We start from the raw sequence: 72089 nt of genomic DNA on the forward strand, positions 1-72089 counted from the left end.
AAGTATTCCGTATAAAGAGACAACGGTAAAGGTTTTAAGCTAGCATGGTGTAAAACAGCTTAGACAGAGACAGAGCCAGGTGTCAGGTCGTCAGGCCGTGTAAATGGTCCCAGCGAGCAGGTGAAGCTGAAGCCAGGCCCTGAGGTGCAGACATGACAGATAGAAACATGATAGCTATCAGAGGCTGGGTTTCTGACCTCCAGGCATGTCTGCTTTACAAGCCTCTCAAGGCGCCAGAGTTCATCAATAATTTACCGCGCGGCTGCTCGTGTTAACACTATCCTTAAGCGCAATCATTATGTATAAGAAACACACACACGAACGTACGCATGAGCACGGACGGACACCACATGAGGTTCTGTGGAACCTTAATTGGGGAGGACGGGCTAATGGTAATGACTGGAGCAGTATGGGTGGAATGGTATCAAATACATCAAACGTGTTCGATGCCATTCCGTTTGTTCCGTTACAGATATTATTATGAGCCGTTCTCCTCTCAGCAGCCTCTTGTGGCGCACGCACGCACGCACGCACGCACGCTCACACACACACACAGTGTGAATGTTATGAAATGATCCTCATTATCTCATGTCATCATGAGAAGGTATAATTTTGCACACAATAATGGCAGGCAAAGATCATACAATATGGTCAGTATAAGAAAGAGGATTCAAGACTGTCCAATTTCCTAGAAAGTATGGAAAGTCTAAATTAAACTCCATTTCATTTCAGTTCCTGGCACAAATATGAAGACAATGCGTGGCAGCTGTAAAAGCAAATGTGTCCTCCCACAGACATGGTGGGGAAAAGGAGCCAAGTTCTTGAACAGAGATTTACAGTTCCAGTTTATGAGCACTGGGGGCTGCTGCTCAATAAATCCTTTATCATTGGGCTTTTATTGGGAGATTATTTATTCTCAGCAGACAGATGGGGATTGTGTTAAAATCATTCTGACTGAACCAAGATGTGGTGCCATCCATATAGACGGGCACTATAATAATTGTCAATAATTGAAATATAGTTAGTAGTTATGTGTCTATCACAAATCATGTCTGCTCCTAATGTGCTATTTGTGTTTTTGTCAACTCATGAGGAGTGTGTGGCAATCCGGTATTCTCACCAGTTCAGCTGTTGCTGATGGCAAAATAACAGGTGTAGACTAACAGTGAACTGCTTACTTACGGGCCCTTCCCAACAATGCAGAGAGAATAATATAGAAAAATAATAACACGAGGTATAAATACACAATGAGTAACAATAACTTGGATATATACAGGGTACCAGTACCGAGGCTAGTGCAGGGGTACGAGGTAATTGAGGTATATATGTACATATAAGTAAGGGTATAATTAGGGATGAAGTGACTAGGCAACAGTATAGATAATAAACAGTAGGATAGATAATACATGTGATGAGTCAAAAGAGTTTGTGCAAAAACTGTCAATTCAGATCGTCAGGGTAGCTATTTGGTTAACTATTTAGTAGTCTTATAGGTTGGGGGTAGAAGCTGTTCAGGATCCTGTTGGTTCCAGACTTGGTGCATCGGTACCGCTTGCTGTGCGGAAGCAGAGAGAACAATTTAAGATTTGGGTGGCTGGAATCTTTGACCATTTTTAGGGACTTCCTCTGACACTGCCTGCCTGGTATAGAGGTTCTGGATGGAAGGGAGCTCGACCCCAGTGATGCACGTACTACCCTCTATAGGGACTTGCGTTTGGATGCTAACCTGTTGATTTGATGCAGTCAGCCGTGATGCAGCCAGTCAAGATACTCTCAATTGTGCAGCTGTAGAACTTTTTGAGGATCTGAGGGCCCATGCCAAATCTTTTCAGCCTCCTGAGGGGGAAGAGGCATTGTCGTGCCTTCTTCGCAACTTTGTTGCTGTGTTGGGACCATGTTCAATGCTCAGCACTCCGTTTGCTGTACTCCACGATCAGCTCCTGTTTGCTGAAGTTGTCCTGGCACCACCCTGCCAGGTCACTGACCTCCTCTCCTCTCGGTCTAATTGTCATTGGTGATCTAGCCTAGCACCATTGTGTCGTTAGCAAACTTAATAATGGTGTTGGAGTCAACCGCGGCCACACAGTCGTGGGTGAACAGGGAGTACAGGTGGGGAGTAGACGAGCACATGTGAGTTGTTGTTGCCCACCCGCACCACCAGGAGCATCCCGTCAGGAAGTCCAGGGTCCAGTTGCAGAGGGAGGTGTTCAGTCCCAGGGTCCTGAGCTTAGTGATAAGCTTGAAAGGCACTATGGTGTTGAATACTGAGCTGTAAGTCAATGAACAGCATACTCACACAGACCGGAGATCAATGAAGTATTGACTCTTACCTATCGAACTAAATGGTTTCCCCCATTGATTGCAGTGGAGAAATGAGACGTGAGTGTGGTGTGACTTGTATTCATGATAAGCAACGCAAAACTTTTCAGTGGAATATCTCAGCACGTATCCTCAAAACGTATCCTATTTCCTGGAGTCCCTTGTTGGAGTCAGAGAACCTAATCATGTTCAAAGAAGCAGTAGACCAACAGACTTTCTATAAGCACCAGTTCAATTCCATGTTCTTAAGTGAATTGTCTGCGCGTGCATCTGGACAACAAACAACATCAGGTATCAAATGGACCACGGGATCTGTTCTGTCAGGTGTTACAGTTAAGAGTTCGAAGGACATGTGGGGCTTGTAGATCTGGGTGGAGTCCAGTGACAACCTTTCCTTGCGCTCCAAGCCACTGCAGTTATGAAGGCGTTAACATTGTGCAGTAAAAAAAAAAAAAAAGAATCCACCGGGAATAGAAAGAAAATGCAGCAGATATCACTCATGCGATTCCACGGCATGAAGAAACAGTTGTGGTCAAACAAGCACAGTGCTTTAATTTCAGCTCTTGGAAGGTGCAGTATGTGGAGAGGCTCTGAGAGAGGTGGCAGTCTAAGGAGATGCAGGTGGCTGTCCGGACCCTGTGTTGGCCACCTCCCAGGAACCTACTACCTCTCCTGCTGTACTATCTGCTCAATACACACTGATACCCATATTTCCAACCTGCAATACATACAAATAACACATGCATTCTGCAAAATGTTAACATCTACGATAGAGAAAATAGCTGCACATTTTCACTAGACTAATTGGTGGGAGACAAATACAAACTTAGAAGTGAAGTCTGCATAAAGACAGAGGATGGCCTTGCTTTTAGACTAGCCTACCACGGACTCTGTTTGGAAGCAGTTAAGTGCTGTGTGCTGTCAAAACAACATTTGGTAGATTATTGAAATCATAGACAATACTTTGTAGTCATGCCCAATCAATCAAACTGTTGCTCGAATGATGTTTGAACCATGATGCTTGACCTTGCCACATGCTCTGGATTCCGTTTAGCTGACACGCTAGCTAAGAAATGTGAAGCTAATCATGCAGATGACCCTCTCTGTGGTGAAAATCAATAAGAGTAAATATATCTGGCATAACTTCTAAATGATAAATTAGGCACTACAAAAATATTGGGAGATTGCAGAAACAAGACACATTCTCCTTCTGTTAAAACACATTGTTCAATATTTTTTTCTTTTTTATCAAAGCTGCTCTCTTATCCGCAACGTACAATCGTTCCTCACCATATGGAATCATTCACAGTGCAGTGCGGTTAAGTTTTGGCTGGAGGAGAAAAGGGGGTCTCCAGTGGAAGAGAGCCATCTGTTAGAACCTGAGTGGAGCAGAAGTCATTCTGAAGAGCGTCTCTCTCTAGGGAAGAGTCCGGAAGTGGACTAAGCAGCAGGGAAGGCCAAACCCTGTCACTGGATAGCCCAAAGACATTACAAGGACTGTACTGAGCCACAAAAACTACTGCACAATCTGAGACTAGAGCCACAAGAACTACTGCACAATCTGAGACTAGAGCCACAAGAACTACTGCACAATCTGAGACTAGAGCCACAAGAACTACTGCACAATCTGAGACTAGAGCCACAAGAACTACTGCACAATCTGAGACTAGAGCCACAACAACAGAGGTGGAATAGGAACAAGGTGTTATGATTCTACAAGGTGTCAAATTATACTTCCTTGGTCATTATATTTTGTCGAGGAGCGGTTGAGAGTCCGGTTTTGCAACATAGTGCAAGCAGATGACAACATAGCAAGCAACTGGATAGCAATTCAAGTTACCTTTAAGTATAACTCGTTCAAATCAAAGTGTATTAGTCAGGTACACAGTTTAGCAGATGTCATAGCAGGTGCAGCAAAATGCTTCTTCTAATCATCATGTGTCTTTGACTCATCTGTGGTGTCCAGTCATCCAGGTTGTGACAGACAGCAGAGGGCTGCTGCTTCTGCCCCCCCGAGCCCCGCCTCATCCTACTGTCAGAGAGCTCTGCTGCCCTGCTGCTCTGTTAACCAGCCACTGGGTAGGAAGGATTTCCCCAGCAGAGATGACTGGGGGGTGTCTACCTGTAAGGATCCCCCGTGTCTCGTGTCACTGCACTGTGTAGAAGGAAATCCCCCTCACCTCCCTCCCTCTTCATACACTCAGACATCTCAATCAGGTCTGAGTGATAGAGCGGGAGACGACCAGGCTGGCGTGACGGCTGATCTGTGACGGCAGCCAGAGATAACGGATAAGACATGGAAGCCACAGCTCAGGACACTGCTCCGTCAGAGGGGGAAATAAAGAAAACTAAATTCCCAAGGAATAGATAACTTTAACAATTTTATTTGTGAAAAACTACAAGCAAAATTCATAAATATACATTTCTATTTGAAGCAGAGGAAATGATAAGGTAGCCTATAAGCGTTAAGCCGTGCACATGCCAGGAAACATGTATTATTCAACATTGTATAAGCTAGTAGACAAGAAGCGGTGATCCTTTGAAATTCGCTCCATACATTTCCACGCTAGTGAAGTAATGTGACCATCTCACAGGGTGACCAATGACACATGAGCAAGTAGTAAGAAAGAAAACAGAACGCAAACGAGATTAAACAAAAAAATTGATTAATATACTGACCATACATACTTTTACTGAGCATTAACTTTAAAAGCATTGTACAAGACATTGTATTACGGGAAAATGAAAAGAGCTTGTTGACAATTCCACAATAAATAAGTGATGCCGAGACACTTTTTAAAGTGAAAAATCTATGTCAAACAAAAACCAATGATAGCAAAGTTAAACAAACCATACAACTTTGTGAATAATTTCCTACCATTTTTAAAACACATTTACTTGAAGAGCTGTGCAGATGCAACACAATGGGCAGATGTAATTTCAACATCTAGTCTTGATTTACATTTGGTTGAGTTGTCAACTAAGATAAATTTAACGTGAAATCGAAATAAAATATTCACCATGTCAATAAAGTTGGGTGAAAAAATGAAAAACAAATCCCTTATGTTGGACTTTTTGCAAATCCACTTTCCCCGTTGATTCAATGTCATCACATTGAATGTTTTTGTTGAAATGGTGTAGAAAACCACGTTGATTCAACGTCATCACATTGAATGTTTTTGTTGAAATTATGTGGAAACAACGTTGATTCAACCAGTTTTTGCCCAGTGGGAAAGTCTGGGAGAACAATGACGGTTAGCAAACTTTGGATCGGCACTGTTCTTCATGTAAATGTGTTTTGTAAAATTCCAGTGGAAATTGTTAAATGTAGTCCTTATGGATAGAGTTATATGGTTTGTTTAACTTTGCAATTACTGGTTTTTGTTTGACATACATTTTAAAGTGAAAAAAGTGAGTCTCAGCATCACTCTTTTACGGTGGAATTGCCCTTGTATAATACATTTAAATTGGAAATTCAAGAGATTAATGTTACTCAGTCAAACAAGCTGTCTATATTTAGGTGTCTGACAAACAAAGCTAAAAAAAAAATGTAACCATCTTTACACAGTAAATTAAGGTTACTGGTCGCACAAGAACAGAACTGCTTGCGCGTAAAAGAAACAAAGGAAAAATATATCAAATAAAACAATGCCATTCTAATAAAGTTTGCTCTTGCACCATTTCAGATTATACATACAAGCAAAGTTTTATATTCCCAGCAAATTGCCATTTTCAATAATTTAACATACAATGAATCAATTCTATAATAATGTCACAGAAGTCAGTCATGTGAATATGGTTGCGGGTAAGGCATGTGAAAATATGGCTTTTGAAGCCAATTTCTTCTGGATTGCATTACAAAGCAAAGAGTTAACATTCTCAGTAAAAATGTGACCGATAGCATATTTTTCTTCATATCTCAGCCAGACACCTCATTAACTCTGTTCACATTGCATTTTCTTTGAGTAAATCTGATCTTCTTCCTCATTCAATGTAGCCTAGAGACTCCATATCTTTGCACAAAACATAGAGTTTAAATAGATAATTATTACATATCATAATCATACAGCTGAACAGCAAAACGAAACTCAGGGAAGAGTCAGAAGAAGTTACAACTGATGCTTAGGCCATACAAAGTTGATTACCTTTCAACGGATTTCATTTTTTTTTGTAAACAGGCGAGTGAGTGAAAAAAGAAAAAAAAAAGCAACCTTAGTACAACACCTAGCAACATTACCAACAGATTTCAGCCTTTTGGTAAAACGGTTTTGGAATGAGTCACAGGCCCCCACCCACCCACCCCATGTCAGAAGCTGGACAGCACCCTTGAAAACCTGTCCTGGCACAGTTCATTCAGGTTTTAGGCACAGTACATTTTTTCAGAGGCATAGTTGAGCCATTACTAATAAGTGATGTGCCATCTGAAATAAATAGCAGTCTCCTAAAGAAATCAGACCTACTCTCCCTATTACGATCAGCTTCAGCTTATATTTAGCTTGAATTCTACATTCTTCACATCTCCCACTAACATACAAATTGGATTTTTAGATAGCTGAAGCAAGCACACATTTTCTTCGGGAAATGTGCCTTTTCTAGTTGCCATATTTAGAAATGTTAGAAATGTTTACTTTGCAGGTTGACTAGCATCTATTGAGTCGTAATGTTCCATAAATTGAATGCCCAACTCTACTTGGTCGACAAAACACGTTTTAGCCCCACAAATACTGCTCACAATTCTCAAATTCTTATTTTGATTCACAGCAATTGAACCAGATCCCAACAATAGTGAAGTGGATATTTTATTTCATCAACAAATCATTTTAAAGAATTGATACATACGAATCAAATGACTCGTTCAAAAAAAAAATTTTTTTTTATATATATATATATATATAGTCGAGAAATGTGAAGCAGGCATCCGTTAAAACAGTAAATCAACTTTGTATGGCCTTATTGGACAACGAACATTGCTTATTCACAACACACAAATATGATTATCGTATCTACACTAAATAGATCATAAAGCCTTTACTACAACACTTGCCGGTAGACTCATGGTCACGGTAAGTTAGAAGGGTATGCCTACCTTGCCTGACCTGCTTTAGAGAAGTCTATAGGGATAGACTGAACTGGCCTTCTCAGGCCAACTGGTTCTCTGCAGTGGAGATACTGGAGAGATACTGTCCGCTGAACAGTGGCGCAGAGGCTCAAAGCACAGGGCTTTACAAGGCTCCAAGAGCTTCTGAACACTGCAGAGTTCCCTGCAGTTTACTGCCCATTGAATGCTTTTCATTGCCTTTCATTGTTCTCCAAGTAGAGAAACTGACTTGTAATTGAACTAATGTTAAAGTGTGGTTATTTTCTGTTCTGCTTATTCTCAGGTTTATCTAAGTAAGTTCCTTATAAAATGGACAAGAATTACACCATTTAAATGGATTATATTAGTCTTTATTTAAAATGTATTTCATTTCACACATTTTATAATTGCATCTCAAATTGTTATTCATTTGTCTATGTATCATGTCATTATGAAATTCCTTTGGTCCTTCAATAAATAAAACTAAGATATACACATTTATTCTTTATACAATTTAATACAGTTAAAGAGGAAATGGTCTATTTTCATCGAAGGAGAATGAGAATTAGAACCATTTAATTGGTTATTTAGGTAAGTGTTTACTGCTTTGAAAATGCAAAACAAAAATGCAATATTATTCTATTAGCTATATCATCTACTTGCAATGTTTCTGCCTTCAATTAACCTACATATTGGAGTCTTAAATATATCTTAGCAGAAAAAGTCACTCAAATCAATTCTCAAATTGTCATGAACTGTCCAGGCCTTTGCACTAAATAAACTGGAAAAATCACAACTTTGTAAACCAGAGCATTCAAAAAAAAAAACATTAGTAAACGTTCGCTAGGACTTCGAAAAACCTGAAGTCCCTTAGCATCAGTTGGATATCAGAAACGGTATATGGCATCACTATATTACAGTTCAAACTGTGGTCTTGACAGGTGGATCTGAACTTGACCTTTCCTTCAGTCATTACAGAAATAAAAAAAGGTACCACACCTTTCCTCAACTGGCTACCCAATATTAAAGCGACGGAATGCAAAAACATCAACAACTTTAGTGTTTTTCACAATAGCCTACACTATAGAGTTAAGGACAGGAGACACAGACTGTATAAGATATATAGCATCTATCAGACTAAATGATAGACAAAGGTTTGGGTGTGTGTTGAGTTGAGTTGACATTGTAGGCCCTTCAAATCAAAACAAAGCAGGTGACCTTTATATGCTGCACATTCACCTCTACACATCAACCTGAAAGACCACATGGAGGTTCAAACTAAAATCAGACACGAGTGTAAGAGAGTGAGAGAGAGTGTGCGAAATAGGCAGAGAGAATTTCTGGGTTATTAGCACTTTTGTTGGATCGTGTGAATGACAGTCCCACATTGGAAACTGTTTCACAGTGTATCGATGTAGCACCAGTGTGTTGTGGTCTCAAGTGTCTTGTCCCATCCTACCAGTTCAACCATCAAAACAAGTGTCAAAGTGAGAGATGGGGTACAACTACAAAGCAAAGCCTCAACAAAAGAAAAGTCTCTCAAAGTATAAGGGTGCAACAAGTAATAAATAAGGGGCATGTTTCAGAGTTGCTAAAATGGTGGTGGTTATTGTGTACAGCAGATCATTTCTTTACACAAAAACAAAATGTCGGCCGCACATCCACGTACAAATATCAAACAATACATACAAGTGTTAGGATGCCACCAGTGGGGGCGCTATTCCCATCAGCCCCACTCTCCCGCCTGGGCCATGCTCAACGTGTACCCATGATTGGACGTTTCTCCATTAGGCGCATGCCATGGGCTGCTCCAATCAGAAGGCAGACTGCTCCAATCAGCTAGCTCTCTCAGCATCCTGGGACGGTGATGGAAGGAAGGCGGAGGCAGGAGGAAGGAAGGTGAAATATCTCCCCCTAAGGGATCCCATCCACAGAGTCATCATGGAGCACCTGGACTGGAGGGCTCAGAAGGACTCGTCGTGCCCCACAGAGAGCTCTCCTTTGGGGGTGGAGGCGCGAGACGAGCTCTTGTCCATGCTCTCGGAGCCGGAGCTCTGGTGCCGCTGCTCAGAGCCCGAGCTGGACGTCACAGTGGACGAGGATGTGGACGAGGAGCGGGTCTTCTCCTTAAAGTCCGTTATGATGACTGTCACGTTCCCCACCGTTATGGCTAGCTGCTGAGCGGTGCTCCGGTCAATGTTCTTCAGTTTGGGCCTGGTCAGCAGGAGGGAAACACAGGGTTAGGATTACATTGATAAAACTGCCTTACTAAGATACAGCCACATTAAGGTGTGTAGTACAGTGTGGGTGGTTAGACCCAACTGCTCATTTCAATGTATACTACAAGGCCAACAGGAGTAAGAGGGAGAAAGAGAGAGTAGAACATGAAATAGCATTTATGAATCACTTGAGTTTGATTTTGGGATTTTGACAATGAAGTCCTTTTCTACATACCCAGAGTCAGATGAATTAGTGGATACCATTTTTGTGTCTCAGTGTGCAGTGCGAAGAAAGTAGCTAACTAGTGTTAGCACAATTGCTTACTAGCATTAGTGCAATGCCTGGAAGTATATGGTAACAGCTAGCATGCTCCCCTAGACTTCCAGTCATTGCACTAACGCGAGTTAGCATTGGCCAACTACCTCTAACTTCCTTCATACTGGATGCATAGACATAACAATGGTATCCATGAGTTCATCTGACTCTGGGGAAGTAGATAAAGTAGGTAATAGGCAAAATTCCGAAGTGTCCCTTTTAAAAGCGGCAATCAGCAGTTGAAACAATAACAGTGTTCTCCCCACCTCCGTTTCGGGAAAAAGCTGAGAGATGGGGCTGGAGAAATAAATATATCCCATTTAGCAGACGCTTTTGTCCAAAGCGACTTACAAGTCGGCTGGGGCCACTACTTTTACATATGGGTGGACCCAGCGGGAATCGAACCCACGACGCTTGGCGTTGCAAGCGCCATGCTCTACCGACTGAGCCACACAGCACAAACTCATATACAGCGCTATGGATCCATGATATATATATAAAAAAAAAAAAAAGAGTTTTAACCATGTATTGAGACTATAGTTTTTGTTCACATTTACTTTGTTTACAAAATGTTGGAGTAAAACAAGCGTATGAGACATTTATAGGTTATATTCTTCAAGCATCCATGGGAACATGTAGCAACTGCTGATGGCCCCTTTTAGAATATCTTGTACGACTTCCAATTAAAAAAGTGCCATGACATGTTCTCACAATGTCCAAATGGAAGATAAGGTCAGTACTAGTAGTGGAAGACATCTATAAGAGGAGAATCACCCACCTGGAGATGTGAGAGTTGTTGATCTTGGTTGTTGACTCCCCAGACTGTATGCTGGGTAAGCTCTGATGAACGTCTGTCTTAGGTCTGCACAGAAACAGAAAACACAGGGGAGTATTTATATACACTGCTCAAAACAATAAAAGGGAACACTTAAACAACACAATGTAAGTCCAAATCAATCACACTTCTGTGAAATCAAACTGTCCACTTAGGAAGCAACACTGATTGACAATACATTTCATGTGCTGTTGTGCAAATGGCATAGACAACAGGTGGAAATTATAGGCAATTAGCAAGACACCCCCAATAAAGGAGTGGTTCTGCAGGTGGTAACCACAGACCACTTCTCAGTTCCTATGCTTCCTGACTGGCGATGCTTTCACTCTAGTGGTAGCATGAGACGGAGTCTACAACCCACACAAATGGCTCAGGTAGTGCAGCTCATCCAAGATGGCACATCAATGCGAGCTGTGGCAAGGTTTGCTGTGTCTGTCAGCGTAGTGTCCAAAGCATGGAGGCGCTACCAGGAGACAGGCCAATACATCAGGAGACGTGGAGGCCGTAGGAGGGCAACAACCCAGCAGCAGGACCGCTACCTCCGCCTTTGTGCAAGGAGGAGCAGGAGGAGCACTGCCAGAGTCCTGCAAAATGACCTCCAGCAGGCCACAAATGTGCATGTGTTTGCTCAAACGGTCAGAAACAGACTCCATGAGGGTGGTATGAGGGCCCGACGTCCACAGATGGGGGTTGTGCTTACAGCACAACACAGTGCAGGACGTTTGGCATTTGCCAGAGAACACCAAGATGGGCAAATTCGCCACTGGCGCCCTGTGCTCTTCACAGATGAAAGCAGGTTCACACTGAGCACGTGACAGATGTGACAGTCTGGAGACGCCGTGGAAAACATTCTGCTGCCTGCAACATCCTCCAGCATGACCGGTTTGGCGGTGGGTCAGTCATGGTGTGGGGTGGCATTTCTTTGGGGGGCCGCACAGCCCTCCATGTGCTCGCCAGAGGTAGCCTGACTGCCATTAGGTACCGAGATGAGATCCTCAGACCCTTTGTGAGACCATATGCTGGTGCGGTTGGCCCTAATGCAAGACAATGCTAGAACTCATGTGGCTGGAGTGTGTCAGCAGTTCCTGCAAGAGGAAGGCATTGATGCTATGGACTGGCCCGCCCGTTCCCCAGACCTGAATCCAATTGAGCACATCTGGGACATCATGTCTCGCTCCATCCACCAACGCCACGTTGCACCACAGACTGTCCAGGAGTTGGCGGATGCTTTAGTCCAGGTCTGGGAGGACATCCCTCAGGAGACCATCCGCCACCTCATCATGAGCATGCCCAGGAGTTGTAGGGAGGTCATACAGGCACGTGGAGGCCACACACACACTACTGAGCCTCATTTTGACTTGTTTTAAGGACATTACATCTAAGTTGGATCAGCCTGTAGTGTGGTTTTCCACTAATTTTGAGTGTGACTCCAAATCCAGACCTCCATGGGTTGATAAATTTGATTTCCAGTGATTTTGTTATCAGCACATTCAACTATGTAAAGAAAAAAGTATTTAATAAGAATATTTCATTCATTCAGATCTAGAATGTGTTATTTTAGTGTTCCCTTTATTTTTTTGAGCAGTGTATATAAATATATATGGGTTTTTTCTTTAGGGGGTAGATTTAATATTGCAGATTGTCATTTCCATCAATGTAATTGTCTGCATCACTTCCAATCCTCCTTATCTTTTTTTGCAAATACACATATACAGTTGAAGTCGGAAGTTTACATACAACTTAGCCAAATACATTTAAACTCAGTTTCACAACAATAATGTGAAATGTAGTAGAGAGAATGAATATTTCAGCTTTTATTTATTTCATCACATTCCCAGTAAGTCAGAAGTTTACATACACTCAATTGGTATTTGGTAGCATTGCCTTTAACTTGGGTCAAACGTTTCAGGAAGCTTTCCACAAGAAGTTGGGTGAATTTTGGCCGATTCCTCCTGACAGAGCTGGTGTAACCAAGTCAGGTTTGTAGGCCTCCTTGCTCACACACGCTTTAACAGTTTTGCCCACACATTTTCTATGGGATTGAAGCCAGGGCTTTGTGATGGCCACTCCAATACCTTGACTTTGTTGTCCTTAGGCCATTTGCCACAACTTTCAAAGTATGCTTGGGGTCAATGTACATTTGGAAGACCCATTTGCGACCAACCTTTAACATCCTGACTGATGTTGCTTCAATATTTACACAATTTGCCTTCCTCATGTTGCCATCTATTTTGTAAAGTGCACCAGTCCCTCCTGCAGCAAAGCACCCCCACAACACGCGTCATGCACAAAGTAGATGTTAACTATAGTTTTGGCAAGTCGGTCAGGACAAGAACTTTAGGTGGAGTGGTTGAAAAACAAGTTAATGACTCCCAACCTAAGTGTATGTAAACTTCCGACTTCAACTGTATATACAGTGGGGCAAAAAAGTATTTGGTCAGCCACCAATTGTGCAAGTTCTCCCACTTAAAAATATGAGAGAGGCCTGTAATTTTCATCATAGGTACACTTCAACTATGACAGACTAAATGAGAAAAACAAAAATAAAGAAAATCACATTGTAGGATTTTTAATGAATTTATTTGCAAATTATATATAACAGTTTTCTTTAACCAATTATGGTATTTAACGCAGGGCCGACAGACAAGTTCCATACTTTTGCCCCCTTCCACTTCCCTCTTCTATTTTTGCGGTAACGCTGCAATTGGTTGGTTGTAATTTTGAGTAGAGCAGACATTTCCATATGTTTTAGTTAGCTGCATGTATGACAATTTACTTAGATTATAGCTTCTTTTTAGATTATTAAATTGAATCTTTTTTTCTCATACAATAAGAAAAAGACAACTGTTCTCCAGGTGTAGGTAAAGACCATAAGCAAATAGGTAAACTGGGATATGACTAAAGAGTTAATCAGGGAGGTTTTTCCACAAATAGAAGGGTATTTACCTTTCTATGGTAGCAAGATCTTATGTATTTTACTAACCTTTTATAAAAATCTATTGGAGTGAGAGGATTTATTTTGGGATATGTATACCGAGTATGTCCACAACACCATTAGACAATTTTTTTGGTAAACTACATGGTAATGTAAAAGTTGTATTTTTTGTGATCCAATATGTTATTTAGTACACTTATCAATTGGTTGTAATCCAGAGAGGTTAGAAAAATGATATAGATCCTATGAGGCTGTGGAGTGATCCAAGTTGTGGATCTTAAAAAAAAAAAAAAATGAATCATCAGCGTACAATGACACCTTTGTTTTTCAGCCCTGTATTTCTATTCACTTGATATTATTGTTGGATCTGATTTTAATAGCCAACATTTTGATGGCCATAATAAATAGATATGCTGATAGTGGACAACCTTGTTTTACTCCTATCGACAGTTTAAAACTTTCTAAGTAGTCATTATTTACTATTTTACACCTTGGGTTACTATACACGATTTTAACCCATTTTATAAGAGATTCTCCAAAATTGAAATGTTCCAGGCATTTCTCTAAATTCCAGTCATACTTTATCAAAAGCCTTTTCAAAGTCAGCGATGAATAGCAGGCCTGGTTTCCCAGATTTTTCATAGTGTTTCCAGTACTTGCCTTATATTACAGTGCCTTGCGAAAGTATTCGGCCCCCTTGAACTTTGCGACCTTTTGCCACATTTCAGGCTTCAAACAAAGATATAAAACTGTATTTTTTTGTGAAGAATCAACAACAAGTGGGACACAATCATGAAGTGGAACGACATTTATTGGATATTTCAAACTTTTTTAACAAATCAAAAACTGAAAAATTGGGCGTGCAAAATTATTCAGCCCCCTTAACTTCTTGAAACTCCCCATCCCGGATCCGGGATCGTGACTAAAGCCTCCGGCTCATTAGCATAACGCAACGTTAACGATTTCTGAAAATCGCAAATAAAATGAAAATAATGCGCCTGCTCTCAAGCTTAGCCTTTTCTTAACAACACTGTCATCTCAGATTTTCAAAATATGCTTTTGAACCATAGCAATTGACTAATTTGTGTAAGAGTATGCAAAGCTAGCTTAGCATTTTAAGTAGCATTTAGCACGCAACATTTTCACAAAAACCAGATAACCAAATAAATAAAATCATTTACCTTTGAAGAGCTTCGGATGTTTTCAATGAGGAGACTCTCAGTTACATACCAAATGCGCAGTTTTTCCTGAAAGCGTCTGTGTGTAGGAGAAATCGCTCCGTTTTGTACATCACATTTGGCTACCGAAACGAACCGAAAATTCAGTCCGAATTAACTCCATAATATCGACCGAAACATGGCAAACGTTGTTTGGAATCAATCCTCAAGGTGTTTTTTCACATATCTCTTCATTGATATGTCGTTTGTGGAAGCCTGCGTTCTTCTCTGAATTCTGTGGAAAAATACTTGCAGCTGACTTTTGCGCACCAATTTCGGCGCAGGACACCGGGCGGACACCTGGTAAATGTGGTCTCTTACGGTCAATCATTCCAATGATATGCCTACAAATACGTCACAATGCTGCAGACACCTTGGGGAAACGACAGAAAGGGCAGACGTACTCCTCTCGCATTCACAGCCATATAAGGAGACAATGGAAAACAGAGCCTCAAATCCTGCTCATTTCCTGGATGCCGTCTCATCTTGGTTTTGCCTGAAGCTCACGTTCTAGGGCACGCACAGAAAATATCTTTGCAGTTCTGGAAACGTCAGAGTGTTTTCTTTCCAAAGCTACCAATTATATGCATAGTTGAGCATCTTTTTGTGACAAAATATCTTGTTTAAAACGGGAACGTTTTTCATCCAAAAATGAAATTGCACCCCTAGAGTTTCAACAGGTTAAGTTAATACTTTGTAGCGCCACCTTTTGCTGCGATTACAGCTGTAAGTCGCTTGGGGTATGTCTCTATCAGTTTTGCACATCGAGAGACTGAATTTTCTTTCCCATTCCTCCTTGCAAAAAAGCTCGAGCTCAGTGAGGTTGGATGGAGAGCATTTGTGAACAGCAGTTCTCAGTTCTTTCCACAGATTCTCGATTGGATTCAGGTCTGGACTTTGACTTGGCCATTCTAACACCTGGATATGTTTATTTTTGAACCATTCCATTGTAGATTTTGCTTTATATTTTGGATCATTGTCTTGTTGGAAGACAAATCTCCGTCCCAGTCTCAGGTCTTTTGCAGACTCCATCAGGTTTTCTTCCAGAATGGTCCTGTATTTGGCTCCATCCATCTTCCCATCAATTTTAACCATCTTCCCTGTCCCTGCTGAAGAAAAGCAGGCCCAAACCATGATGCTGCCACCACCATGTTTGACAGTGGGGATGGTGTGTTCAGGGTTATGGGCTGTGTTGCTTTTACGCCAAACATAACGTTTTGCATTGTTGTCAAAAAGTTCAATTTTGGTTTCATCTGACCAGAGCACCTTCTTCCACATGTTTGGTGTGTCTCCCAGGTGGCTTGTGGCAAACTTTAAAACAACACTTTTTATGGATATCTTTAAGAAATGGCTTTCTTCTTGCCACTCTTCCATAAAGGCCAGATTTGTGCAATATACGACTGATTGTTGTCCTATGGACAGTCTCCCACCTCAGCTGTAGATCTCTGCAGTTCATCCAGAGTGATCATGGGCCTCTTGGCTGCATCTCTGATCAGTCTTCTCCTTGTATGAGCTGAAAGTTTAGAGGGACGGCCAGGTCTTGGTAGATTTGCAGTGGTCTGATACTCCTTCCATTTCAATATTATCGCTTGCACAGTGCTCCTTGGGATGTTTAAAGCTTGGGAAATCTTTTTGTATCCAAATCCGGCTTTAAACTTCTTCACAACAGTCTCTCGGACCTGCCTGGTGTGTTCCTTGTTCTTCATGATGCTCTCTGCGCTTTTAAACGGACCTCTGAGACTATCACAGTGCAGGTGCATTTATACGGAGACTTGATTACACACAGGTGGATTGTATTTATCATCATTAGTCATTTAGGTCAACATTGGATCATTCAGAGATCCTCACTGAACTTCTGGAGAGAGTTTGCTGCACTGAAAGTAAAGGGGCTGAATAATTTTGCACGCCCAATTTTTCAGTTTTTGATTTGTTAAAAAAGTTTGAAATATCCAATAAATGTCGTTCCACTTAATGATTGTGTCCCACTTGTTGATTCTTCACAAACAAATACAGTTTTATATCTTTATGTTTGAAGCCTGAAATGTGACAAAAGGTTGCAAAGTTCAAGGGGGCCGAATACTTTCGCAAGGCACTATCTCCAATGGAAAAAAAAAACCTGTCTGATTAGAATGAATGTCTGACAATACATTTTGCTAAAATTTTCACATCACTCTGAAGTGTAAGATGACTTGTTGAGTGTCTGATAATCTACCATTTACATAGGAGTGGTTAAAACAGGCTAAAAACGGTCCTCTGAGTATATCAAAAAAAGGTTTGGTATACCTGAAATGGTATATGCCATCCAGCTCTGGAGTTATCCCAGTTAAAGGCTTTAATTGCGTCAAGAAGTTCCTTCTCTATAATTTCACCTTCACATGAGTCTTTCTGTATGGCTGTTAATTTAAAGTTATTAATAGAAAAAATGTCCATACAATTAGCTTCGGTTAAAAGGCGCTGAAGGAGACAAATGAAAACACATGCTTTAAAGTACTTTGCTTCCTCTTCCAAAATATAATTTCTTGAATCATTGGTGACTCCATCATTTGTAACAAGTTTCAGTAAATTCTTTTTGGGAGCATTTCTATGTTGAAGATAAAAAAATAATTTGGTGCATTTCCCCCCATATTCCATTCAGTTTGCTTTATTATTATTATTAATATATTACACTTGATCTTTTTTGAATAAGTTCCTCCATTTCGTTTTCCTCCAACTTATTCTGAGCCTCTATGGTACAGTTTTCATTGCCATCTATCTGTTCTGTTAGACCTTCAATTTCCTTTGTTAGTATGGATGTCTTTGACCTAAATTGCTTTTGTTTTTAGAAAGGAGTACTGAATTGCATGGCCTCTAAAGGCATATTTAAAAGTGGCCCATACAATAAGCGGATTTGCTGTACCTATGTTATAAATTCCTCTGTCCTAGTTAAAAACAAGTTATTATCCAATAGGCTTTGTTTAAATTTCCAATATCCTCACCCACGTGGAAATTCAGTAAGAGTAATGTAATGTCTCCTTCAGCTTATTTGATGGTCTGACCACAGAGGAGTATATTAGTAAAGTTCATGTCTGGAGAGGAAAGATGCTTACACAGACAATGAACAGACATCTTACTCCTTTATAAACACACACTGACCTGATCTTTTTGATGCTGGGTTTCTTGGCAACAGGCCTGGCTGGGCTGCTCTCTTTGATGCTGGGTTTCTTGGCAATGGGCCTGGCTGGGCTGCTCTCCTTGATGCTGGGTTTCTTGGCGATGGGCCTGGCTGGGCTGCTCTCCTTGATGCTGGGTTTCTTGGCGATGGGGCTGGCTGGGCTGCTCTCTTTGATGCTGGGTTTCTTGGCGATGGGCCCGGCTGGGCTGCTCTCTTTTATGCTGGGTTTCTTGGCAATGGGGCCAGATGGGCTGCTCTCTTTGATGCTGGGTTTCTTGGCAATGGGGCCGGCTGGGCTGCTCTCTTTAATGCTGGGTTTCTTGGCGATGGGCCCGGCTAGGCTGCTCTCTTTGATGCTGGGTTTCTTGGCTATAGGCCCGGCTAGGCTGATCTCTTTGATGCTGGGTTTCTTGGCGATGGGCCTGGCTAGGCTGATCTCTTTCCCTTTTTCTTTCTCCTCCTCTTGCTCTGGCTTTTGTGCTTGGTCGTTTTCCGGCTTCTCCTTATTGCTCTCGTCTTTATCCAGGGGAGGTTCTCCTTCTATTTCTGGCTTCACTCTCTCCAGAAACTCTCCCTCGGGGTGCTCCCCCTCCCCGTCCAAGAGCTCCCCGTCCGGGCCATGCTCCCTCTCAGGCCTCTCCTTCCTCTCCTTCTTGGGCGGGGGAGGCATCGCGTACTGTTGAGCCACCTGCTGGGCCACCAGCTGGGAGTTGATCCTGGGTTTCCTGTAGAGGCCAGGGCACAAATAGAGATTAGCAGGCAGCAGAGAATCCAGGCTCAGCTTTCTCAGGACAAGATGACCATGAGCAGCCCCTGCCTGACCACATAGCAACACACACATCATCTGCATCATCTTATAAAGAGTTTGCTGGATTGAGCCTCTGTGGAGTGAAAGTGTTAATGTACACACGGCTGACTGGATGCAAGTGACAGCTCTTGGTCAGGCTGGTCTGTTTGAAGAGTATTCTCACTAGCACAATGCTATAATAAAATGAATGTGGGGATCACAAGGTGGGACAGTTGCAGCATGTCATTTACGTCCTCTAATCTGATTACTGCAGCGTTGGCCCCATTTGTCACAGACTGGGATACACAGAGACGTGCAGCCACTCACTTACTAGCTGGCTTGCCCACCAGAGCAGAAAGAAGTCACTCTCTGTGGCTCTCTGTCGTCACTCACACACAGACACACCTAGCCTATTCTCTTTGAGCCAAACCATTCTCGTTCAGCAAGCAAATGCGTTGTGAGTGAGAGGTGGAGACAAATGAGTGCCTTGGTGGATGAATAAAAAGATCTAGGATAAAGGGCTCATTGGGAGCTCATCACTCTTCATCCTGAGAGGTTAGAAGAGGTACTTCATGGGGGAAAAAAAACCAAACACTTCAGGCAACTGAATGAGAATGCGAGGATTATCGTGTGAATAACTCCCGACTAGGGGCTGTTCTTAGTCCGACACGAAGCAGAGGGCCAGGGAAACAGCCCTTTGGAGGGTGATATTTACAATAATTCCCGGGTTATTGCTTTCATAAAACAGTTACTAACATATTTTTCTAAAGATTACATGTTTTCATTCAAATATTTAAGGGCCTCCCGAGTGGTGCAGCAGTCTAAGGAGCTGTATCGCAATGCTAGTGGCGTCACTACAGATCCGGGTTCGATCCCGGGCTGTGTCGCAGCCGGCCGCGACTGGGAGACCCAAGTGCACAACGTTCCCAGCGTCGTCCAGGTTAGGGGAGGGCTTGGCCGGCCGGGATGTCCTTGTCCCATCGCAATCTAGCGACTCCTGTGGCAGGCCGAACGCATGCACCCTGACACGGTCGCCAGTTGGACAGTTTTTCCTCCAAAACATTGGTGCGGCTGGCATCTCGGTTAAGCGAGCAGTGTGTCAAGACGCAGTGTGGATTGGTAGGGTCGTGTTTAGGAGGACGCATGGCTCTTGACCTTCGCCTCTCCCGAGTCCGTACGTGAGTTGCAGCAATGGGACAAAACTAACTACGAATTGGATATCATGAAATTGGGGAGAAAAAAGGTGCAAAAAGTACACATTTTGATTAGTAAATTCATTTTTTTCATCCTTCCACAATATTGTCTGGGCAAAAGTCATTAGCCAAATGAACTGGTTGTCCATTCCAAATGTTCTAAGCAAAAAAGGATGTCATGCAGGCTATAGTAGCTACTCATCCATTGCTAGCTCGCCAACTAGATCAAACACAATCACAGCAAGCAGCTGAAATGACTGCAAATTTCTTTTACCTTTGTTTCTATTGCCATTTCTTTGGATATATCCATTATAATCATCCTGATAAATAAATTCACCCGGCTCAGAAGATGTCAGTCTCTTCACGTTCATTCTTTCTACGGCAGGTGGAGATTGCAAAAAAAAATGCAACGTTGTTGCACAGGTCAACGAGAAAGGCAGCAAGGTTTAGACTAGAGGTCTAATCGGCATGGCCGATTAATTAGAGCCGACTTCAAGTTCTCATAACAGATCGGTAATCTGACTTTTTGTTCGCCGATTATATTGCAATCCACGAGGGGACTGCGTGGAAGGCTGACCACCTGTTACGCAAGTGCAGCATCAAAAGGACATTGTGAATGCAAGGAGCCAAGTAAAGGAATAGGCTAACAAAGCTTACATACAGATGAAGTCAGAAGTTAACATACACCTTAGCCAAATACATTTAAACTCAGTTTCACAATTCCTGACATTTACTCCTGGTAAAAATTCCCTTAGGTCAGTTAGGATCACCACATTATTTTAAGAATGTGAAATGTCAGAATAATAGTAGACAGAATGATTTATTTCATCACATTCCCAGTGGGTCAGAAGTTTACATACACTCAATTAGTATTTGGTAGCATTGCCTTTAAATTGTTTAACTTGGGTCAAACATTTCAGGTAGCCTTCTACAAGCTTCCCACAATAAGTTGGGTGAATTTTGGCCCATTCCTTCTGACAGAGCTGGTGTAACCTAGTCAGGTTTGTAGGCCTCCTTGCTCGCACATGCTTTTTCAGTTCTGCCCACAAATTTTCTATGGGATTGAGGTCAGGGCTTTGTGATGGCCACTCCAATACCATGACTTTGTTGTCCGTAAGCCATTTTGCCACAACTTTGGGAAGTATGCTTGGGGTCATTGTGCATTTGGAAGACCCATTTGCGACCAAGCTTTAACTTCCTGACTGATGTCTTGAGATGTTGCTTCAATATATCCACATCATTTTCCTGTCTCGTGATGCCATCTATTTTGTTAAGTGTACCAGTCCCTCCTGCAGCAAAGCCCTCCCACAACATGATGCTGAAACCCCCGTGCTTCACGGTTAAGATGGTGTTCTTCGGCTTGCAAGCATCCCCCTTTTCCCCCCAAACATAACAATGGTCATGATGGCCAAACAGTTCCATTTATATTTCATCAGACCGACCAGAGGCATTTTTCCAAGAAGTACAATCTTTGTCCCCATGTGCAGTTGCAAACCGTAGTCTGGCATTTTATGGCGGTTTTGGAGCAGTGGCTTCTTTGCTTAGCGGCTTTCAGGATATGTCGATATAGGACTTGTTTTACTGTGTACAATGGGGCAAGAAAGTATTTAGTCAGCCACCAATTGTGCAAGTTCTCCCACTTAAAAAGACGAGGCCTGTAATTTTCATCATAGGTACACTTCAACTATGACAGACAAAATGAGGATTTTTTGTAGGATTTTGTAGGATTTTTAATGAATTTATTTGCAAATTATGGTGTAAAATAAGTATTTGGTCACCTACAAAAAAGCAAGATTTCTGGCTCTCACAGACCTGTAACTTCTTTATGAGGCTCCTCTGTCCTCCACTCGTTACCTGTATTAATGGCACCTGTTTGAACTTGTTATCAGTATAAAAGACACCTGTCCACAACCTCAAACAGTCACACTCCAAACTCCACTATGGCCAAGACCAAAGAGCTGTCAAAGGACACCAGAAACAAAATTGTAGACCTGCACCAGGCTGGGAAGACTGAATCTGCAATAGGTAAGCAGCTTGGTTTGAAGAAATCAACTGTGGGAGCAATTATTAGGAAATGGAAGACATACAAGACCACTGAATCTCCCTCGATCTGGGGCTCCACGCAAGATCTCACCCCATGGGGTCAAAATGATCACAAGAACGGTGAGCAAAAATCCCAGAACCACGCGGGGGGAACCGAGTGAATGACCTGCAGAGAGCTGGGACCAGAGTAAAAAAGCCTACTATCAGTAACACCATGCCGCCAGGGACCCAAATCCTGCAGTGCCAGACGTGTCCCCCTGCTTAAGCCAGTACATGTCCAGGCCCGTCTGAAGTTTGCTAGAGAGCATTTGGATGATCCAGAAGAAGATTGGGAGAATGTTATATGGTCAGATGAAACCAAAATATATCTTTTTGGTAAAAACTCAACTCGTCGTGTTGAGGACAAAGAACGCAGAGTTGCTTTCAAAGAACACCATACCTACTGTGAAGCATGGGGGTGGAAACATCATGCTTTGGAACTGTTTTTCTGTAAAGGGACCAGGACGACTGATCCGTGTAAAGGAAAGAATAAATGGGGCCATGTATCATGAGATTTTGAGTGAAAACCTCCTTCCATCAGCAAGGGCATTGAAGATGAAACATGGCTGGGTCTTTCAGCATGACAATGATCCCAAACACACCGCCCGGGCAATGAAGGAGTGGCTTCTTAAGAAGCAGTTCAGGGTCCTGGAGTGGCATAGCCAGTCTCCAGATCTCAACCCATAGAAAATCTTTGGAGGGAGTTGAAAGTCCGTGTTCCCCAGCAACAGCCCCAAAACATCACTGCTCCAGAGGAGATCTGCATGGAGGAATGGGCTAAAATACCAGCAACAGTGTGTGAAAACCTTGTAGACTTACAGAAAATGTTTGACCTCTTGTCATTGCCAAAGGGTATATAACAAAGTATTGAGATTTGTATTTAGTCAATAACAAAAGTTCTCCACCATAATTTGAAAATTCATTAAAAATCCTACAATGTGATTTTCTGGATTTTTTTTCATTTTGTCTGTCATAGTTGAAGTGTACCTATGATGAAAATTACAGGCCTCATCTTTTCAAGTGGGAGAACTTGCACAATTGGTGGCTGACTAAACACTTTTTTGCCCCACTGTATATAGATACTTTTGTGCCTGTTTCCACCAGCATCTTCACAAGGTCCTTTGCTGTTGTTCAGGGCAACTGCACAAATTTCTTGTTAACAAACTGTAGTTTTGGCAAGCCGGTTAGGAACTAAAACTTCTTAACTGGGAATATTGAAGACTCATGTTAAAAGGAACCACCGCTTTCATAAATGTCATCATGTTCTGAGCAAGAAACCTAAACTTTAGCATTTTTACATGGCACATATTGCACTTTTACTTTCTTCTCCAACACTGTTTTTGCCTTATTTAAACCAAATTGAACATGCTTCATTATTTATTTGAGACTCAATTTATTTTATTTCTGTATTAAGTTAAAATATACAAGTGTTCATTGTTCATTCAGTATTCTTGTAATTGTCATGATTACATATAAATAAATAAAAATTGCCCGATTTTGGTCCTCCAATAATCGGTATCGGTGTTGAAAAACCACAATCGGTCGACCTCTAGTTTAGACGAATCCCAACTGTTGAAAAGCATATGCTAACCTAGAAGCATAGGGAAATAATGTCTAGACACATTTTTCCAGGGGAGATTAAGTTTATGATTTGCCTGGCTAGGCTGTGGGACAGTGGAACTGTTAACAGGCATTACCCGGGGATTGTGGTGAAAAACTTCCTGCAAGCAACCAATCAGCATCCATACAACCTGTTTTATAACAGATTTTAAGTCCCAATATCACCCCCAAGTGTCGCACCACACACACACAGTTCGACGTCTAAGATGTGAGGGGTGAGTGCTGCGTGTCCCGCCTGCCTCCCTAATGGACAACAGCTGGCAGCAGTGGGGGGGGTCTCAGGGGCAGGCAGAGCGAGAGAGAGCGAGAGAATAGAGTGCCACAGACAAGGTTAGCCTGGATTTGGCTCTCACCAGCACAGATAATCACATCACTGGACTGGGCCAGATCAGTGAAAAATACCGGAGTATACCACACACACATATGAGGGGTGCATGGTTTGCAAGCTACTCAGGAGGCAGAATCCAACTATGGCACAGCCTCCACATCTCATCTACTGCATTGCCAAGAGGTCCTGTTTATTGTCTAGCTGTTCAGAGTGTGTCATGTTTAAAGAAACTCTCTGCGGGTTTGAGGGCAGATGGGCACTTCCATGCTTTCTGATCCACCTGCCTGAGCCGCAGACTGAACTGATAAACAAGCTCTGTCTGGCTCCTAGAAAATGTAGCCTACCTGTTGACTAGAATACCAATGAGGTGCTGACTCGTTCTCTGAGAGTCTGTTATCGTTAAGTTGGTCAGAACATGAGCAGAAACTTGATGACAATACTGAGTGGGACTGTTCTGATACAGCTGGTGCTGCTCAAGACATTTTAGACAACATGGCCCCCAGGCTTTACTCACGGTTCATTTCAGATGTGGTTGTCTGATTACGATGGGTACATTGATTATGATGCATGGCTGATGAGGTCTATTTGTGGAGAGGAGAGTGTTTTTCACAAGGCTGCTGGAGTGATTTACCTTAGAAACAGCACATCCTAGATATCAACCCTTTTACTTGCTCCCGCCCTCTCCCTGTCCCTCTATCCCTGTTCTGCAGGAGATAGAGAACACACCGTCTCTCCCTCAGGGGGGACCAGTCGATCAGAAGGCAATCAATCGCTTCATAATATGGCATCATGTCGTAGTGCTCGCGCCACGCTCCAATCAATAGGCAGGCTGTGGTGAATGCTGATGACCTTGTAGTGACTCCACCCAACACAGCTGGCATGGCTCTGAAGCTGCTGCATAAAGCTAGCCTACTCACTCTTGCAGAATCAATGCCAGTCACACTCCACAGGAGAGGATGGATTGACATGCTCACGTTCAGCAGCACCTGGATGATGAGACACTCAAAAAAAATACTTAAGTGAATTGACAAGGTTTGAGCAACTTCATATCAATGGCAGTTCTCAATACCCTTGAGGAGCCTCACTTGTACTCTCAGACTGGCGCCCGAGGTCACTTTGCAACAAGCACTCAAGCACACCAAAACTATTTGTCTCCAACGGCAGTGAATATTGTCGCCAATCAATCACAGGATTTGGCAGGACGCATGCAGACCAAACACTCGTAAACGGGTTCTCAGCGCAGCCCGCGTCTGACGGGCCCAGAAATAATTTCCCGTGGCAGGTTAAGCTGTCAGCAAAGTGCTGGAAGTAGAAAGTGAGCATGATTGATTGATTGATTGGCTCACCGCCTCCTTGGCCCATCACCCCAGACCCAGAGATTTGTGTCAGACGCAGCAGAGCTCAGCCCAGAGAGAGGGAAGCAGCAGGAAAAGCCCCAGTAGTTAAGCTGTGATTCAGTGCCAGCTGTAACTCAGCCATGGAGTTGTTGCCAGCATGATCGGAGTGCTGCTCCCTGTTGGCCTGCCCTGTGGTGCGCTTACTCTACAGTGTATTATTACACTTACCAGCTACGTCACTGCTGCTCTGAACACCACCACTCTGACCCATTAACATGGCTGGCTGGCTGGATCCACACCACTGGGCTGGCCACACTCACCTTGCTGGTAGGCAGGAAAACAGTGCCACCGCATCTGTTCCAAGACACCACTCACTGAGAATCACCAGATAAATCGGTCTAGGCTTTTCCTCCTTTTCACACCTCCATAGATAATGATTGTCTCTGCTGACTGCCCCTTAAATTCCCCTTGATATGGGGTGTGGATTCTTACCCCACAGGCGGCTATGCAATGACTGTCATCAGCACTAAACACTAAACCCAGGCAGACAGACCTACGGTTATGCTGCCAGCCACACCCACTATATTGTCAATCATGAGAAGTACTTCAAAGGAACTACTCATGCATGTCAATATTAGCCTCCTACCTGAAGAGCATAGCAAGTGGAGACCTAGAGATGCCAATAACATACTGTTGAACTTAAAAACCAAGCAGTGTTGTGACAGAATTGAGATAGAGTACTTCTGTAGACAGACACGGAGAGAGGGGTGACCATGCGACCATAGAAACACGGCTCTTTATTTTGAGTGATAATTGGAGGACCAGAGCATGCAGCAGCGGCAGCTCAAAGAGAGAGGCCTAGACAAAAAGGTCCCCTCTAACAGGGACAGCCAACTGTAGTCAGACAGTAAGATTTCATCTGAATCTAAAAAACAATATTTAAAAAAATACTGTGCACCTGGAGTTAGGACTACATGATTAATCGTATTCAGATCAAAATTGCAATTTTGACATGCCATATGGATATTTGCACAAGAGGTTGCAATTTTCTCCTTTCTTTGACACTTAACACAAGAAAAACTAGACTATGGTACCACCTCCAATGAGAGGCGCTAGACTCCATTCACTCACCCTCTACATGCACAGAGGATGCTGACCAATTACAAGCGGGCTCTCCCACGCTCTGCACATGCTGGCCAATCACAAGCATATGCGCTGGTGAGGAGAGAAGGGGCTTCACCAAAGACAGTACGAGGTTCAGAAACTGTGGCTTTACCTCAAAGTGTGTGTCTTACATGAATGCTGCAAGTGCTAATTAAAATTTCAGTTTGGTGGCAAAGAAGGGCTCATCTTCAGCAGTATTTTGGCAAAAATAACCCCGAACTGTGGTGACAAGAGGCAACACAACAAATGTATTCAATCATTTGAAGAATAACCACCCCCACTTTGCGATGATTGCACGGTAAAAAATAAAAATAGTGCCTGGACAGCAGCAAAGCCCCTAAACCACAATCAACCACCTATGTTAAACAGGCATCGATTGTCCATGTATTTTCAAGTGTAACGTCCTATGACAAACTTCCTGCAGACACACAGAAATCAGAGGCCATCACATATCCAAAGACATGGTTCCTATTTACACTGTCAGCAAAGACAGCTTCAAAAAGAATATAAACAAGCTGGACAGGACATACAAGATTCCATCTTGCACATATTTCCCAAGTCGCCACCCCAACACTGTATAACAAAACTAAAAAGGGTAAAAGTTGAAACATGTCGAGTCGAATGACTGGACCAGACAGTTTTTGGACACAGGCTGCACCTTGCAATTGGTAGACTACGTGTTACATGTTATGGCACTTTGACTCATCATTTCAATTCTAATAATTATAGGGCATACTTATACATAATTTACACACTAACAAGTTTCCTATTCCATAACCAGCCTATGGCTACCTGAATAAACAATTATCTTAGGTAATTTAATAACTAAATGGTAAAATAAGAAATAGGACCTAATGATATTAATTAATAAGTGCTGGGATAGAGGAGCACCATTTTGATGATCATGTTAAAAATGTATTTTAGTTTATAGAGGTAGGTGTAATAATACAATGTATTATCACAGTACCAGTCAAAAGTTGACAATGAAAAACCTCTTGAATTAGTTTTTTTTTTTTTTACTATTTCCTACATTGTAGAATAATAGTGAATACATCATAACTATGAAATAACACATGAAATCATGGAGTAACCAAAGAAGTGTTAAACTAATCAAAATATATTTTATATTTGAGATTCTTCAAATAGCCACCCTTTGCCTTGATGACACAGTCTTGGCATTCTCTTAACCACCTTCATGAGAAATGCTTTTCCAACCGTCTTGGAAGTTCCCACATATGCTAAACACTTGTTAGCTGCTTTTCCTTCACCCTGCGTGCCAACTCATCCCAAACCATCTCAATTGGGTTGAGGCTCAGGTAATTGTGGAGGCCAGGTCATCTGATGTAGTACAGCATCACTCTCCTTGGTCAAATAGCACATACACAGCCTTGAGGTGTGTTTTGGGTCATTGACCTGTTGAAAAACAAAATGATAGTGGGACTAAGTGCAAACCAGATGGAATGGCATATCTCTGCAGAATGCTGTGGGACTCATGCTGGTTAAATGAGCCTTGAATTCTAAAAAAATCACTGTCACCAGCAAAGCACCCCCACAACATCACACCTCCTCCACACTTCACGGTGGGAACCACACATGCGGAGATCATCCGTTCACCTACTCTGTGTCTCACAAAGACACAGCGGTTGGAACCAAAAATCTAAATTTGGACTCATCAGACCAAAGGACAATAATGTCCATTGCTCTTGTTTCTTGGCCCAAGCAAGTCTCTTCTTATTGTTGTCCTTTAGTAGTGGTTTCTTTGCAGCAATTCAACCATGAATGCCTGATTCACACAGTCTCCTTTGAACAGTTGATGTTGAGATAGGTCTGTGACTTGAAATCTGAAGCATTTTTTGGGCTGCAATTTCTGAGGCTGGTAACTCCAATGAACTTATCCTCTGTAGCAGAGAACTCTGGGTATTCCTTTCCTGTGGCGGTCTTCATGTAAGCCAGTTTCATTATAGCGCTTGATGGTTTTTGCGACTGCACTTGAACTTTCAAAGTACTTGAAATTTTCAGAATTGACTGACCATGTCTTAAAGTAATGGGACTGTCATTTGTCTTCGCTTATTTGAGCAGTTCTTGCCATAATATGGACTTGATATTTTACCAAAAAGGGATATCTTGATTTGATTTGTTTAGCACTTTTTTGGTTACTACAGTACATGATTCCATATGTGTTATTTCATAGTTTTGATGTCTTTATTATTCTACAATGTAGAAAACAGTAAAAATGAAGAAAAACCCTTGAATGAGTAAGTTTGTCCAAACTTTTGACTGGTACTGTATGTAGCCTATAAAACAATGTTGAAAAATATTATTAGTTTCATTTGATTTTGTATTCAGTTAGCACAGTATGTATTTATAGAATCTCATTTTACAAGTTATTTTCTCTACCCTGACACGGTTTTACAATGTCTGATGATATTACCAAGTTTTCACCCAAGTGTTTGAAAATCACAATCTGTGCCTCCCCCCCAAAAAAGAAATGTTTTGCTATTAGACATCGTGCAGCCCTACCTGGAGTGGAGAGCAGCTCCAGGCTGCAGCAATGTCTGCATGAGTCACTGCTGGCTAGAGCCAAGGGCATTATTAAAAACATTGAATTAAACATTCCTCCAGACACAAAATCCTGCACCCCCAAGGGGGGTGCCCCTGCATGCCTCCCCATGCCCCCGGGTACTCAGTGAGCACAGTGGGCCCCAGCAGAGCCCTCCGTCATCTTCCCTCAGAGGAAAAGAGCACGACAAGGCAGCTGAGCAAGACATTTCTTTCCCACGGCGATGTACAGTGACAACTATTTGGGACAGTTGACAAAAGAGAAACAAATCAATGAAAATCTTAAAAACAAAATGGGAAAAGAAATAAGTTCCTCATCCTTAAAAAAAAAAAACTAGAACCCTTTAACCTAAACCAGTGTGGGGCTTCTGAGTGTGCGTGGCCTCCCACTGAGATATTCCCCCCAATGTCTGACCTCCAGGCTACAAATTGCTTCCCATCAGGGTGATTGACAGCCGCCATTGTGACAGCACTAAGCATGCATGAGCTCCCTCCATCAGAGGCTCCATGACACAGTCCTCTTTGTATCACTTGTGCTCTCTCCGCCCTCGCTTTCACTGCTGAATCATTATCTCTTCACCTCTAGTCAAATGTATCATCCACTTTGTCTCCAGTCCCCATTCTAAATATGTAGCCATTGCTTCCCTGCTATACCTTTTCTGTGCTGTCAGTTACACACTGTTTTTCAAGCTCCTCTCTCTCCCTGTAGTCTATCTCCTCTGTGTCAGTCTGCCTCCCTGCTATGTGAGGGGTGTCTGCCAGTGTCTGTTGGAACCAGTCACCCTGCAGCGGTCATGCGTTGTCATACTTGCTCTTGTGTAAACATGGCCCGTTTCAAATTAGCTCAACAAGTCATCAAGCAATACTGCTCAGGGGAACACAGTGGTTGACAGCAGGCGTTTCATGTTGTACAGTGCATTCGGAAAGTATTCAGAACCCTTGAAAAACAGAAATATTACATTTGCATAAGTATTCAGAGCCTTTACTCAGTACTTTGTTGAAGTACCTTTGGCAGTGATTACAGCCGAGTCTTCTTGGGTATGAAACTACAAGCTTGGTACACCTGTAATTGGTTTCTCTCATTCCTCTCTGCAGACCCTCTGAAGCTCTGTCAGGTTGGATGGGGAAAGTCACTGCACAGCTATTTTCAGGTCTCTCCAGAGATGTTCGGTCGGGTTCAAGTCTGGGCTCTGGCTGGGCCACTCAAGGACATTGAGAGATTTATGCCCAAGCCACTCCTGCGTTGTCTTGGCTTTGTGCCTTAGGGTCATTGTCCTGTTGAAAGGTAAACATTCGACCCGGTCGGAGGTCCTGAAAGCTCTGGAGCAGGTTTTCATTAAGGATCTCTGTACTTTGCTCCGCTCATCTATCCCTCGATCCTGACTAGAGGTAGACCGATTATGATTTTTCAACACCGATACAGATTATTGGAGGACCGATTAAGAGGACAAAGTTTTGTTGTTGTTGTAATAATGACAATTACAACAATACTGAATGAACAGTATTAATACATCAATAAAATCAATTTAGCCTAAAAAAATGAAACATGTTCAATTTGGTTTAAATAATGCAAAAACAAAGTGTTGGAGAAGAAAGTAAAAGTGCAATGTGCCATGTAAAAAAGCTAACGTTTAAGTTCCTTGCTCAGAACATATGAAAGCTGGTGGTTCCTTTTAACACGAGGCTTCAATATTCCCAGGTAAGAAGTTTTAGGTTGTAGTTATTATAGGACTATTTCTCTCGAAACCATTTGTATTTCATTAACCTTTGACTATTGGATGTTCTTATAGGCACTTTAGTATTGCCAGTGTAACAATATAGCTTCCATCCCTCTCCTCGCTCTACCCTGGCTCGAACCAGGAACACATCGACAACAGCCACCCTCGAAGCAGCGTTACCCATGCAGAGCAAGGGGAACAACTACTCCAAGTCTCAGAGCGAGTGACGTTTGAAACGCTTTTAGCACGGACACCCCGCGAACTAGCTAGCCATTACACATAGGTTACACCAGCCTAATCTCGGGAGTTGATAGGCTTGAAGTCATAAACAGCGCAATGCTTGACGCACAACGACGAGCTGCTAGCAAAACGCACGAAAGTGCTGTTTGAATGAATACTTACGAGTCTGCTGGTGCCTACCATCGCTCAGTCAGACTGCTCTATCAAATCATGGACTTAATTATAACATAATAACACACAGAAATACGAGCCTTAAGTCATTAATATGGTCGAATCCGGAAACTATTATTTTAAAACGTGTATTCTTTCAGTGAAATTCTTTGTATTCTTGTATTCTTTCAGTGAAATACGGAGCCGTTCCGTATTTTATCTAGCGGGTGGCATCCATAAGTCTAAATATTGCTGTTACATTGCACAACCTTCAATGTTATGTCATAATTACGTAAAACTTCCCTTGGCTTCTTACTGCATTCGCGTAACAAGCAGGCTCCTCGTGAGGCAGGTGGTTAGCGCGTTGGACTAGTTAACCGTAAGGTTGCAAGATTGAATCCCTGAGCTGACAAGGTAAAAAATCTGTCATTCTGCCCCTGAACAAGGCAGTTAACCCACCGTTCCTAGGCCATCATTGAAAGTAAGAATGTGTTCTTAACTGACTTGCCTCGTTAAATAAAGTTGCAAATATATATATAAATAATCCTGACTAGTCTCACAGTCCCTGCCTCTGGAAGCATCATGCTTTGGGGATGCTTTTCACCACCACCATGCTTCACCGTCGGGATGGTGCCAGGTTTCCTCCTTATGTGACACTTGGCATTCAGGCCAAAGAGCTCAATCTTGTTTCTCATGGTCAGAGTCCTTTAGGTGCCTTTTGACAAACTCCAAGCGGGCTGTCATGTGCATTATACTGAGGAGTGACTTCCGTCTGGCCACTATACCATAAAGGTCTGACTGGTGGAGTGCTGCAGAGATGGTTGTCCTTCTGGAGCTATGTCATATTGACCATCGGGTTCTTGGGCACCTCCCTGACCAAGGCTCTTGTTCCCCATTTTCCTCATTTTCCTTCAATTCTACATACATTTTTTTTGTTAGCTATCCCAGATCTGTGCCGCTACACAATCCTGTCTCAGAGCTCTACGGACAATTCCTTCGACCTCATTACTTGTTTTTTTGCTCTGACATTTTTGCTTATATTAGACTGACATGTCCAATCTGAATTTCAACTGTGGGCCACTATATAAAGGTCTGACTGGTGGACAGAGATGGTTGTCCTTCTGGAGCTATGTCATATTGACCATCGGGTTCTTGGGCACCTCCCTGACCAAGGCTCTTGTTCCCCAATTTTCCTTCATCTACATACAATCAGATCTTGAATTTACGGACAATTCCTTCGACCTCATTACTTGTTTTTTTGCTCTGACATGCACTATCAACTGTGGGCCCTTATATTAGACAGGTGTGTACCGTTCCAAATCATGTCCAATCAATTGAATTTAAGGATGGAAAATCTCAAGGATGGAAACAAGATGCTCAATTTCAAGTCTCATAGCAAAGGGTCTTAACACTTTTTTATTTTAATATATTTGCAAAATATCATTATTATAGTGTGTAGATTGATGAGGAAAAAAAAAGTGGGAAAGGGGTCTGAATACTTTCCGAATGCACCGTAAACTATACAAAAGGGAACAAAAACATTGCCTAAATACAATCAGAGAAACCTATCCTGACACTTCATAATGCTAGTCAAACACTACACAAACTGCAAAAATTGGGTGATTTCCAATGTTGACTCTAAGCGCACCTCTAGGACTGCCACACAGAAGAAAATGTCAAGCAGCACAGAGAAGACCCAAGAGATTGAACTTCACTGAGTTCACCCTATTAGTTTGCCCTATATAGATTCGTTCTTTTCTGTGATCGAATCAACATTATATCAGCCCCTTTTCGATGCAAAACAAATCAAACTTTGCAAGATTGAGTCTGATTTTGTTGTAAGCAGAGCCAGAGCACAACAGAGTAGAATTCTATTGGCAGGTACAATGGTTCCTCTAAAAGTTGCATCATACTGCGGCACACCCTGCGTGCTGCTGCAACATTCTGTGGCATGTCATTTAATTCTCAGCCTTTACTGCAAGTTATTGCTAGTTTGACCACCAGAGGACATCTTTTAGAAGCACTTGGTAGTATTACGCATTGGCATTACCAGAGAATTTAAAACCTTTTTTTGTATAACATAGTATATGGGATTGATTAAGAAATTTGGCTTAATTAATTTGATTAATATTATGGTGTTTCCATTCACAGAAAAAGTGTCAGTTTGTGAATTCAGACCATTTTGCTCTCGGAGTGCACACGGGATATTCGGGGCGAGGAGTGGGATTGATTTGAGCATTCTGGCCTTACAATGGCAGTCAAGCACACAAGCTAACTTTGTCTAGCTTCTTCCAGACACAAATGAGACCACTTTGAACATTTTACTCACCCTAGCAGAGCTGGAAAGGCAGTTTGTGTTAACCAGAGTGTTGGTGACTAAATGTGCTGCTGGAAACAATTTAATTACCATTTTCTTCTGACGTTTCCTGACACCGGCCATATTCAACGGTTGTTGAGTGCTCATAAAGTAATTATTCTGCGCTCTGGTACATTCAGAGGAGTGTTCTGAAATCTGTGTAGATAGTAGGCTGGACACATGACATTTTTAACAACGTTCTTTTCTGATAAAAACTAGTTCATTGCATCCGCCATGGAGCCCAGTTCCATAATATGACCATATTTCCCAGCTGCTTGCCGTCGTTTTGAAGTAATCGCGAAAAAAACAGGCCTTATTTTAGTGCATTTCTCACCCTGCCAGCTCCTATTAGTTCTTTTGAGCACCGTGGCACCAACTCGTCTTCTGAACTTTCTATTCCCAGCTTATTGTTCAACGTCACAATGACTGCTTCGCTATTGTTGGCAATATATTTAGTTTTTTTTTTTCATGTCGGGTGTAACCCGTATGAAATGGCTAGCTAGTTAGCGGGGTGCGCGCTAATAGCATTTCAATGTCACTCTCTCTGAGAACTTGAAGTAGTTGTTCCCCTTGCTCTGCAAGGGCTGCGGCTTTTGTGGAGCAATGGGTAACGATGCTTCGAGAGTGGCTGTTGTCTGTGTGTGCAGAGGGTCCCTGGTTTGAGCGAGTAGAGGGACTGGAGCTATATTGTTTCACTGGCACTATTTTAAAAATCAGGATAATCTCCTCTTTGTAATTACGTAAATCTGGGCAGCGAGCTCGTTTGTCATCGATCGCTAGACCAGAAATAGTCTGAATTTAAAAAAAATAAATTTTAAATAGAAATTCTTAGCATCACTACTGTCAAAGCAGGCTCTACGAATGTTAAATTTAATTAATTTGCTATGGGCTCGCGCTAGTGTTCCAGTTTAGCCAACGTTCTTAAGACGTTTTTCAGCCTTGGGTGAATTTTGACTCGTTCTATTGTCCAGCCTATAGATAGCCAGAGCAAATTTACGAAAGCACTCAAATATCCATTGAGAAAGCACAACGACTATACCATTTAGCTAAGCTAAGAATGACGAGAATAATCAAGTCAATAAATGTTGGGTAGTTCGATAGCCTATAGTTAATATACTAACAAGTTTGATGTATGACTACTAACGTTAGGCAGCTAGCTAACATACGAACCGCAGTATGTGCGGGTAAGGACAGCGTTGCTAACAAATTGTCAGCCAACATAACGTGTTAGTTAACGTAATTGAAGTCATTACTTTTATTACATTGAGTAGCAAGCTACCCTTTGGTCGTTAGGGCAAATCTGGTCTGTGATAGGCGGGGGGGTTAACACCTCGCTCCGCTATTAGGCTATTCTTTAGTAAAGGTTGAATAGTCTATTGTTCAGCTATTAGCCCTCCTCCCCAAGTTGCAACAAATTGCTGTTCCCATCTCACCCCTTTCCCTCTTTCACGCGTCATCATTCTGCTCCCGAGTGGCTCGCTTGTGGGCGTGATATATCTTCGGTTGTGCGTCAAGAATTCTGCATATAGTAGCACGTTTGCATGAAGGTGTGGTTATTCATAGGCAAATTGTTATATGCTATGGAGGTAGATGTCTTTTTGTAGAGAGCAAAACCTTTATTTTCAATCAAAAATAATTGTCGTGAAAGCAACTTTTTTCCGACAAATTCAGTCAAAGAGGACACCTGCGAAGATGGCATGATGTATCCTAAAAATGGCATCTGCTGCTTTAGATTGAATGGTCATCTCAGTTATTGTTTACATATGTATAAAAAACAAGCCGTTTTCTTTACTTTCAGAGGACGAGCTGAACAAGGGTCGAAAATGTAGTTACTGCCATATGTTCACTGTCCAAGGAACAGGCCGTGGAGGCTTTATGGCTGGCAAGTGTCCATAACCAGAGGTAGTTAAACTGTTCGTTATTTTTCTCCATCTCTGCCTGTCTTGTTGTACATGGAACCTGTCTCACATGGATATATATATATTTTTTTTAAATGTACCTTAAGATGTAAATCTGAAAATTAGCAGCTGACACCACATAAACACAGCCATTTTCACCGGACTATTGCAGCCAATTCACGACTTTCCTGGGGGTTAGCCTTGCAATAACCAAGTGGTGAGACACGTAGCCCTCTATATTTAATTGTTTCAGGTACACTCTGATAGGTGTCTGTGTCACATACAGTATCACCTATTGACATTATCTTTATTGTTCGCCATCATGTGTCTGTTTTTCAGCATAAAGTACTCTGTAGCCACCAGGTGAGACCACACAATAACATTCTCTTCACTTCATCCCTCTGCCCCTTCTCCCTAAATCCTCTAGGTTATATCAGCTGTTTTGGTGAACCCCTCCCGCATCTGAACAGGCTGACAGAGGGCACAGCATGATCATAGATGAGATGTCACTTGGTCGGGTCAACAGGAAGTATTATTAAAGAGATGCTTTACATTGAAATACAGACAGATGTTTTAGTCCCAGAGTTAATGATCCAAGGCCAGTTTTGCATTTCACCTTCTGATTTAAGATGAGTGTCAGAATAAATAAAAAAAACATGCTCTAATCATGCTCACTCTCTATCCATTTGTCACTCGTCTGCAGGTATGTTTTGATGTGTGAGAGGAAGCCAGTCCCATCCTCACCACCGAACCCGCTCTTAAGATAACCGTCGGGCCAACTGGGGGCCCAAGGCTGGTTAGGAGACACCGCAATTGTGATGAACTGAGAGAATATTAGGGTAGCACTGTAATTCATGATCATATTCTGTCTGCCACTGTTCTTACCTCTATCCGTTCTACACTTCTCCCCACCTCGTCTTTCTTCCGCATTTTATAATGCACACCATATGTGCATTGAAGTACAGATTTAACTTGTATTTATAAATATTACAATTATCATAAATGCATTATAATTATGTAATTATAACACCTGGATAATGAACTTATTTCAGTAAAGCTTTTCACATTCTCCACTGGTTGAAATACTAACCTGTGTCCTCAGATTAAATGCAGATGAAGGGAGTTATGCATAGTTTTTTCTGTATATATGAACTACAACTCAATCATGTTACAATATATAATCATTGATGTCCCAGGAGCAGCAACACTGTTGAAGTGTATAATTGTAAAACATTCATGCAGACACAGCATTATTCAAATAATGGAGTTTGATATAACTGAAAAATAATGTCTCCGAGATTCATACCTGAACCGCACCTTTATTTGCCAAGGAAGAGTACATGATCAGTGAATGTATTCAATGTACAGGCTACAATGTGGGAATCTCATACGTGGTAATAACTACAGTACATGTGTATATAGGACTTGCATCCTTGGCACAATAAAGTTATTATAATCTACTCTATCCATAGGCTTCATTAATGCCATTCAGACTTTAAATTGATACAACAACTATAATAGCTGTGGTTCATTGATTGGTAGGATTATTAGTTCAGAACTAATGTTTTAGGGTCCATACAGATTGGCTACATACTGTAGCTTGCTACACATCCATAGGCATACAGTTATTTTTATTCTTCACTACAACAATAAGCAAGTAAATAGTTAGCTAGCTGTGTTACTTCAGCTGCATTGCAAGGCAACCGTATACAATTGTACATTCAATTTGCAGGAAATGCTTTAGCTAGCTAGATTCTTTAAATCCACTGTTTCACAAGACGGCAGCCTGGTTTGCTGGTTCTCAGGAGTCCCTAAAACATTAAACACAAATTAATTCTCCTAACACAAGCAAGCTGGCTAATGTTAGCTAGTCAGATAACTTGCTAAATAGCGATTTGTGAATTAGCTTTATGACCCAAAAAAATATGCACAAACGTTTGTCTCTACATTAACTAGCATATTCCTCTCAATTGTAAATTTTTTGCTTGACTTATGACGTAAGTTATTATAACATCTGGTTCCACCGTAATGTTTTGTCAGCCATCTTTGTTGAAGAACGCCACAAGGCAAGTCTCTCTCGCGACAAAATTCATCATTGGAACCACTCGATATGATTAGTCATAAAAACCTTGGGACCCAAATGCATAACGAGTGCTCCAACTCCCCCTTGTGGTGGTCTGGAGCATTGAAGCCGTGACCCTGGGTACCTCCAAGTCCCGCAGTGCAAAGCTCGCAACTTTTAAAGGAGGAACCACTGTAGCACACTAGGGGCGAGTGAATGAACGCGTTCTTCAGATCAGAGCCACACGTGAACATTTGTTATTATTTGCTAGTTAAAGAGTTATAGGTAAGTTTAGGTCAGTAATGGGAAGCTACTGTTTCCAACAAGAGCACAAAACATGTAGGCTACATTTCAAGTGGTATTTGAAAAGCCAGTCAGGTAAAAAGCTTATGCCTTAATTAAAAGAGACAGGGTTGTATTTTAAGACAGGCTTGAATATGCACATAAGCCAATAGGCAGAGGGGAAGCCTACATTGTCTAATTCACTATATGGTAATAATAATTAATTGGATTTTGTAAAGTGACTTCTTGCATCATACAACAAGGTACAAAGCAATTTACAGTCACCCATTTGGCCCATGGTATTACAGACAAGTAAAAAAATATATAAAAAAAATTATTAATGTCAAGCCCTTCATAATGAAAAATGTTTTTTTTTTTAAGTATACAATGTAGGCCTACATTGAACACCACATATAGGCTACTGTGGGCTATATCATAGAAAGCTATTTCCAAGTTAAAAATGTTATGTGATTTGCTCCATTGGTTTTGTTGGTAGACCTACATTATGCTCAAATAGCCACAATCACCTAATGGCTACTGTCTAAAACTGTAAGGGTACAGCCTCACTGCAAAATTCTCACAACATTCAAGTTTCCACTCACAAGATCTACACTGCTCAGTGCCCCAAAAAAATACAGGTAACATTGAGGACGTCACAAATTTGCTTTGATGGAAATACCACAGTCAGTCTCCCAATTACAAAATATTCTATAGACAAAAGACAATCATGTCACAATCTTACCTGAATAAAAATACAATTTTTAACTTTCCTAGTTAAATAAAATAAAAAATAAAATACATATATATTCTTCCCCAGATGACACTACCGCTGAGCTGTTTCTTTCCCCGTCTCATGTTGTGGCAGACATGGATGGAGTTGTGATCCAGAGGGATGGCCATGGTGGAAAGAGGCGTGTGTGAGGGCCAGCCCAGCTCTTACCTTCCCTTAGCTCCCTGGGTAATTATGTGTTCCATTCTGTCATCCCCCAGGAGACTCTTGGCTGAGGGAACACATCCCCCCTCCACAGTCCATCACGCCCAGCAGCCCACGTCCCCATCACAGCACGACCGGGCCCAGCCACTCCAGCCCACACTGTTCTATCCTGTATGCTTCCCCTTGTCCCTCCGTACCCTCCGAATCCCCTTGTCCCTCCGAATCCCCTTGTCCCTCCGTACCCTCTGCTCTCGGTTCTTCTTCCGGCTACTTGGCCTCCCCATTGTCACTCTACACGTCTCTCTCAGTCTCGTTCTCTCACTTGCTCGCTCGCTCCCTCACTCCAGCCTCTGAGGACAAGTTCAAGTCAACAGCTCGTTCTATCAAAGTTTCGCAATTTATCAGACTGCGAAATGGGCCATTCAAAATCACTCACATTCTCTCAAATCTCATGAAGTAATTAAATACTCTAAAATCCGCCAATTAACACATTAAGATTAGGGCCTACCTGCTCATGCTTAAGGATTAATGCAGATGCTGATAATGGTTGATAAGCATAAGCCTTTACAAATACAAATGGCGTGTGCAAGCACGTCCTTCTTAAGTAATTCCATTAGTCTTGACAATGCGTGTTAATGTGACAGCGGTAAAATCCACAGATTATAATGACTATGGCTGGGCGATATGACGATATATATCGTGTGATGATAGAAAAATATCTATTGTTTCATATTATGCACTATCGTTTATTTCATGTCGCAAATCTTACGCTTTACGGAAATGTTTTTCATCAATTGGAAGGAAATTTGCAACACAAACAAACATGGAGGACAGTGAACGTGACACGGAGCTCGTACCTGAAAGAGTGGCTCCTTCGGTCACATGGACGTGGTTTGGGTATGAAAAGTCTGACACGGACCAGAAAACCATCCTCTGCAAAATATGCCGCAGGCCAGTCCCAACAGGCTCAAAAAACCTATGCAAGAATCATGTGAAACAGTACACTGAAAGTCTATGGATAAGAAACAAAAAAGTACAGTCGAGTGCTCAAAACGTTGCAAGATATGGTTTGCCGCGGGCAAAAGTATGACAAAGAATCACAAAAGACGGAAGGAGGTAACAAAGACATGGCCCCAATTTACACGGTGGAGAAACGAGGGTTTCGTGAGTTGGTGCTAACACTCGACCCAAGGTACCAAATGCAAATTGATATATGACGCGTATTAATGCCAGAATAACATGCAACAGGCCAATATTTATGTTTTTTGCAACTATAATTTAAGTGTTTTCTATTTACCTTTTAAGATTAATATTTTATTACACGCTTAACAAAGGTTCTAAATAAAAGGAGAAATAATCAAGAGTAAGAACCTTTTATTTGTTGAGTATAATTCAACATGTAATAAGAAATAGGCCTTTACATTTGGTCATTTTATATAAACTACTTATTCATTGAATTTACAGAAAATGTGCTATATCGTGATATGAAATGACCTATCGGGACATGAGATTTTGGCCATATCGCCCTAAATGACTATTCCATAATTTTAAACAGACACGCACTTAGGTGAAGCATATTCTTGCAGAGCAGAACATTTGTGAGTGTGCTTGTTCAGTCAGTGCTACTGCAAACCTCAGTTTACCATCACACTAAACAGACAAGCACTCAAACATCTGGACTAGAGGTCAACCGATTATGATTTTTCAATGCCGGTACAGATTATTGGAGGACCAAAAAAGCCGATACCGATTAATCGGTTGCTTTAATTTATATTTTAAAAATAAAATGTAATAATGACAATTACAACAATACTGATTTAACACTTATTTTAACTTAATATAATAAAACATGTTCAATTTGGTTTAAATAATGCAAAAACAAAGTTTTGGAGAAGAACGTAAAAGTGCAATATGTGCTATGTAAGAAAGCTAATGTTTCAGTTCCTTGCTCAGAACATGAGAACATATGAAAGCTGGTGGTTCCTTTTAACATGAGTCTTCAATATTCCCAGGTAAGTTTTAGGTTGTAGTTATTATAGGACTATTTCCCTCTATACCATTTGTATTTCATTCATCTTTGACTATTGGATGTTCTTATAGGCACTTTAGTATTGCCAGTGTAACAGTATAGCTTCCGTCCCTCTCCTCGCTCCTCCCTGGGAAACAACCACCAAGGGTCAGAGTGAGTGAAGTTTGAAACGCTATTAGCGCGTGCTAACTAGCCAGCCATTTCACGCGATTACACAAGCCTCATCTCGGGAGTTGATAGGCTTGAAGTCATAAACAGCGCAATGCTTGACGCACAACGAAGAGCTGCTGGCAAAACACACTAAAGTGCTGTTTGAATGAATGTTTACGCGCCTGCTTCTGCCTACCACCGCTCAGTCAGATACGTAGATACTTGTATGCTCAGATTATATGCAACACAGGACACGCTAGATAATATCTAGTAATATCAACCATGTGTAGTTAACTAGTGATTATGATGATTGATTGTTTTTTATAAGATAAGTTTAATGCTAGCTAGCAACTTACCTTGGCTTACTGCATTTGTGTAACAGGCAGTCAGTCTCCTTGTGGAGAGCGACGAGAGAGAGGCAGGTCGTTATTGTGTTGGACTAGTTAACTGTAAGGTTGCAAGATTGCTGACAAGGTGAAAATCTGTCTTTCTGCCCCTGAACGAGGCAGTTAACCCACCATTCCTAGGCCGTCATTGAAAATAAGAATGTGTTCTTCTTAACCGACTTGCCTAGTTAAAAATATATATAATTTTTAAATACATTTTTAAAAAGGCAAATCGGCACCAATTTCCGATCGTTATGAAAACTTGAAATCGGACCTAATTAAAATCGCCCATTCCGATTAATCGGTCGACCTCTAATCTGGACATCAAAATGTCGATGCTATGCGTCAACAGGTTACAGTCTGCATACCAAACAGTAGCCGAGTTAACGCAATTCGAATAATTTGGTTTGGAATATGAGAATCACCAGCGCGACACACAGCAGTGAGCCAAAAATCCTACCTCTGCACAAACATATCTGGAACAAAGTGGCAAGCAACAATCAACAAGGAACGTCACGTCCCCCAAAACCACAGCCTGAGGAGTCACAACAACCAAAGAGCATTAGCACCTGATCACGACCATTAATCAAGTCAAAAAGGCCCCGCCAGGACCAGGAGCAGCTCAAGGTGCAGCATACCAACACACAGCACAGCCATCAGGAAAACTGTACTGATCCAGCAGCAAGATGTCACAATCTAGCACTGATTGGTTTCATGTGCTGGCTACTTTCGAATACGATAGCTGATCACTGCTGTCAGGCGTATGCTGCTAACGCAAATATGTGCCTCTTCTGGTATAAGAATGCTTCAAAAACGTACTCCAACTATTAATAGCAGAACTCGGGAGGTCAGGTCACAACACACACAGTGCTTTCTTGTTGGAGAACCAAAGTGAGTGCAGTGGCAGTGCACAGATTTAGCCTACTTGGGCATTGGGTGAGAGTTGGGCCTCCCCATGCATGTTGATATTGCTTCTCCAGCACATGTTAGCACTAAAGGTCTTCACGGATTCACCTGTACCCGAATACCCGAGACCAGATCCAAAACCCTGATTTAATTGTCATGGGTATGAGTCATTTTAACTGACTTGTCCAGAAGGACCCATACAGAGCTGAATGCACCTGCTGCAGTAGAGAGAGAATTTGTATAATTCATGCTGCTGCTCTGTGCTTTTCACGAGAATGACCAACAAGCTACACGCGGCAATCACAAATCATCAAAGCAACGTTAGGCTAGTCATGGATCCTCCACGTGGGGCAAAAGTTAGGAGAAACACTACATGACCAAAAGTATGTGGACACCTGCTCATCAAAGATCTCATTCCAAAATCATGGGCATTAATATGAAGTTGGTCCCCCTTTGCCGCTATAACAGTTTCCACTCTTCTGGGAAGGCTTTCCACTAGATGTTGGAACATTCAGCCACAAGAGCATTACTGAAGTCAGGCACTGATATTTGGCAATTAGGCCTGGCTCGCAGCTGGTGTTCCAATTCATACCATTTGATGGAGTTGAGGTCAGGGCTCTGTGCAGGCCAGTCAAGTTCTTCCACACCGATCTCGACAACCCATTTCTGTATGGACCTCGCTTTGTGGTGGTGGTGGGTGGGGTCTCATGCTGAAACAGGAATGGGCACTCCTCAAACTGTTACCAATGTTGAAAGTACAGAATCGTCTAGAATGTAATTGTATGCTGTAGCATTCTGATCCTCCAAACTTTACAGTTGGCACTATGCATTTGGGCAGTTAGTTCTCCTGGCATTGGTCGAACTCAGATTTGTCCGTCGGACTGCCAGATGGTGAAGCGTGATTCATCACACCAGGGAACGCGTTTCCATTGCTCCAGATTCTAATGGTGGCTAGCTTTACCCCACTTCAGCCGACATTTGGCATTGCACATTGTGATCTTAGGCTTGTTGCGGCTGCTCGGCCATGGAAACCCATTTGATGAAGCACCCGACGAATAGTTATTGTGCTGACATTGCTTCCAGAGGCAGTTTGGAACTCGTAGTGAGTGTTGTAACCGAGTACAGAGAATTTTTACATGCTACGCACTTCTGCACTTGGCGGTCCTGTTCTGTGAACTTGGTTGGCCTACAACTTCGCGGCTGAGCAGTTGTTGCTCCTAGACATTTCCACTTCACAATAAGAGCACTTACAGTTGACCGGGTCAGCTTTAGCAGGGCAGAAATGTTACGAACTGACTTGTTAGAAAGGTGGCATCCTATGAGAGTGCCATGTTGAAAGTCACTCAATTCTTCAGTGAGATCATTCTACTGCCAATGTTTGTCTATGGAGATTGCATGGCTGTGTGCTCGATTTTATACACCTGTCAGCAATGGGTGTGGCTGAAATAGCCGAATCCACTAATATGAAGGAGTGTCCACCTACTTTTGTATATACACTGTATCTAATAAATGGAGGAAGATGGAATTAAAATGTCAGCTGCTACTTTATATTCTGAATGGAGATGTATATAACGGTGTAGGACGATAAAGCGTGGCAGATGTTGCCTACCCTTGCTTCCTGGGGGACAGCCAGTCGGGAAGTCCAGGATCCAGTTGCAGAGGAAGGGGTTCAGTCCCAGGGTCCTGAGCATAGTGATGAGCTTGGAGGGCACCAAGGTGTTGAACACTGAGCTGTAGTCAATGAACAGTATTCTCACATAGGTTTTCCTCTTGTCCAGGTGCAATAGAGATTGTGTCATCCGAGTATCTGTTGAGGCAGTATGCAAAAAGGAGTGGGTCCAAGGTGTCTGGGATGATGGTGTTGACGTGAGCCATGACCAACCTTTAAAATTATTTAATGGCTACAGATCTGAGTGGTAAGGGGTGGTAGTGATTTAGACAGGTTATCTGGGCATTCTTGGGCACAGGGACTATGGTGGTCTGCTTGAAACATGTAGCTATCAGGGAGACAGACGGGGTCAGGGAGAGGTTGAAAATGTCTGAAGACACTTGCCAGCTTGTCAGCACATTCTCTCAGCACGCATCCTGGTAATCAGTCTGTCCCCACGACCTTGTGAATGTTAACCTTGACTAGGGAGAGCGAGATCACACAGTCATCCGCAACAGCTGGTGATCTCATGCATGATCCAGTGTTGCTTGCTGCAAAGCAAGCATAAAAGGCATTTAATTTTTGCTTGTTTAAGCAAGAATCAGGAGGATACAGTTATGGTCAGATTTGCCAAAGGGAGGGCGAACCTTTCACGCTGGTCCCTCAGTTGGTAGAGCATGGCGCTTGCAACGCCAGGGTTGTGGGTTCAATTCCCACAGGGGACCAGTACGAAAAAAGTATGAACATGTATGCACTCACTACTGTAAGTTGCTCCGGATAAGAGCGTCTGCTAAATTATGCAAATGTTGTGAAACGGATCAGTTTCCCTGCAATAACATCACCGGACATGAGAAGCGCCGGTTCTGGATGTACATTTTTTTGTTTGCTTATGGCCCTACACAGCTTGTCGAGTGTGGTCTCAGTGCCAGCATCGGTCTGTGGTGGTAAATATACAGCTACAAAAAAAAAAATAGGTAAATAGTTGTGTCTGCAGCTTGTCATTAGGTATTCTAAATCAGGCAAACAAAAACATCATACTTCCTTAAAGGGTAGGAAACACGCAACACAGTGTAGTCAAAGACTTAGTAACTTAGATGTAGTCATGATCTGGTTACCTATATGTGCAAAAAGTAGTTACATATTCAATATTTCTTAACATCTTCTAAACTACCCACAATGCACTATTTCTCAACATCAAGTGGAGGATCTGCTTTATGCTACTGAGCAGCTAGCTCAAGCTGGCCAAAGTTAGCCACTAGCGATGACAGCATGTAATTACATTCCAAATCAAGTGTTGGCGGTGGTGAGCTACAATCCACCAAACGCAGGAAGTGTGATGTAAACAAGAAGTTGATGGGGCACATGCGGCCATGAAGCATGCTCTTCACAGACTTTGTGGCTGTGTTATCTATTTGGAACCCGTTAGCATGGCAGGCCCTGCTGCCTTCTTCCCCGGGGCTCAAATCGATACAGAAAATCAAATTTTGTAGTACCTCGTCTGTTCTCCTTTTTGTTTTGTCAAATTTTCAGCATATTCCCTGTTTAGTACGCTATAGGAGTTGTGTAACTTTTCCACCTTGGCTTAGTGCTAGCGCGATAGCTGACGGATATCTGGAATCTATCCATTTGGGATTTCCCTGAGACTCCAGCCAGTGAAGCACCCACCTCCTCCTGGCTTTGGTAGCTAACTCAGATCCAAAAATAATTACGCATCTCCAAAACTTTGGTTTACTTTAATGAAGCTGTAAGCTAGGTGTTGATAGCAACTGGCTGACTAGTGTAGTGCTAATATAACATTGCTAACGTTAGCAGGCTAGTTGGCTAGCAGCCTTGCAAGTTGGTTTGTAACAATACATTAATTTAGTAATTGCTTGTAAGTTGCCTGAAAATTACACTGAAACCAGTATTCATGACCGCAAACAATTTGGGTTAAGTTATTTCTGTTGGAGTTTACATTATAGAAGACAGGCCGGCTTGCCAGGTCCTCCATATAACATCACCTTACGGAAGACTATTTTTCGACACGACTTCGGCATTCTGATCAGTTTTATGTAATAACTCAAACAATAGAAAAGTGAGGTGTGACTTTGCATTAAGACTTTTGAGGTGTATACTAATTCAAGTACATATGCTACGTTTATGCTACATACCCTTTAACAGAGATCATGCACCAGCTGTTAAAGATACACACCCCTCCTCTATTCGTCTTACCCGAGGCTGCCGAGCGGTCTTGACAATGCATGGAAAAAACAGCTAGATTTGTTAGCCATGTCCTTGTTCAGCCACGACTCTGATAAACATAGAATATGACATTTCTTTAGGTCCCGTTGATAGAATACTATCGAACAGAGCTCGTTCAGTTTGTTCTCTAGTGGCTGTACGTTTGGCAATAGAATGTAGGGTATAGTAGTCTCATCAAAGTAGTCTCGTCTGGATGCCAGCTCATCTGCCCCTCTTGCTGCTTCTTTCAAAATCACAGAGATTAGGGCATGGTCAGGAGTAGGGTTGGGTGGTATCCTGGTTTTCATATCGTCATACCATCCATCATTCTCTCACCCCGGGAGATGCATGTGTACTAAACTGGTAATAATGTGACAGTCAAAAAAAAAACATGCCCAAAACCCAAATTGGAGGTCCATTACCAGAATGCTAACAAAATTAGCACAAGTAATAGCAACTTTCCATGGAGCCTGCTAGCTAAATGTGATAAATTGCAAAGACAGGCAATCCAGCTCACAAAGTTTTACACATATAGGTAGGAGATACCAAATGTCATTTTTGGTGAGTTTAGACATTTACAAGCGAATGTGAACGAGAGAAAGTTGAGACGCATGCAGTACTGGCTCACGAGCAGCATGTCTACACCAAAGATTTTATAACTAACCCCATCTGTGTCAACACACTGTGTCTGTGTGGAGTCTGCTCTGCTTGGAGAAGAGGGGGGCGGAGCAGGTGGGCCGAGAACAGAGAGAAGAAAAAAAATGAAGGAAATCAACATAGCAATGGCAGCTGTACAGATAACTCATGCAAAAGCCTTTTACTTCTCCAACATGGCAGAAAGTTAAAACAATATGATGCCCCGTCACCTTGTTATTTCAGCCACATACTTAGATTAGGCCTGGTTCGCAGTTGACGTTCCAATTCATACCAAAAGTGTTTGATGGGGTTGAGGTCAAGGCCCTGTGCAGGCCAGTCAGGTTCTTCCACACCGATCTCAACAAACCATTTCTTTATGGACCTCGCTTTGTGCACAGCGAACATTGTCATGCTGAAACAAAACTGTTGCCACAAAGTTGGAAACACATAATTGTCTAGAATGTAATTGTATGCTGTAGCGTTAAGATTTCCCTTCACTGGAACTAAGGTGCCTAGCCAAACCATGAAAAACAGCCCAAGATCATTATTCCTCCTCCACCAAACTTTACAGTTGGCACAATGCATTGGGTCAGGTAGCGTTCTCCTGATATCCACCAAACCCAGATTCATACACCAGACAGTGAAGCGCGATTAATCACTCCAGAGAACGTTTCCACCGCTCCAGAGTCCAAAGGTGGCGAGCTTTACACACCACTCCAGCCGACGCTTGGCCTTGCGCATGGTGATCTTAGGCTTGTGCACGGCTGCTCGGCCATGGAAACCCATTTCATGAAGCTCCCTACGAACAGTTCCTGTGCTGACGTTGCTTCCAGAGGCAGTTTGGAACTGAGTGTTTCAACCGAGAACAGGCGATTTTTACGCACCACACACTTCAGCACTCACTGGTCCCGTTCTGTGGGCTTGTGGCCTACCACTTTGCAGCTGAGCTGTTGTTGCTCCTAAACATTTCCACTTACAGCAATAACAGCAATTACAGTTGACAGGGGCATCTCCAGTCGGGAAGAAATTTGATGAACTGGCTTGCTGGACATGTGGCATCCTATGACGGTGCCACGTTGAAAGTCACTGTGCTCTTCAGTAAAGCCAATCTACTGCCAATGTTTGTCTATGAAGATTGCATGGCTGTCTTCATATGGTCACATGCCACAAGGCAACTTTGAAGCCAGAAACTGTCAATAGGCTGGTGTTCCTGGCACAGAACTTGTGAAGAGGGAGGCAGTGAATTGTTACAGGTTGAACTGAGAAACATAGACTGTCTGGTGAATGCTTGAATTAGTTAGTTTGAAAAGTTTTACAACTTGAATTAATAATGACCAGTATTATGCTGAAAAAAACAGACTGCACTTATATTTGGCAGGACAAAGCTTAAAAAAATAAGTTAATTTTCTTTACATCCTGAATACTTTAAATATTTGTTTTATTTAATTGTACTGCATATATATTTAACTCATACCTTTGCATATGTTTTGTGTTTGCACAGGTTTACCATAGAAGTAAAAAAATAAAGTGTGATGCTTTCTGTTTCTATAGGGTTAAAAGCAATATTTTCTCATGTATTAACTTTGAAGGACTCAAAATGTTTGTTTTATTAAAGTACAGTATATCGTGATATATCGTTATCGTCCAGAAAGTGGAAAATATTGTGAAATAAACTTTAGTTCATATCGCCCACCCCTACCACAAACACACACTGTTAAAGTGTGAATGATTTGGCTGAGAGCATGCTGCATCAAACAGAGAGAAAATATGCCTAATTAGTACTCATTACAATAAGAGCCAGGCTTTCAACAAGCAAACAACTGCATCAAAGGTTAACAATTCAGATCAAATGGGAATGTGACAACCCACTTCAATGATGTCATGCGATTCCATTTACCAAATAGAGGCAATTGGGCTGTTGCCAAAAGCTCCATGGTAAGGGGCTTGGACATACTTGTCATGAAATCCCCTCATTAACATAAAGCATGTTAACCCCCACTGTGACGTACCAGTATCTGTTAACTTGCCCAGGCCGGACCAAATCTGAACCAATCAGACGTAGATGTTTCACAAGTTTGGACAGCACAGTAGAGAACAGTATAATGTACTATATTATACATAAGCTATCTGTACTTTGCTGCACTGTGATGTCCAAAATTGTGAAACATGGACGTGCATGATTGGTTCCGATTTGGTCTGGTACGGACAAACCAAATGTGGTCTTTGTGACACAGGAGGTTGGTGGCACCTTAATTGGGGAAAACGAGCTCATGGTAATGACCGGAGCGGAATGGTATCAAAAACATGGCTTCCAGGTGTTTGATGCCATTCTATTGGCTCTGTTCCGGCCATTATTATGTGCGGTTCTCCCCTCAGCAGCCTCCTGTGCCTTGGGAGCGGAGCTCATTACAACAATAGCCAGTGTGTAGAATAATACCCAAATACGCAAAAGAAGGATATTACATATTTGTACCTATTCAGGATACATCACCATGAAGAGAATGATATGCATTATAATGCATTTCTGTATAGTACAGATAAGGGACCTATGATGCAATTCCGTTGCCGTCATTTCGTTACCAGATGTAAATTCACCTCCTATAGTTGAATAAACAAAATATTTTTTTATCAAACTCAAGGTATCATGTCGTAAAATCTGAGTGAGATTCTACCGCAATTCTGTTACCAAACTTTGCATCTACACAGTTCTTCCAGTAAATGTGTTATGACATTCTCTGTGTAACTTGATCAAAGTAGGTCTTGTACTTAGAGTTGTATGGTTTGTTAAACTTTGAAATCAATGTTTTTTGCTTGGCATACATTTTAAAAATCTGAGTCAAAGCATAATTCCGTTAATGTGGAATTGCCCAGTACACAACACACATTTCGAATAGCAGTAAACCGGTCATTGTTTTCCCAGAGGCAGACCAAAGGTGTCAGCAGAACACTCATTCTAAAACCACAGCTGGAAAGGTTAGAGCATGGAGGGACTCTTCTGCAGGCTCACAAATGACTCATCTATCTCTAGATTTTATCTATCTCTAGATTTCATCAGGCAGCTGATGATAAGTGCCTGTAAACTCACAGTGACAACTGATCAGCAGTACCAAGAACTCAGGCTGGAGTGATAAACATGAAATTTAAAGGGAATCACATAAAAAATTCTGAATGCATATCGTGATGATGTCATCTTAGTTTCCCATTGCAGTGACAGCCCAGAAATAGGTTTCTAATGTGGGGGGTCATTTCTCCCACTCTGCTGAGAAGTATTTATGCTCCACTCATACAGGAGTAATAAAGGACTAGTGCACTACTTTGGTGGGGGAGAGGGACTAATCCAATTTATTTATATATTTTTTTCTTTCAGGGGGTGCTGCAGCACCTCTGCACACCTAGCTACTTCCCACAGCTATGCCAACTACTGATGTTTAATCCTACAGGTAGCCTAAGTGATATATTCTAACAGATGTTTCAAGCTACAGATGTCTTGTTTCAATCTGGTGATACTAATGTCAATTTCAGAGATTCACTTGGGAGCTGCTTTATTCTAGCAGCTCCATACAGCTATTATGAAGTAGTAAGGTCCCTCATTCCCACCCCATCCCCCTCTCTGGCTACCAACAGCACACCTAGACGACTCAATTCACTCACTATCCATACAATAATGAAATGCATGGCCACACAATGCAACATGCCTACGTCAATCAATAAATCACAGTATTACTACGGTTAATGTTGGTTTCAATCAATTGCGATGCTTTACTGCAGGAGTAAAACAACACCCGTTCAGACATACCTTGTGGATGTGCCCTTCCTCACATCGCATATGCTGCATTTAAAAGCCTCTGCACTGTTCTTGAAGGTGCAGACGCTACAGTCCCAATATCCGTCGTCAGCACTTGGTTTAGCTTGTCTTTTTGGCCTTAGAAATATAAAAATGTAAAGTCAAGTTAGTTTATTACATATAATTATTTTGATAATGACTGTTGTTAGTGCTGACGACATGCAATAGCCCCTAAATTAAAAATCGGCTAACTTAAACCAATACAGAAGAAACAAAAATCGCTGTCAGGTTATCCATTCGAATCCCGAATAACCTACGCAGCGCGAGTTTCTCGATTAGATCAGTCACTAGCTAAAATCAAGGTCCATGCTATCTGGGATCCTTGGGACGTCCCTATCCCATTGAAGTTGACGTTTAAAATTGTTATGGTAGGGGTTGTTATGGTTGGGGTAGGAGTTAAGATTAGGATAGGGTTGACCCAAGGATTCCTGATAGCACTAACCCTAGAATCAAGCGACCTAGCTCGAATTTCGGTTAGCTAGCTAGCTAACGTTACAACATTCGATTGTATCGCGGCTTAGCCTAATGTCTGTTCGGGGCTAGGCATGTTAACTAGCAAAACGAATGTCAAATAATGTCCATTCGACATTGATCTTCGAACGACTTCTGTTGACATTGAATATAATTTTCTAGAATGGCAGGCATATCCACTGAAAAATTCCCTTTGTCTGAGAGTGACTGGTAGAGAGTAGGGAGCGAGAAGCCGCCATAGTGCCTGTGCACTATTCTAGCTCTGGCATACAAACTGAAAAAAGGGAGAAACACTCCTTGAGAAATCATCCGAATATCAACCGCAAACGCCATGGAATTATCGCAAAACAAGTCTAAATCGACACAAAACCGACTGGGGTATACGGTTAAATACCTGGTAGGGCTTTTCTTGTCGCCCATGGTGAAGAACTGTCTTCCAAAAGAAGAAAAGGTCTTCAGTAATAATCAGTAATTGTTGTAGGTTCTGCGCGGAGGATCCAGATAGAACCGCTGCTAAAGCTGGCAGTTAAGCTCGCATTCAGCGGCAGGGCGACTGCACACCGCGTGACTCCAAGACGCCCAATCACCGCATGCCTCGGTTTAAAAGTCTGGTTGGAAATAAGAGAAATAGGTAGCTCGCTATATATTTCCCCGAAATATTCTGTATCGAAATGAGATGATGCGGTTTATAGTCGAAATTTAGGAATAAGAGTGCCAGCCCAATGTATTCACAGGTTTCGTGAGTGTCATACTGTGCAGTACCACAGCATGAGCTGGTGTTATTGCATTTTATCCCTACACACATTGAAGATGTAGCTGGTGGAGTTCATCTTGGGACACAGGTGCATAGAAAGTTATTCCCCATCATCCCCTTTCAATCGTGACAGGTGTAAGAGTCAAAATGTCTAGGACTACTAATAAACAAATGCAAAAATGTATGTTGAGTGCTATCAGAGCAGTCCAGTCAATTTAGCCTGTAGGGCTTTTGTCCCTATCATACCTGTCCGTGAGATTAGCCTACTGTCTTTGCATTAAGACGGACATGTTTCAGTTGTTTCATCTTCTGTGGTTGTAGTGTGCCCACACTGCCTAACATTTGAAAGGACTCAAGGAAATGGGGATTGCCTTATGTTTCAAATAAGACGTAGAAGAAAGAAAGGATTACCTCAGACACTAAACATTCACCTTGAATGATCATTTGTATTTAGATTACAAATGTTCACCTTACTCATCATTTCCAAAATTCCAGACATCCTGGAGGACCCCCATGAAGGCCTCCCTCCCTCCTGCACAGGACAAGACTCTCTGTGGAGGAGATGAAGCATGAATCGTATAGCCTCATTAGCCACGGCTCCTGGTCCTATATGTATGCACGAATGACTAAATCGCTTTGGATAAAAGTGTCTGCCAAATAGCATATATTATTGTGAATCTCTCCCTTCTTCTTTCCACCAAGTAGAGAGGAGAAGATACGATCACTTCTGCTGTGTCACTGTCATTCTTATCACACCGGCTCTGCCCTCTACCCAGTGATTATACACTCTTAGAAAAAAGGCTTCAAAAAGGGTTCTTCAGCTGTCCCCCATATGAGAACCCTTTTTGGTTCCAGGGAGAACCCTCTGTGGAAAAGGGTTCTACCTGGAACCAAAAAGGGTTCATCAAAGGTTGTCCTATATGGGGACAGGCGAAGAACCATTTCAGGTTCTAGATATCTGCTTAGCTCATAGCATGCTGTTCTAGAGGCTCATCTGCACATCATGATATTAATAAACTGAATTCAATCATAACAGCATTACGCATTGCCTGGCTCATTCTGTAATTAATTCAAGGGAAAATTGGGCATTTTTGATGTTACAGTAATAAGGGAGACATTATAAGAAAAGCAACAAGTGAAAAGAGAATTGGGGGAGGGGACAGAGACGAGAAATGATACCATGCATTCGGCAATTCAAGAGTGACTGAAACAGCTCTACCCACATCAGAGTTCCTTCCTTTACTGAATCTTGTTATTGCTCAGAAAAATAATCTGTGATTGGCATGTTGCCAAGCTGTCAACAACCAAAAGTGCATGGTAGCTCTGACATACATTTGCTCTGACTGAATCTCTTTGGAAAAATACACATGGTGCTGAAGTTCTGGTATGATCAGTAAAATGTGTTTAACTCTGAGTGTAGTATGATGAGAGATTATACGTAGGGATTACAGTTGGTTCAATTACATACAGTTGAAGCCTGAAGTTTACATACACCTTAGCCAAATACATTTAAACTCGGTTTTTCACAATTCTTGACATTTAATCCTAGTAAAAAATTCCTTTCTTAGGTCAGTTAGGATCACCACTTTATTTTAAGAATGTGAAATGTCAGAATAATAGTAGAGAGAATGATTTATTTCAGCTTTTATTTATTTCATCACATTCCCAGTGGGTCCGAAGTTTACATACACTCAATTAGTATTTGGTAGCATTGCCTTTAAATTGTTTAACTTGGGTCAAATGTTTCGGGTAGCATTCCACAAGCTTCCCACAATAAGTTGGGTGACTTTTGGCCCATTCCTCCTCACAGAGCAGGTGTAACTGAGTCAGGTTTGTAGGCTCCCTTGCTCGCACATGCTTTTTCAGTTCTGCCCACACATTTTCTATAGGATTGAGGTCAGAGCATTGTGATGGCCACTCCAATACCTTGACTTTGTTGTCCTTAAGCCATTTTGCCACAACTTTGGAAGTATGCTAGGGGGTCATTGTCCATTTGGAAGACCCATTTGCGACCAAGCTTTAACTTCCTGGCTGATGTCTTGAGATGTTGCTTCAATATATCCAGATAATTTTCTTACCTCGTGATGCCATCTATTTTGTGAAGTGCACCAGTCACTCCTGCAGCAAAGCACCCCCACAACATGATGCTGCCATCCCCGTGCTTTACGGTTGGGATGGTGTTCTTCGGCTTGCAAGCATCCCTCTTTTTCCTCCAAACATAATGATGGTCATTATGGCAAAACAGTTCTATTTTTGTTACATCAGACCAAAGGACATTTAAAAATTACGATCTTTGTCCACATGTGCAGTTGCAAACCATAGTCTGGCTATTTTTGTGGCAGTTTTGATTTACTCGATTTACTGTGGATATAGATACTTTTGTGCCTGTTTCTTCCAGCATCGTCACAAGGTCCTTTGCTGTTGTTCTGGGATTGATTTGCACTTTTCGCACCAAAGAACACGTCTCCTTCCTGAGCGGTATGACGGATGCGTGGTCCCATGGTCCCATTTGCGTACTATTGTTTGTACAGATGAACGTGGTACCTTCAGGCGTTTGGAAATTGTTCCCAAGGATAAACCAGACTTGTGGAGGTCTACAATTATTTTTCTGAGGTCTTGGCTGATTTCTTTTGATTTTCCCATGATGTCAAGCAAAGATGCTCGACATCAAGGTAGGCCTTGAAGGCAGGCCTTGAAATACATCCACATGTACACCTCCAATTGACTCAAATTATGTCAATTAGCCTATCAGAAGCTTCTAAAGCCATGACATAATTTTCTGGAATGTTCCAAGCTGTCACAGTCAACTTAATGTATGTAAACTTCTGACCCACTAGAATTGTGATACAGTGAATTCTATGTGAAATAATATGTTTTTAAACAATTGTTGAAAAAATGACTTGTGTCATGCACAAAGTAGATGTCCTAACCGACTTGCCAAAATGATAGTTTGTTAACAAGAAACTTGTGGAGTGGTTGAAAAATGAGTTTTAATGACTCCAAGTGTATGTAAACTTCCGACTTCAACTGTATAAAGCAGGTGTTCTGCCTTAAGCATTCACAGATATTAAATTATATTAACTGAGAATATAGCACTTCAGTAACTGTGTCTTTTGTGTCTTATATGGTAATTAAGATCATTATTAGCCAATTGTTTTTTTTTAAATACAACGTGAAATCAGGTTTCAGCATGTGGACAGGTTGTTTGTTCCAGAGAGATGGTAATCTAAAGGAAAAAGCAGTTTATTTTTGTCTATTTATGGAAAAAGACAGCATCGCGTAGTGGAAACGTGTTGCACTTCACACAATTCCTTTCCTGCGCACTTGTTTTTGGAAAACATTAATTGGACTGAAAAACAGTGGAGAGAGAAGGGAGAAGAGAGAGAAGGGCAGGTTAAGGATGAGCCAGGGAGAAGAGAGGTCATGGAGCAGACATGGGAAAATAGGCTGTTAAGAGACAGGTAGGATAGCAGACGAGGACACATACTCCTGATACTGAAATCACACAGGAGAGGAAAGAAGCTCATGATTAATCGAGGTCTCTCACAAAGTTCCCTGGTGACATTCCAGGATCCACAAAAGTCTCACAGGAAAGAAACTCAACACTTCCTCTTTGCCACTGCTTGCAATACACCCAAGATCCTCTTGCTCCCAATGAGTCCATCATGGCACGTGTCCCTCATCTTACTTGCCTAATTAATTACACAATTATTAATCCTCATCAAAACGTCATCATTATCATCTAATTATGAAGGACAAGTCAGGATGCATTTTGTCATAAAATTGAGGTTTACCATGCAGGCAATTAGACCCTCTTTGTTTTGACTGTTCGACAACTGGTAGGTATTTACTCTACTTCACCTTCCACCCTGTGATTACACCCAATGGTGTGTTTAACTCCAGTGTTGATTACTGTCTGTGAGCATCTTTGCAGGCAGTGAAGAAAATACCTCTGTAGCTGTAACACAAAATGGGAATGGAAATGGAGCAGAGGGTATACTGTAGAATAGATAACCTACATCACACACACACACACACACTTCCTGCACTGAGCATTAAATGGCAGTGGCCTCACTGTGTGGGTGTGGGGGAATTGTTGTCTGGTCAGGACCCTCAGGAGTTGAGGATTGTGTGGGTTGTGTTTAAGTGTCCAGGGAGGGGGTTAGGGGGTGGTGGCTGAGGACAGTTTCCCTCTCCAGCAGAGGAATGTCTCCATACGTGTTCCTGTTTGGAGAGGCAGCTCACAGCCCAAGATGTTGGCAGGAAACCGCATGCTGCTTACACTACGCCGATAAGGAGGAGCAAGGGGAGGCTTTGCCAAACCTTCAGGAAGGTAGATTATCCCACGACATGCTGGCAGCGGTTCAGTCTTTGTGCATCTGCGAGTGTGTGTGTGTGTGTGTGTGTGTGTGTGTGTGTGTGTGTGTGTGTGTGTGTGTGTGTGTGTGTGTGTGTGTGTGTGTGTGTGTGTGTGTGTGTGTGAGAAAAAGGCTTCTTCAGTACACTCAACAGTAGAGAGTTTCAGTGAATTCAGGGCAGACTCCACAAAAGGCAGAAGAACAACAGGCCTGCAAGCTAAGAATGTGCAGCGCAGAGGCACGGCCCAATCTCCCGGTTTGTTAACCCAGGAACACAACTGTGAATAAAGAATAAGACAATGATAAATCACTTGTCAATTACCTCCCTGATGATAAAGAATGAGATAGTGATTTCATTTGTGTGTAGTTTGTGTTACCCAAATTCCCTTATATCAGAGCGATTCAATATTACATCTACTTCATTATCTTAAACTGAGCTTAGTAACATTCATTTTAAGTGACACATTCAATTGAAATACTTGTAATGAGGAGTCACGGCACATATTGGTAACATAGCGGTAATAACAGTTATGACAAGGTTACATCCCCGATCTGATTCCATTAAATCATTTGAGACATCATTTGAGACTACATCATTATTTAGTTAAAGTAATATCTCCCACAAACTGCAATTGACCATCAGTGTAAAATACAAAGATTCCAACCAGTTTTCACTATAGTATTCAATTGCATTCTCACAAATATGTGAGACATGAGCCTAGAGGGACACATATTTTAGACAGAATAGTCAACCACAGTCAAATGTCAAAACATTAAAATATTGTCTATGCATCTCCGTTGTATGTGCATCAGCTCATCCCTGGCTAAGCAGTGGGAGAGAGATTGGAAAGGTTTTCTGCAATGTTCTTATATAGTAATTCCCACAAATGCACACAATCCACTGGATTATAAATCAGTGGCCCTATGAAGAGGTTGCAGCCAAGTATGGATAGTGTTTATGGTGTTCAGACTAAATCCAGCTGTTTGGTCACACACAACGCTGCAGAGCTGCTGTCAATTTGGTAAATTAGTGCATTGACAGACAGAGCACCATCCAACCAGAAATCAATACATACTTTATCATCGTGTTAAATGTTTGTTCAAGCCCTGACACAGTAACCCACGGTGGAATGGCTGTCTTCATCCTCCGAGGAGTAGTAGGGATCGGAGGACCAATGCGCAGTGTGGTACGTGTTCATGCTCTTTATTAAAACAAGCGAACACTGAAACAAAACAATAAACGACACGTGAAATAACCAACCGAAACAGTTCCATGTGGAACACACAGACACAGAAAATAAACACCCACGAAACACAAGTGGGAAAAGGCTACCTAAGTATGATTCTCAATCAGAGACAACTAACGACACCTGCCTCTGATTGAGAACCATACCAGGCCAAACACATAAACACAACATAGAAAACGGAACATAGACAACCCACCCAACTCACACCCTGACTATACTAAAACAAAGACAAATCAAAGGAACTAAGGTCAGAACGTGACACACGGACAATTTCCTCCCTGGGCTCTCATGGCTATTATATTGCTCCTCTTCTCAACCAACCAACTCTCTCTCTTTTCTTAAATGAAAATCTAACACTTTCTCACAAAGTGCTAAGGGATGTGCCTCCCTCAAGTAGGACAACCAAATCGAGACATCCATCACTTTGTGTCAGGGTGGAGTAAATGACCTTGATGCAGTCTTCACACTTAATTGCAGATACCCTTGGGCTCCAATATGAAGAGATTTAAGCAGCAACCAGCCTTCCGTGGCCAGCCTTCACATTAGATTCCTATGACTTCTCCTTCACCCAAATCCAAACAGCTGATGTTCTGAAAGAGCTGCAAAATCTGGATCCCGACAAATCACCTGGGCTAGGCAATCTGGACCCTCTCTTTCTAAAATTATCCACCAAAATTGTTGCAACCCCTATTACTAGCCTATTCAACCTCTCTTTCGTATTGTCTGAGATCCCCAAAGGTTGTAAAGCTGGTGCGGTCTTCCCCCTCTTCAAAGGGGGAGACACTCTAGAACCAAACTGTTATAGACCTATATTCATACTGCCCTGCCTTTTTAAATATTTGAAAGCCAAGTTAATAAACAGATCACGACCACTGTGCAGCCGTCTTCATCGACCTGGCCAAGGCTTTCGGCTCTGTCAATCACCGTATTCTTATCAGCAGACTCAATAGCCTTGGCTTCTCAAATGACTGCCTGGTTCACCAACTACTTCTCAGATAGAGTTCAGTGTGTCAAATCGGAAGGCCTGTTGTCCGAACCTCTGGCAGTCTCTATGGGGGTGCCACAGGGCTCAATTCTTGGGACGACTCTTTTCTCTGTACATATCAATGATGTCGCTCTTGCTGCTGGTGATTCTCTGATCCACGCAGAAAACACCATTCTGTATACATCTGGCCCTTCTTTGGACACTGTGCTAACAAACCTCCAAACGAGCTTCAACACCACACAACTCTCCTGCCGTGGCCTCCAAACGCTTTTAAATGCTAGTAAAACTAAGTGCATGCTCTTCAACTGATTGCTGGCCGCACCCTCCCTCCCAACTAGCATCACAACTCTGGGCGGTTCTGACCTAGAATATGTGGACAACTACAAATACCTAGGTGTCTGGTTAGACTGTAAACTCTACTTCCAGACTCACATTAAGCATCTCCAATCCAAAAATAGATCGAGAATCGGCTTCCTATTTTGCAACAAAGTCTCCTTCACTCATGCCGCCAAACATACCCTCGTAAAACTGACTATCGTACCAAAACATGACTCCGGTGATGTCATTTACAAAATAGCCCCCAAAACTCTACTCAGCAAACCCTGTAGTCTATCACATTGCCATCCATTGTATCACCAAAGTCCCATATACTACCCACACTGCGACCTCTATGCTCTCGTTGGCTGGCCCTCACTACATATCCGTTGCCAAACCCACTGGCTCCAGGTCATCTATAAGTATTTGCTAGGGAAAGACCCGCCTTATCTCAGCTCAGTGGTCACCATAGCAACACCCACCCGTAGCGCGCACTCCAGCAGGTACAGTGGGGAGAACAAGTATTTGATACACTGCCGATTTTGCAGGTTTTCCCTACTTACAAAGCATGTAGAGGTCTGTAATTTTTATCATAGGTACACTTCAACTGTGAGAGGGGGAATCTAAAAAATAATCCAGAAAATCACATTGTATAATTTTTAAGTAATTAATTTGCATTTTATTGCATGACATAAGTATTTGATACATCAGAAAAGCAGAACTTAATATTTGGTACAGAAACCATTGTTCGCGATTACAGAGATCATACATTTCCTGTAGTTCTTGACCAGGTTTGCACACACTGCAGCAGGGATTTTGACCCACTCCTCCATACAGACCTTCTCCAGATCCTTCAGGTTTCAGGGCTGTCGCTGGGCAATACGGACTTTCAGCTCCCTCCAAAGATTTTCTATTGGGTTCAGGTCTGGAGACTGGCTAGGCCACTCCAGGACCTTGAGATGCTTCTTACGGAGCCACTCCTTAGTTGCCCTAGCTGTGTGTTTCGGGTCGTTGTCATGCTGGAAGACCCAGCCACGACCCATCTTCAATGCTCTTACTGAGGGAAGGAGGTTGTTGGCCAAGATCTTGTAATACATGGCCCCATCCATCCTCCCCTCAATACAGTGCAGTCGTCCTGTCCCCTTTGCAAAAAATAATCCCCAAAGAATGATGTTTCCACCTCCATGCTTCACGGTTGGGATGGTGTTCTTGGGGTTGTACTCCAAACACGGCGAGTGGAGTTTAGACCAAAAAGCTCTATTTATGTCTCATCAGACCACATGACCTTCTCCCATTCCTCCTCTGGATCATCCAGATGGTCATTGGCAAACTTCAGACGGGCCTGGACATGCGTTGGCTTGAGCAGGGGGACCTTGCGTGCCCTGCAGGATTTTAATCCATGACGGCGTAGTGTGTTACTAGTGGTTTTCTTTGAGACCGTGGTCCCAGCTCTCTTCAGGTCATTGACCAGGTCCTGCCGTGTATTTCTGGGCTCATCCCTCACCTTCGTCATGATCATTGATGCCCCACAAGGTGATATCTTGCATGGAGCCCCAGACCGAGGGTGATTGACCGTCATCTTGAACTTCTTCCATTTTCTAATAATTGCGCCAACAGTTGTTGCCTTCTCACCAAGCTGCTTGCCTATTGTCCTGTAGCCCATCCCAGCCGTGTGCAGGTCTACAATTTTAACCCTGATGTCCTTACACAGCTCTCTGGTCTTGGCCATTGTGGAGAGGTTGCAATCTGTTTGATTGAGTTTGTGGACAGGTGTCTTTTATACAGGTAACGAGTTCAAACAGGTGCAGTTAATACAGGTAATGAGTGGAGAACAGGAGGTCTTTTTTTGTAACAGTATTTTTATTGGAATTTCACAATTTTCACCTATATTAAGAGATACAACAACAGAGACAAAGCACACAGAACAAAAACAAGAAAAACAGCACCCAATTACACATATCTACGTGCATATATATACATACACATACATACATACACATACATACACACACACAAACATACATATGCCCATGCACATACACACACATACGCATACATACGCGCACGCACACACACATACACACCCATACATACGTACACCATTTTCCTCTTCCCGCTCGGTGCTTCTCTCACCCCATCACCATCATTGCGTCTCTCAATACATACATTTTAAACAAACTTACAAACAGAAATTAAACAAAAAAAAGCTCAGTTTAAACCAAGAGGTTAGGTTCCACACATGGAACTTACAGTGTAGTTCTGAAATATATAGATCCCCGCCATTCTAAGAGAATCCTTGCAGCATAATAGCTGATACCTCAGGTTCTAGGTAATTTAGATAAGGTTCCCATACTTTGTAGAACTGGTCTGTTTTAGAATGCAATGAACATGTCAGATATTCCAGAGGCACCCATTCAAATAGTATCTTATGCCAATCTTTAATAGAAGGAACCGTATCACTAATCCACTGTAAAAGGATGTTTTTCCTCGCTGCAAAGGTAAGGATGTTTTAAAGCATCCTTTTACCCACAGAAGTAACATGCCTACGAGGGAGACCTAACAGTAAAGAAACTGGGTCCAATTCTAGATCAACCCCTAGGATCTTTTCAATTTCTTGCAGAACACCAGACCAGTATCTTTGTATTTTGGTACATGACCATAAACAATGTGTTAGGGTGCCTATATCAGTTTTGCATTTAAGACACTGGAGGGGAAGAGGAAGTGGGGCTAAAAGCATGTCTGCGATTTGGGGATATATGCAATCTGTGTATTATTCTTTATTGGATTGCTCTAGTACGGTAACATATAGATATTGTTTTTGCATATCTCAAAATGTCCTCCCACATCTCTTCGTCAATAGTAACAGACAATTCTTTCTCACACACTTGTTTCACCCTCTGTGTGTTGACAGCAGAAAAGGACCTTAAAGTATCATAAAACAGACTTACAAACATTTTCCTTTGTGGGAAAAAAAAGCATTCTTTCAATGATAGACACATCAGGGTTACCAATTAAGGTGGTGCTCTTCAGAATATAATGTCTTACATATAGGAAGCGGAAAAAGTCCTGCTTTGGGAGTCGATATTTCTCGACCATCTGCTCAAATGACAACAAAATCTTATCAGCAAATAAATCATTTAGCCTGCGTATGCCCTTATTAAGCCATAAGTTAAAGCCAGCATCCAGCAATCCTGGACTGAAATCTGGGTTGTTACGAATTGGGGTAAGAACAGAGGTTAGTTTGGACCTTTCCAGGAAGCGTTGAACTGACCTCCATACTTTGAGTGTGTTAAGTGTAACGGGATTATTGCAGTGATCTTCTACAGACTTGAAACTTCTGAAAAATAAAAGATCCTGAAAGGGGTATTTTGAAAGAGAAGTCTCAATGTCTAACCAAATAGAGGAGCCATCATTTGTGATCCATTCAGAAATATAACAAAGGTGGGCACACCATTGATAGAACCTGATATTGGGCAGGTCCAAGCCGCTCATAGAACTTGGCAGCTGCAATATTGCCATCTTAAGGCTTGGCTTGCGTTTACTCCATATAAAGGAACTTAGCCATCCATTTACATCCTTTATTACCTTATTGTAGAGTATTACTGGGATCATTTGGATTGGGTAAAGTAGTCTAGGAAAAATTTTCATTTTCAAGAGGGATATTCTACCCAACCAAGAAATCGGGAGAGAGTTCCAGAGCTCCAGATCCTGTCTTATTGTATCAAACATGGGAACAAAATTGGCTTTGTACATTAGCTGGAATTTAGGAGTTACAAATATACCCAGATACATGAAACCTGAGGGAAACCATTTAAAAGGGAAGGGGGGAGAAGTATTAGGTACAGAGTGTAGGCTACCAAGTGGCATAGCCTCTGACTTAGTAAGGTTAATCTTGTAGCCTGAGAATTCGCTGAATAATTCAATAATATTAATAAGAGATGTAATTGAAGTCTCGGGACTAGAGATGAATATCAGGACATCATCAGCATACAAGCTTATTTTATGGTGAACATCACCAATGAGCAGCCCCTGTATAGCAGGCGTTACCCTGATGGCCTCGGCCAGTGGTTCCATAACGAGTGCAAAGAGGAGGGGGATAAAGGACAGCTCTGTCTCGTACCTCTGTGTATAGAGAAGCTATTTGACCTTAGCCCATTAGTAAGGACAGCAGCCTGAGGATCATCATATAAAACTTTCACCCATTTTATAAAGTTGTCCCCCAGACCAAATTTATTTAGAGCAAATAATAGGTAAGACCACTCCACACGATCAAATGCTTTCTCAGCATCTAGGGAGAGCACAATACCATCCACAGCACTTTGTTGGTAGGCTTGAATTACATTAAGAAGCCGCCTGACATTGTTGCATGACTTACGGCCCCTAATGAAGCCAGTTTGGTCTCCTTTCACAATTAGTGGCAGTGAGTCCTCTAATCTTGTGGCTAGAATTTTAGAAAGCAATTTTCTATCCACATTCAGAAGGGAAATTGGTCTGTACGAGGAACAAGACTCTGGACATTTTCCCTTTTTGAGAATAAGTGAAATGTTGGCTTCTCTCAGCGTTTGAGGGAGTTGGTCATTTGAAAATGAGTGGTTAAACATATCACGCAATGGCTCAAGGATCAGGCCATGGAACTCTTTATAGAACTCACTACGAAACCCGTCTGGTCCTGGGGCCGTACCATTTTGCAGATTCTTAATTGCGAACATTATCTCTTCCTTGGTAATAGGGGCATTAAGGAGGGACCTCTGCTCTTCGGAGATAGTAGGGAGCTCAATCTTACAAAATAAGTTCTCCATTAATTTGGGTGCATCCTTTGGCAGTTCTGAGGCATAAAGTTTTGTATAAAATTTCTTAAATGAGTCACTTATCAATTTATTTTCATATAAATGATTACCATCAGAATCAGTAATAGTAGCAATTGACTGAGAGTCAGCCCTCTTTTTAGCTAGTTATGCCAAGTACTTTCATGGCTTATCGCCATGGTCTTTTACCTGAAAAATCTCATTTTCCATTCAGCGTCCTGTGTTAGGAGAGAGTCTAACGTTGATCTAATGACTGATATTTCCTTTAATAGGGCAGGAGTGGGCATTTTAATGTAGTCCTTCTCTTTAGTTCCTAATTCACCCTCTAACATCTTTTGCTTTTCATGCTTTTTCCGTCTCTTAGTAGCTGTGTATGACATAATCAGACCGCTGGCATACGCTTTACAGGTCTCCCAAAGGAGTGAGGGGTTATCTGTTAATTGAGAGTTAGTAGAGAAAAATGCTTTAAACTCTGTAATAAAATATGATGTGAATGTATGGTCTTTAAGAATGGTTGTGTTCAACCTCCAATGTCTTGACCGATTGAATGCCCCGTTGAGTTTTATGTCCAGGATCACCTCAGCATGATCAGATATGACTATGCTTCCTATCCTAGCGGATAAAACAGACTGCAAAGACGTCCTGGGCATAAAAAAATAATCTATTCTAGTCTGACATCCATGAGGTGCAGAGAAAAAGTGAACTCTCTGTTGGAGGGATGAAAAGCTCTCCAGACATCTGCATACCCCAGATCATCACAAATAGCTTTAAGTGACTTAGCTTGAGGAGAGAGTGAAGCTATACCGCTGGGAAACTTATCAATAAGGGGGTTCAACAAGCAGTTAAAATCTCCTCCAACCACTGCAGTGTCCGAGTTTAATTCTGAAAAGTCTAGAAATACCTTAGTGAGGAAATCAGGGGGGTGAGCAGGGGGGAAGTAAATATTCATTATGGAAATGTTCTGCCCTTGTAAAGTACCATTAATTATAACAAAGCGACCACATTTATCTTTCACACAATTCAAGACCTTAAGTGGTAAGTTCTTTTTCACCAGAATTGCTACACCTCTACTTCAGGATGTAAATGAGAAGGTGTTCTTAAAGAAAAACTAACAGGTCTGTGAGAGCCGGAATTCTTACTGGTTGGTAGGTGATCAAATACTTATGGCATGCAATAAAATGCAAATTAATTACTTAAAAATCATACAATGTGATTTTCGGGATTTTTGTTTTAGATTCCGTCTCTCACAGTTGAAGTGTACCTATGATAAAAATTACAGACCTCTACATGCTTTGTAAGTAGGAAAACCTGCAAAATCGGCAGTGTATCAAATACTTGTACTCCCCACTGTATATTGCACTGGTCATCCCCAAAGCCAATCCTTCCTTTGGTCGCCTTTCCTTCCAGTTCTCTGCTGGCAATGACTGAATTGCAAAAATCTCTGAAGCTGGAGTCTTTTATCTCCCTTTCTAACTTTAAGCATAAGCCGTCAGAGCAGCTTACCGATCACTATACCTGTACACAGCCAATCTGTAAATAGCACACCAACTACCTCATCCCCATATTTTACTTACCCTCTTGCTCTTTTGCACCCCAGTAGCCCTACTTGCACATCATTATCTGCACATATATCACTCCAGTATTAATGCTAAGTTGTAATTATTTTCACCTCTATGGCCTATTTATTGCCTACCTCCCTATTCTTCTACATTTGCACACACTGTACATAGATTGTCAATTTTCCTTTTATTTTGTGTTATTGACTATACATTTGTTTATGTGTAACTCTGAGTTGTTGTATTTGTCACACTGCTATGTTTTATCTTGGCCAGGTCATAGTTGTAAATGAGAACTTGTTCTCAACTGGCCTACCTGGTTAAATAAAGGTGAAATTAAAAATAAAATAATAATAAAAAATACTGGACACAATAAGTGTGAGATGCAGAGAGCCTCGAGAGTGAGAGTAGAGACAAGGGAAAGAGGAAGGGGAGGGGAGAAACGGGATGAAAGTCACATTTCTTTCCCCTAATTACTTAGAGATAAATAGAGCTAGAGATACCATATTGTATGACAAAACGTATATACACCGAGTATACAAAACATTAAGAACCTGGCATAAACTGACGAGGTGAATCCAGGTGAACGCTATGATTCCTGATTGATGTCACTTGTAGTGTACACTAATAAGGGGAGGAGACAGGTTAAAGAAGGATTATTAAGCCTTGAGACATGGATTGTGTATGTGTGCCATTAAGAGACAAAAAATGTAAGTACCTTTGAACAGCGTATGGTAGTACATCCGACACCTTGTAGAGTTCATGCACCAACAAATTGAGGCTGTTCTGAGGGGTGTGTCACGTTGTCTAATGACTGGAGACAGGCGCAGAAATACGTAATAGGTGGTATTATGTACTCCACCCAAACAAAAGAGCGAGGTGTAAAACCTATAAATAATACATGGGATGAGACCCGTGATACAGGTGCACTATAACACGTAGCATGGAAGACAATACAACAGCACAGGAACTTACTGGACCAATGGACATGGTAGCAATAACCAACAAGGACAATGGGGAACAGATGGCACATATATAACATACTAATCAGGGGGAATGGGAACCAGGTGTGCATAATGAGACAAGACATTCCGGGGTTAGTGGTAAGGAATCAAGTTCAGTGACGCCTAGAAGGCCGGTGACGTAGCCCTCCGGAGCTGGTGAACGGAATGAGCAGCAGTACCGGGGGGATCTGTGACAGTACCCCCCGACCCGCTGCACTAGCATCGGGAAGACACCGGCCTCAGGGACGACCACAGGGACGCGGGTCAGGCAGGCGTCAGACAGGGCGTCTCCAGTACCTGATCGACTGGGAAGGATGCAGCCCAGTGGAGCGGTGCTGGGTTCCTGTGGTGGACATCCTGGACACTTCGCTGACAAGGGATTTTCACTGTCGGTGCCCTTACCGACCCGCAGCGTGTCCCTGTGGTCGTCTCTGAGGCCAGTGTTGTCCCGCTGCTAGTGCAGTGCTTCAGAGGCGGCAACTCATCCGGCCACATACCAGCCTGGTTCGAGGCCTGACTTTCAATAGACAGCAGAGCAGCTCACTCACTGCATCGTAGAAAACCCTGACCCAGAATCAGGTCACCCCTATCCTGAGGCGCACGCCATTTTTGTGGGGAACCTGATGCTAAATCACTTGTAGACAACCTGATTCTGGGTCAGAGACCGAGTACGCCGGACCTCCCTCGATGTCCAGAGGAGGAGGCGGGGTGTCACTGGGTCCAGCCTCAGCGAGGGGACCAGGCACCACTGGTCTGAGGAGAGACACATAAAAAGTCGGGTTAATGCGATAATCAGCAGAGAGTTGCAAGCGGTACATTACCTCATTAACCCTCCTCGGGACTTTAAATGGCCCCTCAAACCGCAGGATCAGCTTCCGGAAGGGCAGGCGGAGGGGCAAGCAGAGGGTGGCGAGCCAGACCTGGTCACCTGGAGTGAAGACAGGTACCTCACTGCGGTGGCGGTCGGCCTGTTCCTTGTCTTCAGTGGGCTGTGCTCCGGCACAAGTGTGCACAGCGTTCCTCAGCGCGCCGCAACCACTCATCCACCGCAGGGGCCAAAGTCTGGCTCGGATGCCAAGGTGCCAGGACCGGCTGACACCCCAACACGCACTGGAAAGGAGTGAGGTTGGGGGAGGAGTGGCAGAGTGGCAGAGGGAGTTCTGTGCATACTCACCCCAAGGTAGAAAATCCACCCACACCTCAGGAACCCCAGCTCCTGATTGGCCCTCTCCACCTGCCCATTAGCTTGAGGACAGTACCCGGAGGTGAGACTGGCGTGACCTCCAGGCGTTCCATGAAAGCTTTCCATATGCGTGAGGTGAACTGAGGGCCACAGTCTGACACAATATCCTCCGAGATCCCGTTGTGCCGGAAGACATGCGTATAAAGAGCCTCCGCGATTTTCATGGCCGATGGGAGCCCAGGCAGAGGAAGGAGTCGACAAGCTTTGGAAAACCCTTCCCCAACAACGAGAACGGTCATGTTCCCCTGGGAGGGGGCAAAGTCAGTGACAAAGTCCACTGAGAGGTGAGACCAGGGTCGTTGTGGATGCGGCAGGGGAAGGAGTTTTCCATAAGGAGGTGTCTGGGTGTCTTAGACTGGGTACAGATGGAGCAGGAAGAGATGTAAACCTGGGCGTCCCTAGCCAAAGGTGGGCCACCAATACTTCTCAGTCAGGCAGGCAATGGTACGGCTTATCCCGACACAGGCGCCGTGTGTGCCGAGGTAAGGAGGCAGTCCCACACACCATTGGCATGTAGATGAGGTTCTCCGGGCACTGTGCAGGTGCGGGTTCCTGGTGCAGGGCCTGCCATATGTCGGCGTCCACGTCCCACACCACTGGTGCGATGATATGGGACGGAGGGAGGAAGGGGGACTCTTCTCCCTCTCTCTCCTCTGCATCATAGAGGCGAGACAGGGTGTCCGCCTTCACGTTCTTCGAGCCTGGCCAATAAGAAAGCTTGAATTGGAACCTGGCAAAGAATAGAGCCCACCTGGCCTGTCTTGGGTTTAGCCTCTTCGCTGCCCTGATGTACTCCAGGTTGCGGTGGTCCGTCCACACCAGGAAAGAGTGTTTGGACCCCTCCACCAAGCGCCTACACACCTTTAGAGCCTTCTTGACCGTCAAGAGTTCCCAGTCCTCAACGTCGTAGTTCCCCTGGGCGGGGCTCAGCTGCTTGGAATAGAAGCCGCAGGGCCACAGCTTTGGAGGGATTCCGGTGTGCTGGGACAGCATTGCCCTGACTCCTACCTTAGAGACATCCACCTCGACGATGAAGGCAAGTGAGGGGTCGGGAAGTGCCAGCACAGGAGCAGTGGTGAAGCCTGCCTTCAGGGTCTCGAATGCTTCCTCTGCCTCCACCGTCCAACGAAGCCACTGGGGACCTTTTCTCAGTAGGGAGGTAAGAGGTGCGACCACTGTGCTGAAGCCCCGGATGAAGTTGGGGATGACCTGACTGCGCTGACGCATTGCTCCTCCATCTCCAGCACAGACCTGACTAACGCGGTCAGCAGTATAGACCAAAATGTCATCCTTATAAACCACTACGCCCCGTCCCAGCATGTCCCAAAACACTTTGTTAATAAAGGCCTGGAAGACTGAAGGTGCATTAGACAGGCCAAAAGGCATTATAAGATACTCGTAATTGCCCATGGTCGTGGAAAAGGCCATTTTCCATTCATTGCCTGCACGAATGCGCACCAGATTGTAGGAGCCCCTCAAGTCCAGTTTCGTGAAGTACGGCACCCCGTGCATTTGTTCGATGATGGTTGGAATGAGGGTTAAAGGATAGCTGAACTTTACGGTGGCTTTATTCAGAGTTTGATAATCAATGCAGGGGCGCAGTACTCCATCTTTACTTTTAACAAAAAGAAGCTTGAGGAGGCTGGTGAGGTAGAGGGGCGGATAAAAACCTGCTGGAGGCTCTCCTGTACGTAGGTCTCCATGGCCTTGTCTCCGCATAGGAGAGGGGATAGACGTGTCCTCTTGGGAGCGCTGTGTCAGACAGCAGGTCAATGGCACAGTCCCAGGGGCGATGAGGAGGCAGGCTTGTAGCCTGGGTCTTCGAGAAAACCCTTTGCAGATCCTGGTACTCCTCCAGTAAATCCACTTAAGGGCCGTGGTCTAGACTTTCCACCTTAGTGGTGTTGACAGATACCGCGAGACACCTCCACTGACACTCCTGCAACCAACCGAGAAGTCTCCTCTCGGACCAGGAAATAACAGGACCAACGGACATGGTAACAATAACGAACAAGGACAATGGGGAACAGATGGCACATATATAACATACTAATCAGGGGGAATGGGAACCAGGTGTGCGTAATGAGACAAGACAGTCCGGGGTTGGTGGCAATGAATCCAGTTCAGTGACTCCTAGAAGGCCGGTGGCATAGACCTCAGGAGCTGGTGAACGGAATGAGCAGCAGTACCAGGGGATCTGTGACAGGGTATTCCTAATGTTTGGTATACTCAGTATGTCGTCTACCATTAGCAACTGTAATTTGATTTCTAGGGTAGATGAGTTGAAATTAAATAGACCAAGAACAGAACTACCACAACATTACTTTTGTATCTCCCGGCAGGGCGGGAGTAACACAGCCTTAGAAAGGAAGTAAAAGCTGGAAAAAATGTCATTAAATCTGTCTTAACTCCATGTATTTGGTTTATAATGATCGTTACTTTCAACAAATGTACTATCAGACATAATTGTATGTTTGTGTCGATTTGAATAATTAATACAGGTCAATTGTTTTTGAAAATGAACCATGCACCATGTTACTTTCGCCCCGGCTCCCCCCTACGGAAGGAGAGGTGGTAGGAAAGGAAGATGGAGATGGCGAGTCAGCAGGAGATGAAGAGTGGTTATGGGGGAGATAGAAAGAGAAGAACATGCTGTGGCAGTAATAGGAGATGCGAGGAAGGAGTTGTGCGATGGAGCTCCACCTCTGCTTTAAAAGGCTCTATGGATAGAGAGTGTAAGGATTTCTTTATGTTTTATGTGTATGGCTGACTTTGCTTGTAGTTTTAACGTGTTGTGAGTTCTAATTGAAAATAATCTTGAGTGATTCATCACAAAAGCAGCACAATGAGGATATACCAGTGGTGGGCCGTCAGGGCCAGCAAGGCCTTCTCTGCTGGCCTAAACATCATCAGAATATATATTTTTTTTAAATATATTTTCCCACAAATATGTATTAAATTATTCCCCAGAGTAAGAGTTACACTCTTCATTTCATAGCGTTCCTCTTGGTTGCACTGCTTCCAGCCCCAGGTTGAGATTTGGAGGGCTGGTCTTTATGTTAGATATTTTATCCAATCATATTCAGCCATCATGTGTTGCCAGGGGCCTAAAATCTTCCCTCAGGCCTTCAGAATCAACAGTGCCGGCGCTTGTAGCTTAAAGTGAATGGAAATTAAAATTTAGTGTCAACCAATCAGCTTTAGAGTTGGCTATTGTACGCCTGCTGGCTGGCTCCAGTGTTACACAGGAGCCAGCTTGCAGGCGTAGTGCCTGCACGTCTTTTGATTGGATTACCAACATTGAGAGGCAGGTCCTATATGGGCAGGGCTCAGAACTAGGAAACTGAAATTGATAAACAAATTAATTTGCGTATTACTAAGCTGTTTTTTCAACCCACAATGGCGGAAGGAGAAGATATCGATTTGGTCGAGGATATAATTATAACGCCATTCTCAAGAGAAACTTTTCAAGAAAAGTTAGACATTGTCAGAAGAGGCAGACGCCGACGCTACAAAGCCGACGCTACAAAGACAGACTCCGAGAAGCACTGCAAACTGTACTGCTGGGAATGCATATTATTTGCAAGTGATCGATTTGGTGTTTGGAGCCACACTGGCTTTGCAATCCTGAGTTGTCTAACCAAGGCAGCAACGAGACACCAAAGTATGGCTGGGCACTTACAAACAATGGTGCTTTTGAAAACTTTTGGGGACACCCGAGTGGATCTACAGCTCAACGAACAAGCGCGCAGGGCAACGAAGCTGCACAATGAAAAGGTATTGTACTCTTCCTCTGCAATTCTCTGAATAAAAATGTCAATTTCAAGGTGACGCAACGCCTGGTTATACTGCATTTCTGTCTAAATGTATAGTGTCTAGAGCCATGGCATCATAATGATGGTAATAAGAGGTGGATTAATTCGGGTGGGACTGTGTAGGACTTCACTGAAGGCCCAGGCCCCAGAACCACGGCACGCTACTGGGATATACTGTAAGTGTTCTCCACAGTGGCGTGCTGTGAATGAGTGTCTTCTCTAAACTTGTGAAAAACATTTCTATACACAGGTGACAGTTCAAAAACTCTAAGACAGCAGCATACCATAGGGTCAAGAGGAATTCTGTGGATTTAGTACATTCGTATTAACCTTCTTTTTTTTGTTGATCAAACACCCATCGCAACCTGCTAGAAATAATTTGAATTCAGATGTAGCCCATCTTGGACAATGTTTTTATTTTGATCTCCTAAAGATAGAATCCATGTTCCTGCATATTTTTCTGCTTTCCATAAAGAAAGGAATGAGCCGCTGTATCATTGCAGTGTGTTGCAGTGCATTGTGTTCCCCTGGGAGTTAATTTGGCAGTCAGTGAAACACCACCTGCAGCTTTGAGTGGCATCATTAACAAAAGGTCACATGTGCTCACTGTGAAATTATCCACACATGAATTTCTCATTGACTTGTTAATACACCTGGATTTCCTAGCCTGGGGTGATAGTTTGCCCTTTCCTGTCTGCAGGGAAATGATGCTAGCCCCTGTGTGTGTGTGGCTGATACATGATACAATTCACAAGTTGTCGTTGTTACCACTGACTCCTGAGTTTGGGGTCTAGAATTAGATAATGAATACATACTGAAAAAGTCATTGTCAAATACAGCAAACCACAGAGGATAGTACAACAATATTAGGATATTGGACCTACCTATCCTTTCTTCGAGGGGGAAAAAAGCTATAGGGACCAAATCTTTCTCTTCCC

General features: G+C 42.7%; 1 protein-coding gene across 1 annotated transcript; it reads right to left on the reverse strand.

The window, feature by feature from the left end:
* Positions 1–7745: 7745 nt before the first annotated feature.
* Positions 7746–51637, reverse strand: LOC135542163 (RING1 and YY1-binding protein B-like). The gene is made up of 5 exons (XM_064968889.1): positions 51464–51637; positions 50551–50676; positions 18051–18794; positions 10710–10793; positions 7746–9610 (listed from the first exon to the last, which is right to left on the reverse strand). Exons 1-5 carry the CDS (start codon positions 51487–51489, stop codon positions 9361–9363), a joined length of 1230 nt encoding a protein of 409 aa, XP_064824961.1. The 5' UTR covers positions 51490–51637; the 3' UTR covers positions 7746–9360.
* Between the last annotated feature and the right edge of the window lie 20452 nt (positions 51638–72089).

This window comes from Oncorhynchus masou, chromosome 6, assembly GCF_036934945.1.
Source record: "Oncorhynchus masou masou isolate Uvic2021 chromosome 6, UVic_Omas_1.1, whole genome shotgun sequence".
Lineage (NCBI taxonomy): Eukaryota > Metazoa > Chordata > Actinopteri > Salmoniformes > Salmonidae > Oncorhynchus > Oncorhynchus masou.

Coding starts and splice junctions, on each gene's coding strand:
- LOC135542163 (XM_064968889.1), bottom strand. CDS start 51,489: ATGGGCGACAAGAAAAGCCCTACCAG. Junction 18,795..50,550: donor AGGAAGGGCACATCCACAAG/GTATGTCTGAAC, acceptor TGGCCTCTACAG/GAAACCCAGGATCAACTCCC. Junction 9,611..10,709: donor AACAACTCTCACATCTCCAG/GTGGGTGATTCT, acceptor CCTGCTGACCAG/GCCCAAACTGAAGAACATTG.